The following is a 70,716-nucleotide window of genomic DNA, read 5'->3' on the forward strand; positions in this document are numbered from 1 at the left end:
ATAATGTCTCATGAGAAGCTGCTTGGGCATCATGTAGAGAATTACCTGGGCATCCTTGTAGTATTCCCAGAGGCAGAGCAACTGTTCTCAGGTCCCCGAGGTCATCCACATCAGCATCACCTGGGAGTTCATGACATCTTCTCAGGCCCCATGGCAGACTATGAAATCAGAAACTATGGTGGGCCCAGCAATCTGTGGATTTTTGTTTGTGTTTTTTTTTTTTTTTTTTTGTCTCACTGGCAATTGAACCCAGAGCCTCATGCGTGCCAGGCAGCTGCTCTACCACTGAGTTACCTGCCAGTCCCGTCACCTGTGTTTTAGCAAAGTTTCTGGGTGACTCTGATGCATGAATTTGAGAACCATCAAGAGGAGACAGAAGACTAATCTGCGGGCCGAGTCAGGCTCACAGATATACTTGCTTGGCCTTCATGATGGTTGAAAATTTTGAGATCAGCTTTTAGCTAGCATTTACTGTTTTGGAGATTTGACAAAAAATTTTAGCTTCCTGAGGCTCTGCTGGCTGGTGTGCAGTTGAAGCTGCCCTTTAAGACACAGGGAAGGATTGCTGTTGCTGCTGTGTTACACCTGGCCCTGTCACTCATTCTCCCTTTACCAGTCTAAACCCTGCACCAGCTGTTACAATGTACATGTCAGCGTAAGGGGCTGGATTTCACTTATTAGAAGCCCCCCTTGGCCCAGACAAGAGTGCAAAATTTCCAGAGGGGAAATTGGCCAAGTCTCCACAGACCCCAAGTAATGTGACTCCCAAACCCACTGTCTTAGGGAACCAAGAGGAAGAAAGGGGCCCAGAGAATCAGAGCCATTCAGCACCCTCAACATGCCAGCCCAGGGCAGGACTCCAACGCTAACCACCAAGGTATTTTCAAGGGCGACTTTAGCCAATAGACACCATTTCCCTTTTGCCTGGGCATTTGCATGTGAGGGGGCTGGCAAGCTCCTGATGATCTGTTAATTATTTTTCTGCTCAAGGTGACAAGGGACACTGGGAGGGGCTGTGTCCAAGAGGAGCCCAGATATTAGGTTTTATCACAGAAAGCTGGCATCCCTTAGACATTAGCTGAAGCTGGAAGGCTCTGGCTCAAGTGACCAAGGCCACTGCTAAGTGGCCTTAACTCTGAGCAACCAGGGCTATTTGCTTTTCATGCTTCCCAGGGTTCCCCCAGGAAGAGGAGGAGCACTCTAAGGCAAGCAGTGGACCGGCAGGCAGTGGCCAGCCATGCAGGGGCCCTTGGGTACACTGTCTCCAGCCTTTCCATCCTCCTTTCCCCGCCACTGCCACCTCTCCTCTGCAGCTGGCTGGGAAGAACACATCTTTGACCCTTGACTGTTTCAAGGGCTCCCCTTCCAGGTGTCCTTTCCAGCTCCTTCTCCCGCCTCCATCCTTTACATGCTTAATCCCTCCCCCCCCCCTCAGGAATGTCTTCCCCTCTGAATTGACCCAGGCTCCAACTTCACTGGCCCAAACCTTGCTCCCTTCAGTTCCTGCTCCCTGCCCATCCCATTCCTGGCTGCCTTCCTCCTCTCTGGCCAGCCCAGCAACCGCCAGTGCCCCTGTCTCCCACTAGTCTGGCAGCCAAAGCACCTTTTGGTTATCTTACTGTGGGAGGGGCCTGGAGAGGGAGCTGGACACATAAGGGTCAGGGAGGGACCAAAGGCTGAGGTCTGTGATTCAGAGGACGGAGGAAAGGATAAGGATGAATGTGGAGTGAGGACGAGAGAGAAAAAGGAAGAGGAGCAAGAAGAGGATGTAGAAAGGGGAGGAGAGGAGAACCATGTTTACTTGAGGGTTAGAGGGAGCCAAGGGGTAGAAAAGTGTGAAGGGTAGAATTATGGGTGTTAAAAGAAAAAAAAAATTCTATGATACGTGTTAGAGCACAGCAAGGAAGACTTTGTTCAGGAGGATTGTGAGAGTTACAGGGACAATGCACTGTAAGGGGGTCTTGCAGTGTGGGAGACAGATGGCGCTCAACTCTGCATGGGCAGGTGGTGCAGGGGGCAGGGGGCACGGTGCAGGTTGGGGACCAGTGGATGGAAAATTACTGAGAAACATCAGGGATGAGAGGGATCCTGGCCAAACAGACCTAACAGGAAACTTGCTGAAGCCAGGTCCTTGGTGATCAGATTCCACTTAGGGACAGGGAGATGGGAGATATGGATCAGATTTTAAACAGAGTTATTGGCCAAAAGTGGATTTTACAAAGATGTGCACAAATGTACCTAGAATGTGCTTCAGACATGACCAAAAGCCTAGCCAAAAAACAAATCCTTGTCATGGGGAATGGTAAAACCTAAAGCAAGCGTTGCAATTTTGGCTGTGGGGAGCACAGGAAGAAACATATTTTACATCACAACACAGTTCACTGCACTGGTCACGTGTGGACACGCAGCAGACTCAAGTTTACCCACTTACCCTTTCTCCTTGTGATACTCCTATTTTTCTATTATACCCTTCCTTTTTTATATGCTTGACTTTTGTTATATAATTATAATACATAATAATTAAACACAGATAATACTATACTTATTAAAGTGATTTCACAACCCACCAGTAGTTCATGACTCACAGGTTCTACAACAATGACCTGAATATTATAGCTCATTGGATGTGAAATTTATTATTGGCTTCTAAATTGCTGAAGGATGATTAACAATGACAGTAGTAAATAATGATAGCACACATACATGGTTCTAAGCACTTTTTTATTTATTTTTTTTCTAAGCACTTTTTTAAAAAATACTTTTTTTTAGTTGTAGATGGACACAATACCTTTATCTTATTTTCATGTGGTGCCTTCATACTTAAGAGACAAGTACTCTACCAATGAGCTACAACTCCAGCCGGGTTCTAAGTACCGGGTTCTAAGGATGCACTGTTTTATCCAGTCTTACAAATCCTTGAGGTACTATTATTATTCTCATTTTACAAAAAAAAAAAAAAAGAAGAAGAAGAAGAAAGAAATGGACACAATGCGAGTTTATATGGTTTTTGCTCAAGCTAAAAAGTGGCAGAACCAGGATACAACCCTGATGTCAGAGCCATGTTCCAGGGTTTAGCTACTTCTGCACCAGTGATCAGACATGTTTATGGAGTCATTTGTTCAAAGCTTTGAGCTCTGTTTTCTGAGCTACTTCTTGAACGGTGACAAGGGAGCAGGTATGGAACAGGGAAGTACTGACATGTGAGGACCCAGGGAACCACCGAGTGGAACAGATGTTACCAAGGCTGCCCTGCACCTCATGGACAGGCAACTGAGGCCCCAGGATCCACTGAGCTGGAAGTTGAGCCTGGCAGAAATCCAACAGCTCTCTCGGCAACCAAATCTGTTCTCCTTCCTCCAAGATCCTCCCTGCAGGGGTTACGAGAAGCCAAGATTGGACAAATATTTGTGGTTGTCTTCTGGGGATTCTTATGAACAATATCATGAGGTCCTGAAAAGAGAAGGGGGCATATGTTCAGTTCCATCCTGCTGTCCCCTACCACCTGGCACCAGCTGGGCACACTACACCAACTGTAGGCATCATGTTCATTTTCTTTTCATTGTGAGCTGCCTTGTCATTTCTCTGCTCGACTTTTTCTTGCTTTTAGATAATTCTCGTGGCATTTGATATCTCCCCAACCCCTGAGAACCATAAGCAACTTGAGATTGTAGAGTATATACTTCATTTACTACCGTCGACTGAATTGCGGTGGACAGCTCCTGTCTAAAAGACAAGAAGGAAGGAAGGAAGGATCAGGTGGGGGCGGGGCATCTTAGACTTCCCACCCTAATGCTGCTCTTCCATTCCTATCTCTGAGCTTTGCACATAAACTCTGTCCACAGATGTACTTTGTTTGCTTCCTCAGCAACCGGGAGTAACTCTTGCCCGTGGATTGGGAAGCCAGGTGCAAGCAACTCAGAGGGGTTGAGCCTTGTGGTTCATTTCAGTTTGTGAATAAAATGGCCACCAGGCAAGGTAAGCCTGGCCTGGCAGGATCCCTAAAAGTCGCTCCAGGCTTGCTTTGGATCCTTACCCTGCCCCTGAATTTCCGGGGTTCCTTTGCTCGCCTTCTTCTAGGTAACAATGGCCGACTGGAGGAACCCACAGATCAGTGGGGAGGGCCCCCAGGAGGGCGGCTGAAGGCAGGTCATTCCTCCCCCAGTCCCTCCACTTCCTGCCGTCTGGGGCAGCAGCTGTGTCTCCTTCTGTGGCCCCAGTTCCCTCAGGGTAACCTCAGCCGTCCCGCTGGATGGAGAGAGGCCAGATTTAATAATTGAAAAACAGGGCACCAGTTCCATCTGAAACTGCAGATAAACCAAATGTGTTTTTTACATTAAATTTTTTGATTATGATCAAATTCCATAAAGATAACATGGCGATTTTCACCACAGAAACCATTTTAAAGCATACAATTCTGTGCCATTTCATATATTCTGTGCTAATTTTTTATACTAGAAAATATTTGTTGCTTATAGGAGATTCATAGTTAACTGACACCCTGTATTTTAGGTTGCAACCCTCCCTGTAGACTGAGACATCTTTTCTGTAGTCCCTCCAGCCTGAGGAGGTTTTTCTAGCACCTAGGGTTACCAATTTCCTTCACTCAAGTTTCTGGAAAAAAAGACTTAGGGCTGGGGGGTGTGGCTCAGGGGTAAAGGTTTGCCTAGCCTGCGAGAGGCCCTGGGTTCATCCCCAGCATGGGCAAAAAAATAAAATTAAGTTTTAAAAGATCTAGAGGGTCCCTACCCCTCCCACTTTCCTGGCAGGACCCTGACTGATGCCGATGAGAAATATCTACTCTTCAATCACCAGGAGCCCAGATATCAAAATAAGGTCCCCGAGTTGGCTAAGCAAGTGGCAGAGTTCTCCGTCTCACCAGCCCCTATCCTATCACCAGCTCTTTATCCTCCGTCGCTCCCAGAAACAGGCCAGGTGTCGTTTTCCTTCTCAGGTGCAGCCCCCACTCCCTGCTGGGGTGATTGGTTCCACGTGTCTGTCTGCCCGGGTCACAGGGTCCCCCGCCCCTCCGCCCACCACCCGCCCACCTGCCNGTAGTTTGAAAAGCAACATATAGAGACACAAGTCCTGGCACTGTTGGTTCGGGGAAAAAAAAAAAAAACATGTTGAGGGAAGTTAACCTCTCTATAGCTCAGAGTCTCCTCTTTGGGCTATTGTCACAGAACTGGGGCCTTCAGGGAAACCAAGGCAACATAAATAACCCCCCCCCCCCGCACTTCAAATCTCATTTCTTGTGATCGAGCAGAGTAACAGGCAATGAGTTCATTAGAAGGGATGGGAAACGGGCAAAGGGACACTCTTGAGGGTCCTCTCAGAAAGGTGAGGGACAGAGTGGCTCTCCTGCACTCCAGTTTTATTAGGAATTCCAGAGAAGTTTCCAGAAAGTCCCGCCCAGGTCCACCTCTTGACTTTTGACTGACAGCCAGGTGACATCAGACTTTCAAGTCCCCACTGTCAACTTTAGGTCACTTTGGCCCATGCTAACTGGCTCTAACTGGATTCTGGACCATAAATTCTTACAGATTTTATGGTTAGGAGGAATTCTTATCTTCCTGATTTAGGGGATCTGGTCTGGGAGAGGGATCACAAAGGTTTTTCCCTTCAAGGTAACTTGTGTTTTTCTTATTGACATTATTTCAGACCTCATTTCCCCTGCAGATAACAGGTAGTTTGCTGAGGAATGAAACATAGCCTGTCTACAGAAGCCAGGCAGAGCTGCAGGGGAATTGCTTCTCGAAAAAGAAATTATGTGGTGGTGGGGGGAGGTCCGAACAGTGGGCATATTTTATAGAATTATTCCCCCAAAGTCTTGTTCCCCCCACTCGCATCTGTCTGTCCCCTATAAGTACGATAATGGCTCCTACCTCTTGGGATTGCTAGGAGAATTCTAGGAGCTAGAGCTCATGACATAAACACTGAGGGGTACCTGACACACAGTGACGGGCATGTGCGACAGCCATTATTACTCCTTGATGCTTCTTGAGTTGAGTTGACTAAACCACAGAGACCAGTTCTGGGGAATTTCTGAGGACATGGCTAGTGCCATTTCCTTGTTTGCTGGCATAGCAATTACTGATCTTAAAGTTCTCCCCTTTTCATGTGTGAAACAAAGTTTATGAGGGCCCATTGTTTTGCACTGAGCTTCTTCTGTACTAGGCCCCATCAAACCAGAATGGTGTCACTTGTGCTAGCTGCCATATAATCAAATTGACTTTGAATTGAATTTTGCCAGTTCTTCCTAAAAACCAGATTTGTGGCAACCAATTGAAAAGGCCTAGTCTACCTGAGCCAGCACCATGATGTCCCCGTGTCTTAACCTCATAAAGAAAGTAACTTCAACAACCGATCTGCATTTTGCTCCTCATTGCTGCTCTCTCCAAGCCCTTTTCTGCCTACAAGCCAGCTCCCTCTACTCAGCTCGCTGGAGAACTTTCTTTCCCCCTAACACGCACACTCACATATGCTGAGGATTGAAACTGGGGCCTCTCGAACGCTGCTTTTCAAGGACAGCAGAGGATAGACCATTAGAAATAACTGCGGGGTCAGGTGGCAAAGTTCCAGCAGGCAATCTAGCCCATTCAGCTTTGGAGAGTCAGGCAGATGCCTCTGCTTCTGCCCCAGAATGCTGAGGATGCTCTCTGAGGTCTGATAGCCTATCCCCACTTTCCATATGTCTCACTTATTCCAGGAAGGGACATCCTGGCAGATGCTGTCACATGGTGGAAGAGAGTCATCGCCACATCTGCTCTTTGGCTCTTTTCACTTGGTAGCACCAGGCAGGTCTCCTGGCCTCTGAGCGAACTCCCTGTGTCCTGGTTGTTCTCTCGTGGCCCACTCTGTCTCCGCTTTCCTTTGTATAGCTCTGCTGCTAGAGGAAATGTCTGTACCTGGGCCTTGCCTACCAGTCCTAAACTCACATCCAGCTCCTAGGTATGCCAGGTTTGCTTTGTGCCTGATTTTTCTTTCCTAAACTTGAATTACTTCCCAGTATTTTCAAATTGGGAGGATTCGTGTAAAAATCTGGAGAGCTGGTTTTGCTATGAAAACCAACAACCTTGGCTACATTGGATCCTTATTCCTACAAGGCCACAGCCAGTTGGAGCTGAGCAATGGATGGCCTTGTCAAATGGCACGTGTCTCCACCCCTCCTGATCATTTGTTCCTCTGCTTATCTAATTTGTTTATGTTACCTTTCTGGTACATACACACATCTGAATTTGCAATGCTGGTTAAACTTTGAAATCTTAAAAAGTTATTTCCTTTTTTTTTTTTTTTTTTTGGGGATGCTAGTAGGTTGAACCCTANAAAAAAATTTGTGATAGGGTTTCACTTAATGTTCTTAAGTTGGTCTTGATCCTCCTGTCTCAGCCTCCCAAGCTGCTGGGATTACAGGTGTGCACCACCTCACTGGGCTTGCTTTCTTAATGTGAAAGCAGTGAGGATTCTCATGTGGTGTCTTCCGCTGTGGTAGCTCCACCGAGGCTGGAGAGCTGTCTGGGTCATTGATCTTTCCCAAACCACTACCATTGTCCCTGGCTCCCCGCAGGTGCTTGAATGCCTCACACATTTCCAAGTGTTTCAGGGCAGGCTTATGTCAACCTCCAATCCTAGGTTGTCTAAGGAAGGCATTCTTCATCTTGAATCATTTGGCCAACTTGTATTGGGACCACCAGTATGTGCTGATGTGGAGGATACAGAGGACCCACTTGTCTCAAAGGGGAGAAAGAGCAATCTAGGAAGTAATCTGTCAAATACAGAATAACAGTAAGGGCTTGGCTGTCTGCAGTGTCGAATGATGAGTTTATAATAAATGGAGCTGTTGAGAGTCAGGTGCAGTGGCACACCTGTTGTCCCAGCTACTTAGGAGGCTGAGGCCAGAACATTGCTTTAGCCCAAGAGTCAAGAGGATTGCAAGTTCAAGGCCAGCCTGGATAATTTATCGAGAGCTAGGCTCAAAATTAAAAGAGGGCCCTGGATGAGTGGTCCTGTGTTCAGTCCCAGCGCTGCAAAACAAAGGAACAAACAAGCAAACAAGCCCCACAAAGGATCTGTTGGGAGGTCATCTATCAAGGCCAGCAATGCCTCATTTGCTATCAGGTGCTTTGGGTAAGCTATGTGACCTTGGGTAAGTCATTTTAACTTCTCAGAGCCTCACTTTCCTCATCTAAAAAGTGGTGATGATAAGAACTGCTTTGTAGAGTTTTTGTGAGAATTCAAAAAGATGACTTTTGTAAATCACTTTGCTAAGAGACTGGCACATGGTGAACCACCCAGCTAGGCCTCTGTCCTTCCGTTTCCCCTTCTTCTTCCTATTCTCTTAGTGTCAGCTAGCTGGCTTCCCTGGCTTCCCCAAACAAATAAATAAATATTCGTGATTAAATAAATCCATTCCTTCTTCTCTGCAGTTTGGAAGGTGACTGTCCTAAAGGTCCATGTGGTAAAGACTTGGTCCCTTGGGTGGTATTGCGGGGAGGTGGCAGAGCCTTTAAGAGGTGGGACCTTAGGCAGGCATGGTGGCATACACCTGTAATCCCAGGGGTTTGGGAGGCTGAGGCAGGAGGATCACAAGTTCAAAGCCAGCATCAGCAATTTAGTGAGGTCCTAGGCAACTTAGCAAGACCTTGCCTCAAAATAAAATAGAAAAAGGGCTGGGGGACGTGGGACTTTTAAGAGGTGAAACCTTTTAGAGGTGGGACCTGGGGCTGGGTGTGTAGCTGAGGGATAGAGTACTTGGCTAACATGCATGAGGCCCTGGTCAGATACACAGTACGAAAAAATAAATATATAAATAAAGAAAGAAGGAAGGAAGGAAGGAAGGGAGGAAGGAAGGAAGGAAGGAGAGAGAAAGAGAGAGAGAGAGAGAGAGAGAGAGAGAGAGAGAGGGGTGGGGCCCAGTGGGAGATTTTAGGTCACTGGGGCATGTTCTTGAAGTGAACTGAGCGTTCCTAGCCTCTTCTGTCACAGAGAAGAAGTTTCTCCAAAGAAGGGTCTGAGGAGTTCCCAGAGAAAAGGGGGAATTTGACTCAGGACCAGTGGGGTAATAGACATAATGAGGGAAAAGAATTGCAGCACATGCCAGTTCATGATTTAGGTTTATTTAGAAAATAGATTCACACACAAGGGAGAATGTGGGCTATCTAGAGTAAGCAATACCTTTTGGGGGTTCCCAGCCCTTCTTTTAATGAAACTTGGTGTGGTGTGGCGCAGGGAGGTAGATAGGAATGATATAGCAGTCTGGTGATCTCAGACAGTTTCTGGTGTCTGGACAGTCTCTGGGGCTTTAGGTTGACGTGGTCTTCATCATCTGTTCAGTAGATAGCACTGGAAAGTCCCCTAAATTATAGGTTTCTTAAAATACTGTCTCTCTCTCTCTCTCTGCTTAATTTATTTATTGGGGGTTAATTAAGAGTGCACGGGTAGATTAAGAGATTTCCCAGGAATGGGAGACCTGGTAAAAGAGACCGGCCTAGGAAGGGACAGGCCGGGAGAAGCACGCAGAGCTTCTGAGTTAAAATCTCATTTCCTGTCCTCCCTTCTCCGCCTTCCTGGCTGCCTCTGATTTCTGCGGTCCCACCTCACTTCTTTATGTGTTGATCTGCCACATGCTTCCACCACGATGTTGCTATCTTGCCTCAGGCCCCAAAGCAACAGGGCCAATGGATCATGCACCAGCACCTCCAAAACCATGGGCCCAGACGAGCCTTTCCTCTTTATAATTCTCTCTGGCATTTGTCAGAGTGACAGAAAGATGACTAACAGCTCCCTTCCGAGTCCGCAGTGCGGCCCACGTAGGAAGCAGCTCACTTACATCTGTGGACGGCCGTGCCTCAGGACGCTGGGTCTGAGGACCCTGTTAGTTTTCTCTGTCCTCCGTGGCTCAGCATGTGCAGTGTGTCTCTCCTAATCCGATGCCACTCTGGCCTTGGGTTGTGTCCCACTGGTGAGCAACTGATGAGGAGAATGGCGCCCACTCAGCCCTCGGTGGTGCTGGAGGGAATTTTGACCACTCCTCATAGCCGATATTTGAAATCAAGTCTTCTGATATAAGCCCTCCAATCTGGGCAGGAAACCCTCTGTAGCCATTTTTAATGTGAAGTGGTAACAGAAACATCTTCTCTTTATACAGTGACCTCCCCTGGCCCTTACTACCTGATGGAGAATCTGAGCAGGCCTGGGACTTGTGTTTCCAGAAAGACCTGGGGTGGGGTGGGGACAAGAGTCCAGACTGCAGGCTTCCTGGGAAGTTCACGTTCACTTCGGGCATTCAGACATTCAGAGCAGCACTGAGAGCAAACTGGAGCGAGCCTCCGCCCCAGCCTTCCAGGGGAGACCGGATCCCAGTACTGACTGTTATTGAGAGGCCCCACTCACCCCACACTGTGGCCTAGAAAGGACCAGAACCAATGGAATGGTCATAAACAACCCCACTGGTTCCATCTCACTGAGCTTATCTCTGCAAATATTGACTCTGAAGGCTCAAATAAGTGGCAAAAAAAAAAAAAAAAAGGCCACCAACCAAACCACAAATAATATTTTCTCCCAGAGAGAGGGTCCTGTTCCAGACAGCCACGACCAAGTAGGATGGGTGGTGGCAATTAATGGCACAACTGCAAGGTGAAGGTCTCCACATAAGGGTGCTGCTCTGCTTTGGTGGGTCTCCTTGGATTTTTTACAGCCAGGAAAGGAGAAAAGGGGATCAGGGTGCCAAAGAGTGGCCCAAGAAGAATACCAGGCACCCCATATTCTGGTTCATAGTTTTCAAAGTTAGGATGTCGCCAAGCGGCCAGTGCCCCACATAAAGACCCAACTTCAGAATCAGGCACAGTGGTGCAAGCCTGTACTTCCAGCAGCTTGGGAGGCTGAGACAGGAGGATGGAGAGTTCAAAGCCAGCCTCAGCAAAAGTTAGGCACTAAGCAACTCAATGAGACCCTGTCTCTGAAGAAAATATAAAATAGGGCTGGGGATGTGGCTTAGTGGTCGAGTACCCCTGAGTTCAATCCCTAGTACACCCCCACTAAAAGACCCAAACTTAGGCCTGGTTTGCATTGAAATTAGTCCCTCTTTGGGCCAGACACCTTCATGAGTAATTCCATTCAGTTCTTATAAAAGCCCCGTGAGCCAGGCCGTCCTACCTCATTTTCCAGGTGAAGAAACTGAAGCTCCAAGCAGTTTGGTGACTTACAAAATAAAAGGTCACATTGTGTTACCCAGCAGTACTGGGAATGAAACCCCCAAATGACTGCCCCTGGAGGGTGCTGGGCTTGTTGTTGTTACAGCTCAAATGCCCCTTTCCACCCTGAAAGTCCAGAGAACAGGATTCTGAACAAAGAGCAGGGACCGAGGTCATTAGCTTGGCTGAATCTCTGGGTTGTTTATTATTTGTAAAGATTGGATGGAAATAATTATTGATTCAACATTCTGGCTTCTGGGCAGGAGCCACAATTTGGAAAGTATTGGCAAGGTGCCCAATGCTGCAACCCAGCCATGCAGTGTGCTTGTGTGCACGTGTGGTATGTGTTGGTGGCTAGTGAGATCATGTTTGAGAATTCACTGTGACTCTCTTTTTTTTTTTTTAAAGAATTTTTTTAATATTTATTTTTCAACTCTCGGCGGACACAACATCTTTGTTGGTATGTGGTGCTGAGGATCGAACCCGGGCCGCACGCATGCCAGGCGAGCACGCTACCGCTTGAGCCACATCCCCAGCCCCACTGTGACTCTCTTAACCTTTTCTTCTGCCCAACCTCCAGACAACGTCACTGTATAGTTTCGTGGCCACTGATTATCACTACAATATAGCAATCCAGCCTCCCCTCTAGCTGAGCATGGTGGCTCATGCTTGAAGTCCCAGTGATTCAGGAGGCTGAGGCAGGAGGATTGCGTGTTTGAGGGCAGCCACCACAATTTAAGGAGACCCTGTCTTAAAATGATAAAAAATAAATAAACAGAGGTGGGGATATAGCTCAGTGTCAAAGTGCCCCTACGTTCAGTTCCCAGTGTCCCCTAAACAAAAACAACCCAAACTATTCTCTATAGAAGCAAAGGGCTGGGTCACAGCTACAGACCTTCAATCAGGTGGAAGGATGAAAAATGACATTTTGAAGAAGAAAGGGAGTATAAAAACTAATGTTCTCAACCAGCTTTATTTTGTATTTTATTTAGAGACAGGGTCTCACTGAGTTACTTAGCACCGTGCTTTTGCTGAGGCTGGCTTTGAACTCTCAATCCTCTTGCCTCAGCCTCCCAAGCCGCTGGGATTACAGGCATGTGCCACCACACCCAGCAAAACTAATGTTCTTAATGAAGAAGATAGCAATGATGGTAGGAAAAGGGACAGAGAACAGAGAGAAGTGACACAACACTAGTATAAGCTACAGTATGACTGAGGGGATCAATAAAGAGAGTAAAGTGGTGCTCTGATCAATCTCAGAGAGAAGAGAGGGAGAATACAGAGTGAGGAACAGGATTTTCACCAGCAAGACCTGAAGAGAGAAGGCAGTGTACCCCAGAAGGTTATGGACAGAGTGGGTGCGTGGGGGGCTGTGGAGAGGATTCAGAGCAGCAGAGGGTGACGGTGACACTCCAGAGACACAGCACGGCAGCCTCGCCATCCTCCAGTGGTCTCCAGTGGTCTCCAGAAAAGCAGTTTCCAATGGCACCTGTTGTCTAGGCTAAAACTCAATGGGAGGGTGGGGTTGAGGTGTGGCAGAGAGAAAAAGGATTCCAGAAACATCCTCACAACCGAGGAGACGGCTGCTTTCCAACACTTCCTCCAGGAAGCCCTCCCAGCCCACTATGTAGGCTATCGAGGTCCCCAGGATTCTTCTAGAGGCTCATTGTCTCCTTGTTTTGGATTCATAACTCTCTAGTATTAGCATCAGGCTTACCGTCCTCGAGAGGCTCTTTATTTGTGTTTTCCATGTGGGTGTGCATTGTTCCTTTAATAGCCTGCGCACATCTCTATTTCTGTTTTATCTCCTTTGCAATATCTGGTGCAGAGCTCCTGTTCTTTGGAGTCTGTGCAGTAAGTATCTCTCCTGCTTCTCCTTTAGCAATCAATGTACATGTCTTAAACTTGCCCAAGTGTATTCAGTTTTTATGCTCTTCTCCTGTCATGTCTATTATTAAAAATTCTCTCCCCACCTCATAGCTCTTTAGACTGTCCACTGTCCCTTGTGAGGTATTTAATATGTCATGAAAGCAGAGTAGGCATGGTTGGTCCCATTTTTCAGATAATGGAACTGAGACTCAGAGATAAGTGTAAGTCACTTAATCTGGCTTAAAGGTGAAAATATCTCCCACAAAGGGTACTAGATTCTAGATGGTTTTCTAAGAAATATCTTTTTTTTTCTTTTTTGTGGAACTGGGGATTTAGCCCAGGGGTGCTTTACCATTGAGCTGTATCCCCAGCCCTTTTTATTTTTTTTTAATTTAGAGTCTCACTAAGTTGCCCACGCTTGCCTTGAACTTGTGTTCCTCCTGCCTCAGCTTCCTGAGTAGCTAGAATTATACACATGTGCTACCACAGCCAGCCAAGAAGTATCTTGGTAATATATTTTGTTTTCACATACAAAAGAAAAAATAATATATTAAACCTGTAATTTCAGGGTATTATTGCTTGCAATGTTTTATTTAAATAAAATAAGAGAGTTGTTTTAAACATAAACATTGGCCAGGCATTGTGGCACCTACTTATAATCCCAGTGATTTAGGAGGCTGAAGCAGGAGGATTGCAAATTTGAGGCCAGCCTCAGCAACTTAGTGAGTAATCAATATGAATCAAAGTTACGGCAAAAATTAGGAGAAGGTTCTTAAATGGCTGATGCTTGAGAAACCGGGCTTAGTTTTGTACATGGTGGTACTCTGTAGTGGTGTTTTATTGCCTGACCATAGCCAGGAACAGCTGGTAGGAGGGCCAGTTACTTTGGGAGTGACTGCTGGCTTGTCCAATGACAAGCCAGGAACTTCTTTTCTTCAGGCCAGTTCTTTCATTTATGCAAAGGGAGTTAGAAGGCTGCTCCCATGGCAGCTGGGAGAATGGAGCCATCTCTGCCATGAGCAAAGCCAGGCAGGGAACTTGTGGGGAGGTGGATGAGAGGACCAGTCCCTTCCCTTGCTGAACTTTCAGTGATATCAGGAGGTTGAGGAGATGGAGGTAGGGCACAAGAGGAGACAAACACAAAGGGCATAAACTCTGACTTTAGGACGGCCTTCAAGAGAGATGCTCCATTTCTGAGTTAGGAGCAGTGGATGGGGATACATGAGGTTAGCCTCAGCTTCTGGCAGGTGTCCGCAAGAGCTGAGCCAAGAGAGCCTTCCTCCCACAGTGAGACAGGATCTCACTAAGTTACCCAGGAACTTGGGATCTTCTGCCTCAGCCTCCTGAGTAGCTGAGATTACAGATGGGTGGTCCACGCCCAGCCAGGGTAATACTTTTCCCATAGAAGATGATTCTTTGCCCCTTCCACCCCCCAAAGGCCTAGTTTCCAATTATTTCATCATTTCCTCTCATTACCCTTGTCCTCCCTTCCCCCTCAGTCTCTCTCTAGCTGACTTCTGACCAGATGAGAGAAGCTGTAGCTCACGTACAGACCAGAGAAGCCAGGTCTGCCTGTGGAATCATAGTAAAGTCTATGCATCCTTCTCCCCGGTGGGGAGATGAGATGGTGCGGTTCAAACTCATTTTCCACCACCACCCAGCAGCGATTTTGTCTGAGATCAAATGTTCTATAGCAACTTCTTGCTCTCCATGGCTCTCTGCTGAGGCAAAGGATTGCCTAGAGAGGAGAGTTAGGGCAGAATATCAGCTGTGTTGAGGGAAAGGGCTGAGGGTCAGGGAAGGGGAGAATTCCTTGCAGCTGGACACACAGATTCTGTAGCCTGCATTGCCACCTGCCTCTGTAGTGGGCTTGGGCTTCAGCTGTAGGAGGGGCTCAGCAGTGTGTGTGTGTGTGTGTGTGTGTGTGTGTGTGTGTACTCGCACCCTACAGGGAGGCTGGTGCCCAGGGAGGGTAGAAGGCAGGCTGAGCAGGGAGCCTGGATTTCACATTGCCAGAGCCTTGGAAACGCTGCTGGGTTGCTTCCCATCCTTTATTTGTTTAGCTTAGCCGGCTTCTCAGTGGCCCCAAGAGGGTGAGAGTGAGGGTAAAGGGGAGATGAGATAATGGTAGGGGCCTGGACAAGTTTGCTCAGACAGTATTGTGTGGCTCAGACTCATTGAGCCAGCAGGAAAGAGAAAGAGAGACAGAAAGACCCCCTGGGAAGAAAGGGAATGGCGGAGGGAAACCAAGTGCAACCCTGAATGTGAACTTGAAGACTGAAAGCAAGAATCCGGAGTGGAGAAGGACCCAAGGTGGCAACTGGGTGCAAGCTCTCCGAGTCCTGAGCCAGGGAGTGGTGCAGGGCAGAGATGCAGGCTTAAGAAGTCTGCTGTGTTATAGGAGTAGAAATAAGATGGGCTGAGGTTTGCCAGGGCCTGAAAGGTTTATTTGGCAACTACAGATAATCACCAAACAGATGTAGTCTTGTTCCTCGAAAGAAAGGCCAGGCGGTGACTGGGAGGAGGGGGCAGGCCCAGCAACCAGAGGCTTGTTAATTAAAATTTTCACAGATGCTGTGCCCTGCTTGAAACCTGTCTAGGGAAGCCAGTTCTTTCCTGCTTGAATGTGGGGCATCTGCCCTGTCTCCTTCTGCCACCTGTCTCAATTTCCTTCCCCCAAGAAGACTCAGGGAGAGCCCTTTCCTACGCCCAGACCTGTCCTAAATGAAGAGAGAGGGAGTCACCAGGGCCGGGCCAGTTGCCAGATTGGGCTGGGATTCTCCTCTTGTGGTGCTGAGGACTCAAGACACCTCACTGTGAGATGCTGGGAGAGTAGGGACCCTCATGAAAATCTGATGTTTATGGAGCTGGTCTTTGCAACAAGCATCCTGTTGCTCCTCGGGGTCACGTGCAGGGATGCTCTTCTGGGACGGTTGGATGCAGGTGGGAAGTGACACTTCAGGCTCTGTATTTTCTCCAGGACATGAGAGCCTTTGGGATTCTGCTCTCTAAAGTGGAGAGGCCCCCCGAGCAGGGTTAGCCCTCTACAGTCTGTGGGTCAGTTCCGGCCTCTATCTGTTCTTGTAAATAAACTTTTATTGGAACACAGCCATGCTCATTTGTTTGAATATTATCCTTGGCTGTTTCTGCAGTATAATGGCAGAGTCGAAACGTTGCGACAGAGAGCACGTGAAGCCTGCAAAACTTAAACTACTTTCCACAGGGCCCTTTACAGAGAAAATAAGTTGGCCATTTCCTAATCTAGAGAATTATGGCCAATGGATGCTTCGATCAATACCTCTCTCCTTCCAATGGGCTCCAAGGTCCTGAACCGATCATGGACCTCCACAACTGTTTAACCCCGACAACCTTCTAAAAATGGAAGGGAAACTGTCATTTGCTTCCCAGGTGGAACCTCTACCCAAGGCTCTGTGTGCCTGGGGGCCTCCGAGGCTGGGAGGAGCTGCGGCCTGGGTAGGGTTGACTCACTTAGTCAGATTAGCCTTGATCCCCAGACAATGGCCAGCAGTTGGAGAAGCAGAGGGTGTATGGAGTGACTCTTTGACTCATCAGGAAAAGGCCTGGCAAACATACAGATGTTCTCAACCGTGGGGAGGATGTGGAGGCTGTGTCATTTATGCTTTCCAAAGATGGCCTCAACAATATCCTCTGTCCCACATGCTGTTTCTCCACCCGCTTCAACATGGACTGGTCTTGTGACTGTTTGAGCAGTAGGATGCGGAGGAAGTGATACTGTGGGACTTCTGGATGCCAAGATGCTTGCAATTTCCATCTGGTCTCTTGGAGCACTCCCTCTTGGGACACTCCCTCTCGAAACCCAACCACCATGCTCTGAGAAGCCCAAACCACAGGGAGAAGACATATGTAGGTGCTGGTTGTTGCCCATCCAGGGAGAGCCCTTTCCGGTGCCCAGACCTGTCCTAAATGAAGAGAGAGGGACAGTCAGGATAGGGTAGCCTATGCTGCAATCCCTCTCAGCCAGCAGTCAGCATCAACCATCAGCCAAGGGAGAAAGTGGCCCTCTTGGATGTCAGCTCAGGGTGTCTTCAGATGGCTCCAGTCCTGGATACTATCTACTACAACCACATGAAAATTCCCAACTAGGTCCGGTCAATCCCAGGTTCACAAGAGATAATAAAAATGGTTGTTTTTTAAAATATAAGCCTTGGGCCTGCTTGAGAGTTAGTCAGCTTTTTGTCACTGTGACAAAATACCTGAGGAAATCAATTTAAATGAGAAAAGGTTTATTTGGCTCATGGTTTCAGGAATCTCAGTCTATGGTCAGGTGGCTTCATTGCTTTGGGTTTCAGGTGAGGCAAAAACATCATAGAAGAAGGGTGTAGTGGAGAAAAGCTACTCATTTCTTGGCAGCCAAGAAGCAGACACAAAGAGAAAGCAGAATGATCTGGGGACAAAACACTGTCCCCAAGGGAACACCACCAAGGAACAACTGCCTTCACTTAGTTCCCAACCTACTATAGTTTCCACCACCTCCTAAAAGTCCATTCAGCTATGAATCCATCAATGCTTCAATCCATCCATGAAGTCAGAGTCCTCAAGATCTGAACACTGCTGCACTGAGGACCCGGCCTTCCACACCTGACCATAACCATCTGTTACAGAGTGAGAGATGGCTAGAGGAAGGGCAATGGCAGTGTGGGCTGAGAGAGAGTGAAGGCTGTTAGTTCCCTGTGGGGTTCAATGGCTTCGGGCTGGAAAGCCTCCTTTAATTGTAATTTAATTGTAATACCTCTGTGCTTTGGTATCTCGTTTTTCGAGGAGAATCACCACCCACTCCCTAACTACAAAATATAAATCAAGAAAGGTTTTTTTCTTTTCTTTTTTGAGCCTGCAACATATACCATATGCTGAGCTCAAATAATCCTTACAACTACTCACTAGGTAGGTATTATTGACCAAGTCAAAGATAAGAAGATAAGCTCAAAAGGGTTAGACAACCACGTCAACATCACGTCAAAGTCGGGATGTCAACTTAGATCTCTGGTGCATGTTCTGACTTTACTTGAAACTGACAGCTCCTAATGCTTCTGGGAAAATAATGCTGCAAAATAAAAGTACCATACTTAATAAATAATAGTATTTACAACGTTTAGGCATTGTTTTTAACTTTTAAGTGTCTAAAATGTTATGATATTTATATGCTCAAAACAACCCTCTAAAGTACGTATTATCAGTATTTACATTCTATAGCTGAGGAAATTGAGGCACATAGAGGTTAAGTAACTTGCAGATGTTCACACAGCTGGTAAATGGTTGCATTAGTCAGGATAGGGTAGCCTATGCTGCAATAATAAATATCCCTCCCAAATCTTAGTGCCTTGATACCACAAAGGTTTATTTCATACTCATTATCCATATGAGGCAGCTGGTGGGAGGCTCCCTTCTCCATTCTACCATATTGTGGCCTTACCATTTAGAGCATGAGGGAAGCAGAACTTGGGGAGTTCTGGAGGGCTTGTTTAATTGCCTCAGCCTGGAAGTAACATATGTCACTCAACACAGAACTAATCATGCGTGACTACTTCTGTCCAAGTTGGGCCTCTGAGTGCTCAGGAAGGAAAGGAGGACAAGATATGGGCGGACACAGCAATTTGGGCCAAGACTTGAGCCAAGGTAGTGTGGCTACAGAATCCACATTCTTCATCACACTAGAAAGCCTCCATAAGTTATCCTTTCTTTCATCCAGTGCCTAAGAATGCAACTAAGAAATGATGCAACTTGTACATGCAAGATAATTTCCTTAATTTCTAGTTCAACCCCGCTCTTCCTTGAGGAGAACTTGTAGTAAAGTATCACACTGTGTTCAAGGCCACACACCCTAAAGTTGGCAGATGTTGAATTTGCATCACTGTTTCTTGCTCCCCCGGAGTAGTGGAAGTGTAAGGTTTTGTTTTTGTTAGAGAGAGAGAGAGAGAGAGAGAGAGAGAGAGAGAGAGAGAGAGAGAGAATCTTTGTTTTAATGTAGATGGACATAACACAAAAAAATGCCTTTATTTTTATGTGGTGCTGAGAATTGAACCCGGGTCATGCCTGTGCTAGGCAGGCGCTTTACCGCTGAGCCACAATCCCAGCCAGGAAGTGTAAGGTTTTGACATACTGATTGGGTGACCACAGACAGGTCACTTAACCTCTCTGAGCCTCCTTCAACATTTAGGAGAATAAAATGAAATAATACCTGTAAAAGTATCTGCACAGACTGTTACTTTTGTTCCTTTCTTGTCACTGTACGTCACTACCTGTCACTATGGTGGTACAGATCAACTTAGAGTAGGGAGAAGGTCCTAGAGGGCCAGTGTTCGTGCCTTCTTCCAGGCCTCGGAGGACCTCAGGGCTCTGACTGGTAAGTGGTTGCTTTCTTGTCGTTCTTCACACTTCTGCTAGAAGTGGTGTGCATCCAGTTGTGTGTGCCTCACTACCCCTGGGGAGCAATTCCACCCTTCCCACCACACAACTCCTCAGTTCCTTCCCCCTCGGCAAATATCTTCCCAGCTTCTTTAGTGGGAAGGGAGTGGTGCTTTCCTGACCTCACCCCAAGGAATTCTCAACCTCGCACAGTGCAAAGGACAGGGACCCCTCCTCACATGCATAAGGTAATAAGAATTGCTCAGTTATCTTTGGTTAAAGGTTGTGTTGCAAGCAGGACTTCTTCACATTTATTGTTTTGTGTACTCTTTGCAATAACCCTCTGAAACAGGCACTAGTATTGCTATCCTCTTATTACAGATGAGGAAACTGAAGATCCAGGAGCCTGGCCTCAAAGTTCTTTCTCCTAACCCTGCTGTAACTTCCAGAGCTCCTATTCTGATTCTTCCTTTTTTTATTTTGTGGCCTTTCCATCTAGTCACTTTGGAGTCATCCAACCTGATTCAGAAGCTTCAAGGGTGCAAAGTCAGACAGAAGCCTGATCTAGCATCTGGGAAGAAGATTGCTAAGAATTTCTGAAGACAAAGATGAGGATGGATGCCAGATTCAACAGTTGGCTTGGTACTAGAGACTTGTTAAGAAAATCACCACCACTGGGCATAGTGGTGCCTGCCTGTAAGCCTAGCAACTGGAGAGGCAGAGGCAGGAGGATCTCAAGTTTGAGATCAGCCTTAGCAACTTAATGTGACGCTCAGTAATTTAGTGAGAACCTGTCTCAACTTAAAAAAAAAAAAAAGACTGGGGATGTAGCTCATTGGCAAAGGGCCCCCTGGGCCCTAGGTTCCATCCTCAGTACAAAGAAAAAAAAAAAAAAAGGAAAGCAAAGAAATTAAATCACCATCAAACATGTGGCCTTGGCCTTAGCCCATCTTTCACTCATAATCTTTTTCATAGTGATGCTGCTCCTCAGACTTCCATTATGGAGTTTCCAACAAAGCACTTAAGTCAGAAAGACCATAGATCCTTATCCTTATTCATTGTGTTTCACGACTCACCAAGGAGGAGCGGGTGCTGGTCTATGGCCAATTCCAGGGGAAAATATGGAGACTAGAGAACACTTCCCCTGCTCAAGGCATGCTCTTATCCTTCAGTGCCTCTTTCCTTCTTTCTAAAACAATAACAACTCGAACTAAAGCAGAAATCCCAATAGTAAAAAAGAATGCAACTCGTGCATGCAAGATAATTTCATGTGCTACCCAAGAGATTCAATTTTGATACATGGTATGACAGTATATAACATTGTGTGATGTTACTTCCTTTTAAACATTCTTCCTATTCTGATTCTATCATATAAAAAGATGCTTGGGCTTGGGGGTGTATCTCAGTAGTCAAGTGCTTGCCCTAGGTTCAATCCCCAAGATTGTTAAAAAGAAAGATGCTCATCTTTCTCTGTCATCAGAATAAAACCACAATGAGATACAACAACATATCCATCAGGACAGGGTAAATTGAGAAAAAACTAAAAAATGCCAATTGGTGGCAAGGACAGGGAGCAAGTGGAACCATCATGCCCTGCCAACAGGAGTATAAATTTAATACATATACTTGGCAAAACTTGTCGGCTATAGCTACTAAAGTTTAATATACATCTCCTCTATGACCCAGAAATTCTATATCCAGGTGTGTAGATTCAACAGAAATGTGTGCATATGCTCCTTAAATGGCATGTTCAGAGAAGCTTATAGCAGCTGGGTTCATAATGTAAACCATTCATATATCCATCAACAATAGAATTAATATGTAAATTGAATGAATGGTAAATTCATACCACAAAGAGGTCCCAGCTAATGGAAGAGAATGATCCTCAACTACATGCAAGGATATGGATAAATCTCACATTCATAATTCAGAGCAAAGTAAAAAGAAAAAAGACCAGAGACCAAAATAATTCAGATTGTATATTTTCATTTACATAAAATAAAATACAAAATGGGAGCCAGGCTGTAATCCCAGCGGCTCAGGAGGCTGAGGCAGGGGGAGCACAAGTTCAAAGCCAGCCTCAGCAATTTTGCAAGGCCTAAGCAACTCAGTGAGACCGTGTTTCTAAATAAAATGAGTGACCCTGGGTTCAATACCTGGTAAAAAAAAAAAAAAAAAGCAAAACAGGTAAAATTCATCCATGTTCGCAGAAGTACAGGTGATGTTTACCCTGTGGGGAGTGGACGTAATAACTGGAGGATGTGTGGAAGGATCTTCTGCATACTGTTAGTATTCTCTTTCTTGGGCTGGGGCTGCAATTCAACGACAGAGCGCTTGCTTAGCACGCATGGGGCACTAGGTTCAATCCTCAGCACCACATACACAGAAAAATAAAATAAAGGCATTCTGTTCACTTACCACTCCAAAAAAAAAAAAAAAAAATATATATATATATATATATATATATATATCTTTCTTGATCTGGTTGCTTTTTAAATGGTATTACCAATTTGTGGATATTTGTCAAGTTTTTGATTTCCATACTTTTTTGCATATATATTACATTACAATAAATCATTTGAAAAATATTCCTATTTTTCTGATGACTTAGCAGAGAAAATCGCAGCTTGGGTCTGGCTGTCCTTTAGCATTTCTTTCAGTCTAGCTCATCTCTTTTAAACAGAGGAGGGTGTACCAGGCTCAGAGGCTTCAGCAAAGCAACAGTATCCAGTTTGAATCAAATACCACAGTTTTGTTTTTATTGTGTTTATTTTTATGGTTACCATCTGTATATGACCATCCATTACTGAGATTCCATTTATGGTAGTGATATAAAGTTTCCTTTTTAAAATGGCCTCAAGTTAAAAAGAAAAAAAAAAGAATGAATTGACTCACATTAAACAATTATGTAAATAATAGCACAGGTGGTACTTAGTTATGGTAAACCATTGGAGGGTAGAGTTTGTGCAATATGGTTCAAATGGAAAAAAAGGAGGGATTAGGGAGAAAGGAGAAAACCAGTCTCAGCCTGTCCCATCTCTCAACCAAGCCCACACTGCCCGACAGAGTCAGGCTCTCAAGCCTAAGGATGTAACATTTACAGAGGATTCATATGAAATTTAAAGGAACAATGGGCAAACCAAGAGATGAGCAGAGATCTTAGGTTCACTCAACTAATGTTTATTGACATCCATGTGCCATGTGCTTTTGAAGACTCTGGGCTGACTGTGATATACAAGTGATTAAGTCTGAAGCCAGCCAGTAACCAGTTCTGGGGCTGTGGCCAAATCTTTTCACATTTCTAGGCCTTGGTTGATTAAAGTGTCGACCAGTTCAAATGTAGAAAGTATAAGAATAAAAAGGACTTCATTTAGACCTTAGGAATTATAATACTGGGGACAGGTTCAGAGAGTTCTGAATTAGTATTTGGAAGAAGGTAGGAAAAATGGGTGCTTATATAAATTACTGAATGATGAGCAAGAACAGGGGCTATGTGATCAACCTGTGACCATGACCAACCCATGACCATGACTGTGACCAACAGCAGATAAAGAAAAGAGTGTATATATTTAGTAAAAAATGTTCATAACACATGTGTCCTCTTGAAACAAACCTTGAGTCTCTGCACACAATGTGATGGTTCTGTGGTCAAAAATGTGGAGGTGACCAAAGTTCACATCCCAAGCAGCAGCCTGAGACATGCACAGGTCCCACCTCTGTAAAGATCCCTCATTCCATTTTCCAAAACCCTTTTAATGTTGCTTTCATTGTGATTTTTCTTTTAATTCATAGAAGATGTGCTGAGGCTCAGGCCTCAGTGGTAGGAGGTCTTTCTGGCATGGAGCTCTGAGGCTCCTGGGGGTAAGGAAAGGATTTAAAGATAAGAGGTTGTTGTTGAGGTAGGTGTACTAGTGGGGTAGGTGTGGGAAGGGTAATTGGCTATTAACTCGGGAACTAGCAGAAAAGAATTAGGGTGTGGTTTTTAGACTCATTAGAAAGAGAAAACCATTTCGAGTACTTTACTTTTGTTAAGTCAGCATTTCTTTGCTTGCTCATCTCTACAATTCTTGGCTAACTGATCAACAACTTAAAGGAAGGTGAAAGGAGAATGAATCTCAAAAGACAAGTGAGTAGCTAAAAGATTGAATGAATGTCTCTCTCTGCTTCCCAATAGATTGATCACTATCTTTCATCCCAGCTGCTGAGCATTGCAGAGAGAGAGTGAGAGGCTGTGGCAGGGTGACTTAGCAGAGAAAATCCAGCTTGGGTCTGGCTGTTCTTTAGCATTTTTGCATCCCATTGATGCAGGAGGATGGGAAGTTCAAAGCTGCTCAACAATGTAGTAAAATTCTATCTCAGATTAAAAAAATAAATAAAAAGAACTGGGATGTAGCTCAGTGGTAAAGCATCATTGGGTTCAATCCCCAGTACAAAAAAAAAAAAAAGAGAGAGAGAGAGAGAAGAGGCCCTGTCAAGGTTATTTTTAGAGTCAATATTTTTATTCATTCAACAAACACTTACTGAGTGTCTGCTAGGTGCCACAAGGTCTTTCTAAATTGCCCAGGCTGGCCTTGTACTTGTGATCCTCCTGTTTCAGTCTTCCAAGCAGTTGGGATCAGAGGATTGGGCCACCATGCCCAGCAAGACCCTGTATTTTAGACCCCTGAGCTGGCCATTTTGGTAGTTACTAGCCACATCTGGTTACTGAGCATTTGAATTTTGGCTAGTTAAATTGAAATGTTGAAATGTGCTGTAAGTAGAAGACATACCAGAGCATGAGGATTTAGTATGAAAAAAATATTTTCTCTCTTAATGATTTTTAGTGTTGACTCATTAAAATATTATTTGCGACATACTGAGCTAAAGTATATATTTTAAAAGGATGTAGCCTGTGATCCCAGCTGAGGCAGGAGGATCACAGATTTGAGGCTAGCCTGGGGCAACTTAGCGAGACCTTTGTCTCAAAACAAAATTTATAAAAGAAGGATTGGTGATGTAGCTCAGTGGTAGAGCATTTGCTGAACCTACATGAGATCCTAAATTCAATTCCTAGTAGGCGGGGGCGGCGGGGATCACCTTTCTCTTTTTTACTGAATGTTTTAGTTAGGTTTTTCACTGGTCTGACCAGAACAATTTTAAGCGAGGAAAAGTTTGAGGGCTCACGGTTACAGAGGTCTTAAGGTCTTTACAGAAAGCTTGTTCCATTGGTCTGAGATCAAAGTGAGGCTGAACATCATGGCAGAAGAGTTTAGCGGAGGTAAGCAGCTCACATAGTGATTCAGGCAACTGAGAAGGTGAGAACAACCCCACTGACCAGATACTGTGCCCCAAAGCCACGCCCCAATTCCCACCACCTACAGCCACACCCTACCACTTCAGTTACCACTCAGTGAACCCCTATGGGAGATTAAATCACTGATTGGGTTAAGACTCTTAAAACCCAATCATTTCTCCTCTGAACCTTCTTGCATTGTCTTCCACTTGAGCTTGTGGGGGACACCTCCCATCCAAACCATAACACTATTTTTTAAACATCGCTACTTGAAAATTTTTAAATTGTACATTCGTCTCACACTTGGAGTTTACATTAGATTTCTATCCGGCAGTATGGGGCCACACCTCAGAAGGAACTTGGTGGATGTAACCAAGAGAAACATGTTACCAGGCAGGCACCAGACACGGGGACACAGGGAGTGAGGTGACCAGGCGCCTCCCTGAGCCCATGTATTTTTCCTTCTGTAAGATCTGTACTCTACATAGCTCTAGTGATTGCCAGAGGTCCAGCTTTGTCTATATTCATTCCTGTACTCAAACTTGCCTGCTGCATCCCTGCTGCCTAACAAATTAAGCCAAAACTCCACATGAGTCAATTGGATTTCCTGCCAATCCCTCATGGCTCCTCCAGGCACGGTCTTTGGAGGAAGTGGAATGACTTTTAATTTCTAACCTCACTTCCCGGTCTCTGCACCCTTGCTTTGGCTGATCCTTATGCTTAGGGTGCTCTTGCTACCCCTTCATTTCCACTGAGAGAATTTCCAAGCTTCAATTTTTGCCTCACCTGGGAAACTCTGCCCTCAATTCCCTGCACCACCTCTTCTCTGAACAGTTCTTTCTCAAAGCCTCTGACAACCAGTTTTACCAATTTCTTCCCCACAACTCTTCAGCTCTTGGTTCCTTAAGATCTGGAACTTGCCTTCCTGGAGGTCTCTAACTCACCTTTAGGGCCAGGTGCCACATGATTAGCTGCTGAACTGGATCAAGTAGGCTCTGAGTACTCAAGTTAGAATGTAGTAGAGAAATCTGGTGGAACAAAGGTGGCATTGGAGGTATTGGAAATTTAAACCTGGAAGCTAGCTTAATAGTCCATTCCTTAGGAGAGACTCTCTGACAAGGGTCTTTGTTAGGGTCACATACCAGGGAGATGGGTGAATAATTAAGGCTGAGTCCACCCTGGAATGACGGGGACTTGGGGGGGGGGCAGCTTGGCTGGTGACTCAGTAAACCAAACAGAACAATGGAAGCTATGTTTGTCTATCTGCATTATTGAAGAGAGCTTTAATTGGTCCTGTGTCAGGGCTTTCTCTCACACTTAGGGGTCTGACCTGACCTTTCCAAGACCCGGCAGCAGGGCAAACAGGGTTATCTCTAGCAGCAAATGCCTCGGATCTGTGAAAGGTGGCCCGGGTCTCTAAGGGATCATTAAGGGGAGGGGATTGAGAGGAAGGGAGCAGGTTTCTCAAGGTCTAAAAATCGCTTTTCTTATATGTTGTGGCCATGAGTTCCTTGTTGGGAAACTGCAATGGTCACTAAAAGGGGCTGTTTGGGGCTAGCCTGGTATAGACGGGTCTGAATTCCTCAGGACGCACCCAAGGTCATGGTTCTGAACAACGTGTTAGGTACGGATGATACCTCGAGGATGGAGGGAGTGGATGCGAGCCCTGAAATCTACTTGAGGTCAAGATTGTGCCTTTGTGTTTCCCTAACAGCTAGCTCACCGCGGGCCACAAGGGATGCGCCCAAACTTAAGTCCTTTCAAACTGAACCAAAGGGCGACAAAAGCCCCGGCTCTTCCCCACTCCCACGCCTATCCTCCCCAGGCTCGCAAGTAATTCTTATTCTCCGGAGCGAGCGAGCCTCGTCTAGAAGATCCGGGAGGGACCGGGTCAGGGAGAAGTGGGACCCTGGAAGCAGGGAATCTAGGCGGGGTGGACGAGGGGGGCGTGTGCGCACGCACGTGCCGGCGCGCAGGAGTGCTGGGGGAAGGGGGTGGTCTCCGAAAGGGGGAGGGGAGAAGGCAGGGGGCGGGGAGAAGCAGGCTTTTTAGGACCCGGCTGCCGCGGCGAAGGAGAAAGAAGCGGAGGAGGCGGCACCCGCGCTCGCAGGGCCGTGCCACCTGCCCGCTCGCTCGCTGCTGTCGCGCTCCCCACCGCCAACATGCTGCTGAGAATGGGCGGCCCCGCGCTGCCGCTGCTCCTGCCGTCGCTGCTGGTGCTGTTGCTGGGCGCGGGCAGCGGTGGCCGCGGAGTGCGCGCCGAGGTGCTGTTCCGCTGCCCGCCCTGCACGCCAGAACGCTTGGCTGCCTGCGGGCCCCGCCGGACGCGGTGTCCCGGTCGGCCGGCGGCGCCCGCGGGACCTGCACTGAGCTGGTCCGGGAGCCGGGCTGCGGCTGCTGTTCGGTGTGCGCCCGGCTGGAGGGCGAGGCGTGCGGCGTCTACACCCCACGCTGCGGCCAGGGGCTACGCTGCTATCCCAACCCCGGCTCCGAGCTGCCCCTTCAGTCGCTGGTCATGGGCGTGGGCACTTGCGGAAAGGGCCGGGACGCCAAGTACGGCGTTAGTCCGGAGCAGGTTGCAGGTAACGCGGACTGGGACAACTAGTTGGGAGAAACTTGGAGGGCAGTGGGGCGGTCAGCTGGCGGCCGTTAGGTGTAGAAGGAGTGTGCGGCAGGACCTCAGAGACTTTAGTGGAGGAAGATCTGAATCCGTGGCCAGATCTGGGGGGATCGTTGAGGGCGGGATCCCGAAAGTCAGGCTCGGAGTGGGGCACTGGAGTTGGAGCAAGTGGAAGAACCCTGGTTACTAATTTAGTGGGGATAAATTGGAAGAGGAGACTCATTGTAGTTACCAGCCTTTCCCGGGTGGACAGTCCTCTACTTTTATTCTGGAGGGGAGATTTACTGGGGAGGAGGGTGTCGGTCAGACCCGTGGGAGTGGGAACTTGAATCTTATTTGGGGCACAGCTTGAGTCGGTGAAGTCAAAGGGTCCCGGTGGGAACGCTGTTGGGAGGCCCAAGCCACTGGATGCCGGTGACACCCGAGACCTCGGTGAGGAGCGGTGGAGGCACCGGCGCACTGAGTGAGAGACCCTTCCTTCTATTGGGGTTGTGAGGTGGGAAGAAAGGATTTGGTGCTTTGTAGGGTGAGTTGCTTAGAGCAATTAAAGAGAACGTTGCTATCTTACAGAGAGAATGAAGGGGGCTATGTTGGATGGAAAAGGAAAACGGGAGGGGGGTGTCTTTGGGAGGCGTGCAGGAGACCCCAGCAGTTGAATCGGTGTAATTTAAGCCGGATCGCCGGCTGCATTCCCAGGACCCGGGCAGCCAGGCTGTGCGTTTAAGCATCTGGGCAGCGGGTGGGAAGGCAGGAGGAGCCTGGGTGGGGGAATGACTGTTACGTGAGCTGTGTGATCCCCCCCACCCCCACCCCAAATCGGGGAACTCTTCTTATCCTATAAGATGAGGAACCTGGGCTGTTTGTTAAAGGGTCCTCATCCCTTGCAAAAAGTTACTTGAAGGACACAACCAAGCTATCAGGAGTTTTTTTTGTTTTGTTTTTTTGTTTTTTTTTTTTTTTAAATTTTGAATTTACAAAAGCCTTCCCCGTGGTCTGGAGGAAGCTATAATTATTTCTTTCCTCTTGGAGATGGTAGTGAAATGTGTCCACTGTCCGCTGCTGTTTAAAAAGCAAGCTAGTCTGACCAAGTTTTTCAAACTGAAAAAAAAAAAAAAAAATTTGGGTGGGGGGAGAAAAAGTAGGAACATTCCTTCTGGCTTCTGAGCGTCTTTGTAAGCCCCCCTCCCTCCTTGCACACCACCTCCCTTCTTCTGGCCTGCCATTGTTTTTTCCCTTTGAGAATGGAATTAGGGGTCAGAGTTGAAATCTTTATTCTATTTCTCCCCACATTTTGACCTTGAGTACTGAGCAAGGTAAGGGCTCCCTCTAAGTGGAACCCCTCTGTTCCTTTCTTCTCCTAGCCTGCCTTGAAATTAACCCTTCCCTCCTGCTTCTCTTAGTAATAATAAAAGGAAAAAGAGAGCAAAGTCCTCTCCCTGTGGGATATCGTCCCCCAGTCCTGGGACCAGTCCTCCCCATAACCTCTGGCACCCTGGAGTCCACCCAGGAGGTTTTCTGCAGTTTCTGAGCTGAGCTCAAACTAAACATCTTCCTCAGCAGGGCGAACTTTTCCAAAGGCCTCACAGAACCTTTTGGATTTTGACTGTTTTAATAAAGTTGGTGTGTTTTCTTCCTCACCATTTTAATATTTTTTCCACTCTTCGTTTGTCTCACTGAGCTTGAAACCCAGCTCTCCTGCTTCCTAGATCCCTGAAGCAGGTGGGGTCTTCAGCCTGCAACAGATGCGGGAGAGAGGTCTCCCCCCACCACTTCTTGTATCCTGAAAGGGGGTGGGGGTTGTCAGGGAAGCCCAGGGACAATGGGGTGAGTTCATGGGAAGAATGTCACTCTGGATTTTCTGCCTGGTTATGGGACTCTTTCCGCCAGCTCGTCCCAGCTGCCTTCTGAGCCTTCTCCTGGTGCCTGATGCCTTCTACATTTTTCTCTTGTGCTCCAGTCTGGGAAGGTGGGGGTAGAGGGATAAGGGTATGGGCGGGGGATGGAAGCTGAGTAGGTGACCGACAGCTGGGGTGGCTGAGCCAGGAGGAGGGCTGGGGAGGGGGCCCTGTAGGGAGAAACCTGGGCTCTAGGGTGCAGGGAAGAGGGGCAAGGATGGAGGCTTTTGTGCCTGCGAGAGAGGGTCTTGGTTTGGGGCAGGGATTAGGTCCCTGTATGGGTAGGGTGGGGCTTAGTGCTGCTGCCTCCTGCTCTGCATCTTCCATCTCCTCCCCCCTCTGAAGAAGGAGTCCCCCCACCCCCCAGCCTGCATTCCTCTTGGAGCAGGTTGCTTTTGAGAATTTTAAACATACCCTCTTATTTCGAGGCAGCAAACCCCAGCAGTTCCGGCTTGCTGTTAGCTCTTTTGTCTTTGTTCCCGGGACTCAGGGGCTGTATTGCTGGCTTCCTGGGGATGGCAGGGATGTAGGGGGGTGGGGTGGGCACATCGGCAGCAGAAGTGGGTGCTGGTGAGCCTGCATCCCTGGAGGGTGATGGGCTGGGACTTGTTGGTTCACCGAAACCAAGAAGTCAGACTCTGGGTCTGGGGGGTAAGGGTGGGAGAAAAATGCAAAGGGGATACTGAGATCAGCCTGAAGTCGGGACTTTAAAACTATGTGAGTATGGAAGGTGGTGGAGTGGGCAGAGATGCCTAGAAAAAAGTCTGTGTGGGGTGGGGAGTTAGGGGGCAGACTTGGACCAGGCCTGGCCCTTTCAGAATTTAGGCCTGGCTGGTTCTTCTGCATCCCCGGCCTCCATCCCTGTCGGGTACAATGAAGGGGATTATGCTGAGGGGCGGGGCTGCCCAAGTGGCCGTCTGGCCTTCTGCACATATGAAGGTGCTAAGGAAATGTGCAGTCCTTCAAAGTTCTGGGCCAACAGGCAGGCAGGCCCACCGAGGGCAAGCAAGCTAGGTAGCAAGGAAGTGGGGAGGTTGTGCATCTGCAGTTGCTGGGGGAGAGGAAGCTGGGAGAGAGGCAGGCACTGATTTACAGTGGTTCAGTGCAGCTTCAAAAATGGGGGGGGGGGCGGAGAAAGCAACGGGACTTCTGGCTCCCAGCACTGCTTTGCATCTCGTCTTGCATAAATTTGCATACCGAGTTCAAAGTCGTAAAATAGACTTGGGAATGAGTGGGACCCACTGTCACTGATTGTTAACACCACTACCTCCTCCTGTCTCCCCTCCCCGCTTCTGGTCAGAATTCCCTGAACTATCTCTGCTGAGCTGATCCCCTGTGTCACCACAGGTGGACCTTGGAAGGAGGAGATGGGGGAGCCCAGGGTTGCTGCTCCAGGGTTCTGTCTCTGGACTCAAGTTTCTTGGTTAAGAGACTAAGTTGGGCGTGGCTCTGTGGCCCCAAGCCTAGGAGGCAGTGCCTGACTGAGGGTGGTTGAAGGGTTTGTGAGGCTTACAGGGGTGTTCCTCTCAGTGGCCAGGATTGGCTGGGATTTGAGGAATCCGTAGCATCAAGAGTTCTCTTTATTTTATGTTATTGATTTTTTTGGTGTCGGAGATTGAAGCCTGGGGTGCTCTATTACGGAGCTACATGTCCAGCCCTTTTTATTTTTCATTTTGAGACATGGTCTCGCTAAGGGCCTCACTAAAGGACTGAGGCTGGCCTCGAATTTGCAGTCTTCCTGGAATTATGCACCCGGTAGGAGTCTTCTTTCCTTGAAGTTTCCTACTTACCTTCTCAAACTGTACACTGTATCATTTCCTTGGTGTAGTAATAATGACCCAATTCCGTAGAGAAGATATTTAAGGGGGAAAAAATCCTGCTTAACAGTGTTAAAGTACCTTACAAAAACAAGCCTAAAGGACAAGGTTAGAATAGGTGGGAGTGTAGAGGGAAGAACTCACTGGCTGGGGTCATGAGGGCCTATTTACACTTTTTTTTTTTTTTTTTTTTTTTCAANCACATATTTATATTTTTAAATTTTGCTTTTTTTTTTTTTTTTTTTTTGCCAAATTGGGCTACTGAGTTTCTTGGCAGGCAAAGGGAAGAGAGATTGTTGCTGTGAGCCTACCTTAGCCTTGTGCTTCAAAATAAAAATTTCAGGCACATCCTTTCTTTGGGTTAGGGAGTCAACGGAAATTAGTCTGATAAAAGTGCCGTGGATTACCTGGGAGCCCCCAGAGCATACTTAGTCACACATCATCAGACATTTGCAGGTTTCCCTTGAGAATCCCTGTGCTCCAGCCTGGTGATCTGTGTAACCACTCTCTGCCTTGGAAATGGGACAGATTGTTTTCAGAATGGATAGAGGAAGTTTTGAAAGTTCTTGGAGCTAATAGAAGTACCTACCTGGACGGGAAGGGCCTGGGCTGCTGAAGGGAATGAGGGAGGAGCAGAAATCACCAGGCTACATCTTCCTTCATATGTGCTACATGCTAAGTAGGTGGATAGGCTTCAAAGTGGCACGAAAATATATTGGCCCCATGCTTCCTCAGATCCAGTTAGAAGGAGACTATGAAGGTGACTGGAGATGGAAGTGTTGAAAAAACTCAAATGCTCGAATGAGGCTTGTTGACTGGCTGGGCAGGGGACATGGCGCTGTCCTTGTAAGGGGGTCAGTACTAGCGCTGCTTCTGCTGAAGCCCAGGCGCAGTTGGGACTGCGCTTGGCTTCACCAGGGGAGCCGGGGATCTGGTTGGCAGATGTTCCAGGCCCTCTGCTTCTCCTGTTATCTCTGGCCAGCATTTTCCTGAGGTGGCAGCCAGCCATCAGGAGACGGTTGTCTGCACATCTGTCCTTATCCTGTCTTGAACTTACTCCAAGCTTGGTCTCCCATCTCCCTTCGTTCCTCTCTCTCTGACTTTTTTTTTTTTTTTTTGGTGGTGCTGAGAATTGAACCAAGAGCCCAGAAGGCGTGCGAGGCATGGATCCCTCCGTCTCACAGTTGTGGGGACAGGTTCAATTGAGGGACAGGAGCTGAGAGACCAACCTGGCTGCATTCCTCCAACCCCTCTGCCTCCGTGGCCCAGTAAGGGGTTGGGTTCTTGGCAGCAAAAAGCGTTTGAGCCTCTGGGCCAGAATTTGATCGTGGACACCTGCCAGGTGCAGGTGATATAGACAAGCCCCAGTATGTCACTGCTGGATTTTGATGATTTGGGTTGTCTTGACTTTTTTGAGAAGCCCAAGTCCTAAACCTGGGGGACTTCCAACATGTAAGTGGCCAGTGTTCTGCTGGTCGTGGAGGTATCTAGAGAGAAAGAAGAGCTGGTAGGTGGCAGAAGGGGAGGCAGCCTGGTTTGTACTGTTAGATTGACCTGGTTTCACAATGCCAGAATTGGTGAAGTGGGGGGGGATGTCGGGCCCATTGTGACAGTGGAAAGTGCCTGGCACATACTGGGTTCTTCCACACGATAGCAGCCTGGATCTTGGCCAGTGACATCTCTCTGCCACTGTGGTTAATTGGCCCTGAAAATGGAGATCAGACTGGACAAGCCAGGTGTCTAGAACTTAATAGTCATCTGAGGGAAGTGGTTTATTCTCTCCGAGCCCCTATTTCCTTGTCTGTAAGTCAGAAATCAATCCTCCCAACTCCATTGGGTGGCACTTGCACCCACAAAGCCCGAGCACTTGATTTTGGTAAGGAGTCCCTTGATTTCCATCTGTTCCCCTATAAAGAGGGACTGTCTACACCTCTCTGACTTACTTCCACAGGCTGTAGCGAGGCCCTCTATGGAAAGGGTCATGACACTGTACTTTAAATGCAATATAAACCCAGTTGACAATAAATAAAGGGTTTCAGGGCAGCAGGCTTGCATTTTTTATTGGTGAGTTAGGCAGTGAATACTCTGGGGCCTGTGTCCTAATATCTGGGACTGACCATTCTTGGGATATAGTCTGCACTTCACTTTAGGCCCAGATAGAGGTGGGAGTGGCCCAGAGCTTGGGCACCTGGGTTCTTGTGGCAGCTGTGCTGCTTATAAGCAAGTCACAGAAGATGGAATCCTGCTTTCTCCTGGCCAGTCACTCCCAGTGACCTGGCCTTCCATCTGCCAGCACCCGGAGGGCAGGATATCTGAGGCACCTCTGGGTCAGTAGCAGCGTAGGTGGGGAAGGCCCTTTCCCTGTAGGTGGCCCTCTCAAAGAAATCTACTAGGACTCTGGCTTTAGAATAATAGGGTCAGGTTCACCCCAAGTGGTCCTAACACACTTTGGGCATCCATTATGTTCAAGGGCATGCTCAAAGCCAGTGAAGATCTTGTGGAGCCTGCTTCCTGCTCCAGGAAAACGGGCCTTTCAAACTGGCCTCTCCGAGCCTAGGATGCCAGAAAGTTGAACGTGATCCTGGCAAAGGAGAGGGATGTTCTTTCCAATATGACGCTTCTCACTACATCGACTCCAGAGTTGACCTCGCTGCTGAGAGGGGGAGCAGCATCTCATTTTGCAGAGGCTCAGGGATTCTCTACAGGAACCCTGGGTTGGGGAATGTTTGCTGAAGGCTGAGGCCTTTCTCATGTTAGATTCCAGAAAGCCCGGTGTGTGGAGGGAGGCCTGTGAGGGTTCGGGCCTCTAAAGGAGGTGGTGCCATTAGAGAAGGTAGATGCAGGAGTCAGCATAGACTTAGGATGAAATCCAGGACAGTGGAGACAGCATCGGATTTGCTGTTGGGAATTTGGGATGGGTAGTCCCCTTAGACTCTGGGGCCTTCATGGTGGGGAGAAGAAAGGAGTAGCTGATTTCTAGGTGGAGTGGTAGAAGTGTGTTGGTTCTCAGGTCTGGAGTAGCCCCACCCCCACAGTGAGTAGGATGAGTGGACGTTTTTCTAGTGGAGAACAGACCCACCCCCCTGGCCCTCCTCCTCCTTGGCTCCTGGCCCCCTTTTCTTTCCCTGCTTTAGCTACTCCTGTTTTTTTTTTTTTTTAACAAAGCCAGGGAAGATCTGGGCTGGCTCAGCCCTGGGTGTCAGTCAAGATTCAGGGAGACTGTTCAGAAAGCTGGCTCCCCTGGAAAGAAATACAGTTCACTGTGGTCAGGAATTTTTTCCCTCCTACCCCCACCTTTTTTTGGGGGGGTGGGGTGGTGGGGGTGGGGGGCTTGGCACTTGGAAGCCCTTTGGAGCCCTTCTGGCTGCCAGCCCCACATCTCCGCCTGGCTGTTGGGAAGCAGGGCAGGAGTGAAGACCGGAGAAGGGGGCCGGGGCTGGCCAGTCTCCAGCTGCCAGGCGGAGGAATTGGCCCACAGGGCCCCATGAAGCTGGCCTGGAGCGAGGCCTGGGGAGGTTTCTAATTAGTGGCGGGTGTAGGTGTGTGTCAGCCTGTGTTCATTCAAGGAACTGAGTGGAGCCAGGAAGTCGAGGACGGGAGGGAGACTGCCCCCACTCAAGGCCTTGGTCTGTTGGGGGTGGGGAGGCCAGAGGAGGCCGTTCACTGTGTTTGCCCAAGATGGGGCTCTTCCAGCTGGGGGGACCCAGGTTAGGGTGTGGGGGTATGGGGTTGTTGGCAGTAAGCAAAGGATGCCACCTCATGGGGCAGATAGAACAAGAATTGGAGTTGCTTTGTTCTGGACAAGTGCTTCTAGGAAGGAGTCCACTGTTTGTTTGTGTTTTTCCCCCTCAGCTCTGTGGTAGCCTCAGGATTCCCTCCACTTGTCAGATGAAGAAATCAAGGCTGGCTGCCTTCAGGGTCCAGGGCCAGGGCAAGTACAGTCTCAGCATTCTCACCCCAGGCCTCTGTTTCTAAGATCCTACTTGCACAAAAGCAGGGAATCCCATATTGCTTCTTGGAAAAGCGCTTTTCCTGGGAGGTAGTCTTTAAGACATAACTTCTCAAAATGCTTCTTTATGCGACTCTGCAGGGAGATTCTTGTAGATTGTTGTCTTTACTTCTGGATGGAGAGGCCAGGTGGTCTCTGGATGGTACACTTAGTTTCTAAAATGCTGAAGGCCAAGGAAATAATGAGAATGGCAGTTCTCCTGTACCCTGGGCCCAGCCCCTGTGACTCTCCGAAAACCCTGGGTGGCAGGGAGGGTGTGCTGGGCAGGATACAGGGGGTAGAATGGGCTGGGCTTACTGGGTCATAAAGGCTTTTGAATTTGGATGGGACCAGCTGCCAGAGGACTGATGGCCTCCTTCCCTGGGAAGATGGGGGGCCCTGTTGAGAGGGGGAGCAACCAGAATGGAGTGCTGGGGTTACTGGGCTTGGTTAGCGTCTGTCTCTGATGATGTCAGTGACCGGATACCATTGTAGTTGGTGGAGAGCTGTGAAGCTAAACAATCCGGGTTTGGTTTTGGCTCTGTCGCTGACTACATGACTGTGTGCAGTCGGCCTCCGACTCTGTGTGTCTTTTATCAAGCATGAGAGGGGGTAAGGAATTATCAACCTCATGTGATGGCTTGACGATAAAACGAAGTTGTGTATACAGACCACGGAGCACAGAAACTCACATAATCAGATGACATTATACAAGTTCCGATCCCTTCCTTTCTTCTGCCCTGAGCTCAGCAAAGAGAGCAGGAGAAGGGCCAAGGCCTGTTCAGATGTTTTCTGATGGGTCGTCTTGGGAATCCTGGTGGTGGGTGGTGTGGCTACCTGGACAGCTGCTGTCTGCTTAGGAAAGCTCTCAGTGAATCCGGAGTGCAGAGCCCAGGGCTGAGGGGTTTCCATGGGGTGGTCATGGCCACGAAGTTGTCTTTTTTTATGGTTCTCTCAAGCTCAATGGCCAAACCATGGTCCATTTTCACCCCAGCGATGAGGTTCTCCGTGGAGGCTCTGCTGGTCACCTCTGGTTTGGTTTACTGCTTTTAAACCAAGACTGCAGAGGCAAGAAGGGCGACAGATGTGATGCTGCGTCAGATCAGACACAATCAGTGAACTTTTAGTCAAAGAAAGAGAAAAGCATGGTGACCTATTTAAAGACACTTATTTATATTCAGGACACTTCTTGTGCTGGTTTGAGAGTGTGGCCGGCAGTCCTGGACATCTTTGCAGATTTTAAATTTCTTTTTGCATCCAGGGTCCGGTTTGTCATGTTAGCGTACGTAGGAGCAGTGTTAGGGGAAGAGGCCCACGGAAGAGGAGGGTGGAGGGGAGGGTGGGAGGCTCAGTCTGCGTCGCTGTCTGGGGGCTGGGCAGTAGGGTCACAGCTTCAGAACTGAGCATAGGAGGGCTGCAGGTGTAGCTGGTGGTGAGGTGCTCACCTAGCATGTGGGAGGCCCTGGGTTCCATCCCCAGTACCGCCAAAAGAAAGTGTAAGGGACAGTGGTTTGAAATGGGTCTTGGGAGAGGCACATGTCCCTCCTGTCCCATTTCAGACTTCTGTTTCCTCACTGCCTTTCTTTACCCCTAACCATTCTTGCTGCTATGGGGTCTGGGTGGTGAGGGAGAGACCAGAAAAAGGAGAAAGAGAAATAGTGTAACAAGATACACTTAGAGGTGAGATGCTCCCGGCCCAGCCCGCTTTTCTCATGTGTGAACTTGGGTACATCCCACATGCAAGTTAGCGAACCAACTGTATAAAAGCAGTTGTCTTGCTGGAAGGGGATAAGAAAAGCATTGTAAAACATCAAATATAATCTGAGGATAAACCATGTCCAAAGAAATGTCTATTCCTCAGATGCAAATAAATAGGTGACTCTTAGCCTTTTGGCCAGGGCTCCCAAAAGATCTTGATGTTAAATTATGAGATCCCTTTGGGGTGAGTAAAGTCACAAAAGAAAGGGAATCAAAATTGATAGATATTGGAAGAAAAAAGCACAGCAACTTCCTCCCAGAAGAGCAGATGGAGCACATGGGTTGTCTCCCTTCCTGTCCTCCTTTGATTAAGTATAATTTTTTAAAGCTCTATGGAAGTCAAGACCAAGCTTGGGTCTTCCAGAAGCTTCCATCACACAGTCATTGCTTTTCACTGAGGGGATCCAGGTAAAATGCTGGGAAGAAGTAGAGTTGAATTACTAAGGTATTCTGGCCAGTGACGCCTTTCATTGACTCCGACAAGTGGACCTTGGACACTTGGAGGCCACATTGTCCATTCCTCTTTCTCCTCAAAAGCTTTCCCTGAAACTATAGCAGAATAAGTCTGTGATTTTCTCTTATCTGCAATTTGTAATTTGTATATAACTCTTGGAGGGTTTCTAACCTGGTCTCTCTTGTTTTAGTTGAAGCTGTTTTCTCTCTGGTCTTCAGGCAGACAGAACAACCATCCCCTTTCTATTGGGTGTTACTGGCCGGCCGTTGGACATCTCTACCACTTTGTCACCCTGCAAGTGTTCCCCCCTCCCCAGTCCCTTGGGGCTGCACCAGTATGAGCCCATCCCCTGTCTTTCCATTTTCTGGCGCAATCCATCTTGAATTCTTCATCTTGCTCCTCTTAATTCAGTGACCCTCTTTTGCTATTTATGGGTCTTTGCCCTGACTTATTTCCCAGTTCTCATGGCACAGAGATATAGCTAGGAACCCACAACAAGCTCTGTTTTGTGGGCAAGTGACCTTGGTGGCATTGCATTAGCTAGGAAAGTGGTGTTGAAGTCTGCCATATCACTATTGTTAGGCCCTCTTCCAGGGGCACTCCACTTTTAAGGATAACTCCTGCTTGACAAGGAGGGTGAGGGGTGGAGGGCGTGAGAAGCAGTCCTGGGAATCAAACCCAGGCTCCCGTGTGTGCTACGCCAGAGCTATTCAGCTACATCCCCAGCCCAGAGGAAAAAAAAAATTTTTAAAGAAACATTTAAAATGTAGAAAAGTGGGGCTGGGGTTATGGCTCAGCAGTAGAGCATTCGCCTCGCACGTGCAAGGCCCTGGGTTCGATCCTCAGCACCACATAAAAATAAATAAATAAAATGAAGTTATTGTGTCCAAACACACCACAAAAAATAAATATTTAAGAAAAAAATATAGGAAAGTACCAAGAACAACGGCATAATAGCAGTCTACCGCCTAGAACTACAAGCAGTTAATATTTTGTCTACTAGCATGAGTACTTAGCATTTATTTTTCTGGGCTAAACAGATTTGCATGCACTATATGATGGATGCTCAATATCACATATTTGCATAAATGTACATATATGCATATACATGTATGATGGATGGCCAACATTCAAGTTGTTCTCTGAAAATAAGTTGAAAACGCCTGTAAAGAAGCATTTGCATTCCTCTACTAATTGCATTTATTCATTCACCTATTGAAAGACTTTTGAGTCAGGTTGCTGATCGTTTTTTGCAGCTACAACCAATGCTTGTAATGAACGTTTTTGTGCACACGGTCAGTCAGGTGAGTGCTTCCTGTTCCCATCATCTCTGGTACAAGTTTGCACCAACGTGCTCTCTACTCTTTTGGGCCTTCACCAACAAGGTCACCTTGCCAGGCTCCCCGATGGCTTGAGTCCGAGGAGAAATGTTCAGGACTCATGGGAAGGAGTGAAAGCTGATAGTGCTGTTTGCCATCTTGATATCAGTTTCTCTGGTTCTTCAAGGACAGCGCAGCTTGCACAACCTCAGAGGACCTTGGCTGAATTTTGAACATGCTTTTGTTTTCTCAAACTGTCTGCCTTAGCCCTGACCCTCCCCGGGTCTTTGAGATTCCAGGAATGACCCTGGTGTTTGTAAAGCAATCCTTTAGAGTGTGCACAGGCGGGGAGGCTCTGGAGAGGCCCCGCCGTCTCTGCTCACTCAGGGGGAGCCTGAGATGAGCCCGCAGTGTAAGGGCATGCTCTAGAAATCTCCCTGATGCCTGGCCAAGAGAGGCCTCTCTGTGTGTCCAAGTGGATGTGTCTGTTTACAAACCACGAGCAAATGGGTAGAAAGAACTTCTGAGGTCAGGTCTTTGTGAAGTGTGTACGTGAGGCCTCTTTCTCCCCTCACCAAGTTCTTCAGGAAATCTAGATTAGAGGGAATCATGAAGGAATGGGAGCCCTGGAAAGGCCAAAGTTCATAATATGGGTCCCTTGGCCCTTGCCCAGGCTTGCTGTCTCTGAATCTCTAGGGTTGGCTCCAGGGAGATTTTTGGCAAGTTCTTCAGATGATTTCTGGTGGACAGCAGTTAGACCTAGTCTAACTCCCTGAACTTAAAGAGAACACACTGAAGCCTACCCAAGTTCAACACTGTCCAGCATCGCTCAGGAATGGTGAAGTCAAAGTCAGAAGCTTGATTATCTAACTTTCAGGCCAGGCTAGAACCGGTTGGTCCAGGCTTTGAACCTGAATCAGTGTTCCTGGGAAATTCACCAAGAGTTCAGGCGAGGAGGGAATTGCTTGGCCAGGGAGTGGGTGCTCCATTCTGTCCTCTGGGTGGTGCTTGTGTCTGTTGGGCTCTCTGTTCAGCAGTTTTCTGAGTTCTTCACTCAGTTGGGTGGTGGGTCGTCCGTGGGAGCTGGGTACCCTGGTGAGTAGTTGAGGGGACTTGTGGATCCTTCACATTCACAGAGCCATTTCCTCTCACGAGGGAGATTTAGGGAGGAGGTGCCATGAGGTGCCACCTATTATGCGGTGACTGGCCCGCTGGCCTCGGAGGAGTTTCCCAGAACATGGTGGCATCTGAGAGACATCAGGCTTTGCTTGCCTGCCTCCCTTGCAGGGCTCAGGGCCCAGGGGATAGGAAAGGATGTGAAAGGAGTTTGGAATGAAGTGAAGCTGGGTGTCGGCAGTGGGTAGGTGGATCTAGCAGCTGGGAAAAGGTCAAACTAAGCTGAAATGTATCCTGGGGGGCCAGTCTGCACCCAACTGACACGACTGTGCTCTACAACAGACATCCCATGCATGGTGCAGAACTCTAGCGTGACAGGCCACTGCTGCCTGTTGCCTCTGACCTTTTTTTTTTTAAAAAAAAAAAAGGTGGGGGAAGACACATAAACAGTGTCACTCACCCAGAGACTAAGGTCCTCAGGTTAAACTTTAGCTCAAAAAATAACAAACAGGACCCTCTTTCTAACCTCTGGCTTCTCCACCTGCAGCATGGCCTGAATGACGAATCCCATCCTGTTGGTGGGCTGTGCTGTAGACACAGTGGCCACATAGATGGAACTGGTGACTATAATTGACAGTCCAAAGGGACTGGCTTCACGTTCTCTTCATTTCCTGTGTATGTTGGCCAGTGTCCCCTTGCAGGCATGGTTCTTATGAGCCACTGCCCCTTGCCTCCTTTGTAGTTTCTTCCTTCCCCTCCCCTAAATTCTGTAAATATAAAAGTTAATTTAGGCAAATCCAGTTTTGCCCAAGAATTTCCATCAAATGGTAGAGAGCTTTGGTAGTTAGCAACATAGAGTTTAACACAACAGAGCTATAGATGTGGCTCAGTGGTAGAGCGTGTGCTGAGCATCTGAAAACCCTGGGTTTCATTCCCAGAACCATTAAAAAAAAAAAAAAAAAAGGGCTGAGGGTATATGCCACTGGTACAGTGCCTACCTAGCATGTTCCATTCCTAGCACTGCAAAAAAAAAAAAAAAAAAAAAAAAAAAAAAAAAAANCTTTTACTCTTCACTCTCAGGATTCAGATACAGCCATTGTGTAATTATATGTTTTTCAAGAGAAATTGATGAGAATGTGAATGCTCTGAAACAGTATCTTGTTTCCTTAGATAAAGCACAACAATATTTTCTGTTTCTACAGATGGCTTAAAAAGCCGGGGCAATCAGTCCCAATCACTCCTCACTCAAAAAGAATGCACAGCCCTGTTGCCCAGAGTGCATCGGTTCTCATCTGTGACCTTAAGCGACGAACATGCAGCGAAAGTCTAAGATTGTCCATGTAGATGAGCTTAATAGTTCTGTTTTACCTGTGAAGAGCACTTGGCAGATTCAGAGTACTTTTACAAAAAACTGTCTCCTCTGACCCTCTCAGGCACAGAAGGTATTATTATCCCTGTGTTATAGAAATAAAAAATATGCATATGCAGAAGTAGGCGCCTTTCTCAAACCCACTTTATAAGTAATTGGCAGGGCTATGCCTGGCATCCTGGCATCTCTTTTCCTTAATGGTGTTTTTTAAAACTCATAATGGATGTAGCTTCAGACAATTATGACCTTGAGCTTTTAGGATTTGATGAGACTTGGTTTTGAGTTTTAGCTCTTCCTCTTGCTAGCTATACAGCTACGGGCAGATTATTTAAACTCTCTACAATTTCATTTTCTCATTTGTAAAACAGGGCCAGTAATTGGGCATTTAGAATTACAAAAAGATTAAATGAGATAATATTTGCAAAACACTCAGCACTTAATAAAATCTCACTGTTCGCTCTATATAATTGTCATAAGAAAAATGCATTCTGCTATCTTTTATGAATAATTTTCCATCTATATAGGAAATATTCAGTATATGATACCAATTTCTGTTGAATAGAGATGGTTCTAGGAATAAAAAAAATCTTTACTATTTGTAAAAATGGAATAAATTTCTTTTCCTGGGGTTCATAAAAAATGAAACACTTATCAAGTTGCACTTCAAGTAATATAGGTTTTCCATGCTCTCAAGAAGGCATATTTTCACAGGCAAATGAGGTAAAAATATGCCTTTTGTCATTCTAAAAACCCAAGTGGGACAATTTCAGTGAAGGCTCAGGAATATATATTTTTTTCTTAAATGATGAAAATAGTTTCTCCAAGACCATATCTATTTTATCTTTATACCTAGGCAAACTCCCTATATGAAATCCCAATCAAGAAAAAAAAAAAAAAAAAAAAAAGAAATAAAAATAAAAAGTAGAATATTTTTTCTTCCTTGGATCTTGGGAAAACAAGTGACAAAATAACATAGCACACACACCAAAAAAAAAAAAAAGAAAAAAAAATAACATAGCACAAATGAAACTCTCCCTGAAGCACTAAAAAGCAGAATTCAAACAGCTAACAAAGTGAAGCTTTAGAAGAAATATCCAGGTTTGGGGGTTTAACAGCTTCAGCAGCAGAGAACTTGCCTAGCACAAGAAAGGTCTTGGGTTCAATCCCCAGCACTGCTCCCCCCACAAGAAAAAAGAAATAATCAGGCAGTGTTGAAGAACTCTTAACTCAGTTTTTCCTTGCATTTGGGGGGAGCAGTGAGGTATCATCAGCCCATCTTGTCGTAGCAGATAATATCTTTCATTTATCCATTCAAGAAGTAGATCATTCATCCACTTCTTCTAAAACTTGATTTTGCCCACAATGGTGAGGCACTAAGCAACTCAGTGAGACCCTGTCTCTAAATAAAATACAAAATAAGGCTGGGGATGTGGCTCAGTTATTGAGTACCCCTGAGTTCAATCCCTTGTACCCCCCCTAAAAAGAATAAAATTGTATCCTGCTTTTTTTGTGTGTGTGTGTGCGTGTGTGTGGTGCTGGGGATTGAACCCAGGGCCTTGTGCATACGAGGCAAGCACCCTACCAACTGAGCTACATCCCCAGCCCTAAAATTGTATCCTGCTTAAGTAGTAACCATCATTTGAGCAGAATTATTCCCATTTTTCAGACTTGAGAAATTAGAGCTCAGACAGATTAAAGGGTGTGGCCCTTTAATGAGTAAATGGTGTGCAGAATTTGGGTCTTGGTTCCTGATGCTCTTGGCCCATTTGAGTTTGTTGATGAATGGTCCACCACCATGGATACTGACACACATTATATCTTTTGCAGTTCTGGGAATCAACCCAGGGCCTTGTGCATGGTGGGCAGGATCTCTATCACTGAGCTACACCCCAAGCCTTGCTTGCCGTAGATACCAATGGAGAAGTTGCCTGGGGAGAAAGAGGAGAATTATGGTTAGAATATATTCTTTTGCCCAATGTATGTCAAGGTTAAGTGCATTTGGGGAGAAGTTAATGAAGAAGGAGCCATTGAGTTCTCTACCAGGGTGGAGCCAGGAAAGCAGCCAGCATTCATTCCTCTGGCCCGACACTCAGAAGCAATCCTCCAAGGGCTTCCAGTGCCTTTACCTGCAGCAGGAGGTGAGATCACTGGGGGCAGGACAGGTCCAGGGTTGGATGAGAGCATTTCATGGTTTCAAGACAGGTTTCTTAGGTTTCAAGACAGCCGTGCTGTAGGAGAAGGCTGGAAGATGGGTAAGATTTCTTCAGAATAAATAAAAGAAAGGGAAATATGTAGATCTATTTGGAAGACCTGTGAGGTGTAAGGGGAAGTGTCTCATGTTCTCACCAGGCCTGGATAGGGACCAATGCCACATACTCTAAGCAAGAAGGACTGGGAGGTTTTTTTTTCCTAAGAGTGCTTTAAGTTCTCCCCCAGATCAGGAAAAAACTTCCAAGTGGAGTGTTGAGGTCACACCATAGCAGTAGGAGAAGATAAAGCTCTGTAAGACACAAGGGTTTTTGTTGTTATTTTTATTTTTGGTAATGGAGATTTAATCCAGGGGTGCTTAACCACTGTGCTACATCTCCAACCCTTTTTAGTTACTTAGGGCCTTACTAAGTTGCTGAGGCTGGCCTGGAACTTGAGAACCTCCTGCCTAAACCAAGGGTTTTGATTCATTAAATAAGGTCATTGATGCTGCAATCAAACTAGATTGCATTGTGGGAAAAGGGATATGCCAAATTAAGTTTGAGCACCACTGTATTTATGCACAGAGGTAGACACAAAGCTCTTTCTGCCGGGGTATGAGCTTTCAGTGGGCCTCCTTGTAGTGGGTCAAAGGACAGTTTGGGGGGCCACAGGCCAATTGTGAAGGACCTCTGAGATGGCAGAGAGGGTGTGTTTGTCCCTGGAAATCCAGATGGGAGTCTTTCTGGGCCTCAGGTTTACATCTTTAAAATGAGACAATGATCCATCTCCTCTCATTCCAGCTATGTCTAAGGTAGAAAGAAGTGGTGCTACACCCAAGGCAGGACTCTTCAAGCCCTCTGCTCGGTGGCACTTGTTTTGTCTACCCCCTCCCCCTGTGGAAAAGCCTTACTTTCTTTATATCATCCTGCAATTCCCTGCTTCAGCATTGACCATTTCCTCAGTTGCTGTGTAGGGGAGAATAGCGAATGCTTACCAATCCTTAGGGAGAAACTCAAGAGTCTCTTCAGGAGCCTTGGAAGTCCCTATTAGTTATCTTTCAGCCTGAAGCCTTTTCCACGGATGTCATTTGGGTTGCCAAGAACCATTCTTAGGGTGGCCTGTGTGCCGTGCCATAGCCTGCAGAGCTGCATACATAAGTGGTTGTTTAATAAATATTATTCTGGACCTAACTGTCTTAGCAAAAAGTGCAACTTGGTAATTTTGTTCCGAGGGAAAATTCCATCTCTAGCTGCAGCTCCACATCTGGAATGTTTTCCTGCAGATGGCTCCTGAAGCCTAGAAGAGAATATATGGGAGGAACTTGGTAGATGTGACGATGCCCTTGTCTGACTCAGGTGGAGGGCTGGTGGGGAGGAAATGGAAGCAGTTAGCGGCCAACCCCTGTGCTCCTTCCTGTCTCAGCAGCCATGGGCACGGGGCGTGCAGTGTCCCCTGGGTCTTCTCGGTCCATTTGAGCTGGATGCCATTTGTCCTTGAGGAGCAGGTGAGCAGGGGAGACACAGAGGGCTTCAGTAACTTGCCTAGAACTGCAAAGCTGCATGGAAGAGCTGTAGTTCAGACTTAGGCAGTTCAGTTAAGCTCTGGGGCCTGAGTTCTCGGACCTCTTGGCTGGGAACAGTAGTAAGGTATCAGAGTTTTTCTCAGCCTCTAGTCTGTCCTGCTCTCTACCAGTAGACATTTCATTTCACTTCAAGACGTGTTCCCAGCTGGTCACTGACCTCCGGACCCGAAGCCTGTTCCAGAGAAACAAGTGGATGCTGTACCGCCTTTGAAAAGAGCCTGCGTCAGCAAGCCAGGCCCATGGATTTCCTCATCTTAATGGCATGTTTGTTGGCAGGGGTGAGATCAATAAAGAAATGGAACGAACATACCCTTGAATCCAGATGGCCTCTGTGAGGGTGGACAAACTGACCTTCACCTCAGAGAGATGGGGGACATGTTAGGACAGGATGTCAACTCTGTCCTCCCAGGAAAAAACTTCCCAGTGGAGCCCTGACTTCTGGGATCCTGAGCCAGGGTCACAGGATTGACGTTCATGGGCCCTGGACATTTTTGTCTTTGTATGCCCCTTTTTCCAAAAAAGCATTTTAAGATCACATTATGGCCGTTTTTCTAAGAGCAAGCATATCAATATGGTATATATTAAGACTTTTTGACTAAAAAAAAATTTCTTTTTTTTCCTTCTGATTTTCTAGGCACCTAAGTGCTGTGCTTGCTTTGCTTAATGGACAAGTCTGGCTGCTTTCAGGCCTGAGCTCACATTGGTGTCTGTGTGTCCCCGTCTCTCTTCAAATGTTTCCAGAGGTGGCAGAGAGCCTTCTGGCATACAGTGTTGGATTGACCTTTAGGACTCAGTTTAGGGCTGCTTCTTTGGCCACTGTCTGTGGCACCAGCTCCCAGGAGGGCATGGGAAGGGGGAGCAGCAGGCAGAGTGCTCTGGGATGCTCAGAGAAGGCCTTGCTCCCTGCTGTGGACCGGAGCGGCTGGGGATAGAGGGTGGTGGCTGGGTCTCAGCCATTGCAGGAGAACGTAGCAGAGCTAAATGAGCCCTATGTGGGGCCTGGGAGCTTCCTTTAGAGTCAGGTTGACTTCAGTGATTCTCAACCTGGAATCAGTGTTTGCTTCTCAGGTGCCATTTGGCAAAGTTTGAAGACATTTTTGGTTGTCCCAACTTGGGAGGGTGCTAGTGGCGTCTGGGTGGTAGAGACCAGGGATGCTGCTCAACATTCTGCAACGCACAGGCCAGACAGATCCTGTGACAGAGAATTATCTGGTGAACTGTCAGTCCTGCTGTTGAGACCTCAGTTCCATAGGATGTTGCAAGCAGTGGTTCTGGTGAGGGGAGCCTCCTCAGAAGCTGCAGGTGGGTGAGCTGCTTTTTCTTTCTTCCACCAGAAAATATGAACTGTAGCCATCATGGAGACTGGCTGCTGTTGGCCAGTCCTCAAGGTGGGCCTCTTCCCCAGAGGGTGGAGCCAGGTGAATTTCCGAGTCATAGGCCTGGAGCCCAGGCTAGAAGTTTCCAGAAGTGATGGAACTATGTTGTCCAGCAGATTCCCAGAGCCCTGGTCTTCTTTAATTTCATGGAGTCCAGTCTGAAAGTGGTATGGAAGTCTCCAGAAGGGAGGAAGCCAGCTGGACAGGACTCTGAGGAGAGAGTCCTGAGGGAGATCTTGGGAGCAAAGGCTTGGGTGAGGGTGGATGGAGGTTCCCATTTGATTCCAGGTGGTGGGAAGCTGCCATGTTCTCTTCCTCCTGGGTTCCCATTGTCTGCCGCGGGGAGAGGTAGGGAGCTTGCGATCCTCCTGCCCAAGTCCAGGCAGAGAAGCTGGTCTGGCGGTGAGAGCAGGACTCGGGCAGTGAGGATGGGGACGAGTCCCCCTCTGTGGCAGTATCTGCCTGGTGCTTCAGAGGTTGGTTTTAAGGAGATGGAGATTTCCGTGTGGAAGAGCATTCCTATCGTCCGGGCTTGGCTCACCCCAGCCTTCTGTCCACCATGTCTGTGTCCATCTGAAGAAGTCAGGGGCGATCTTAATGGTTGATCCCTGCTGCATGGCCCCGTCCCAGAAGGTGACCCTCTGCAGACCTGCTGGAACAGAGGAAATCCGCGCAGCATGACAGGGTGACTTGGTGTCTCTATTCTGGGGAACCTGGCAGGCAGCTGAGCAGGAAAACCCAACCTGTTTCTGGGGCCCTTGGATTTCTGCTGCTGCCCACCTCAAAGCCCAGCAAGGGGGAGTCAGGATGGAAGAGGAGGAGATCTTGGGTCTGGCTGCTGGGGCTGATTGAACTATGGTGGAATAGGTCTCTCACCAGCCTGACTGCAAACACTAGGTCCTCAGCCTTCCCCTGCTGATGCTGGGGCAGCTGGAACAGGCTTGAATCTTGTGTGATTTATGGTGCGATTTAGGCTATTCAGCACCCCTGGAGAAACAGCCATTCTAAGTGGAGGAGATTTCCAGGTTTCAGAAGGTTTGTAAAGTTAAGAAATTTCGAATTCTTCTTCTCTAAAGCTTAACAGTTTTGGATAGAAATCTCTTTTAATGCTGAGCACTGGACCCTCTCCCCTTTGGTGATACTCCAGGGTCATCATCATCAATAAAATTCTTGTTTAGGGCTAGAAAACATGTTTGCTGTGCAAAAAAATAAAGCCCCTGAAGTCCTTATTATGTTTGTTTGTTTTGGGGTTCCTGGGATTGAACCCAGGGGCTCTCTACCACTGAGCTACATCCCCAGCCCTTTTTATTTTGAGACAGGGCCTTACGAAGTTGCTGAGGCTGGTCTCGAATTTGGGATCCTCCTGCCTCGGCCTCCTGAGTCGCTGGATTAGTCATGTGCCACTGTGCATGGCCTGTTGGTTTCTTAGTGTCCTTTACCCCTCCTGTTTTTGGATACTGCTTGTCACCGTCCACACATATTCCTTCTCTCTCCTTTCAGTTTCATTGATTTTAGTCTGCGGTGGGCTTGGACAGCAGACATCTAGAAGGTAGGCTTCTTGGAGCAACGGTGTTGGGAAGCATCTTCATGTGATGGTTCTCCTCGGGTCTCAGGAGATTTGAAAATGCATGGACATAGTGACAGCTGTTTTGATGCTCAAAATCTTGTTTTCCTTTGCTTCCTGGTTCCGAGGCAACAGATAACTGAGGCAGTCTTCATCCCGTCAAAAGTGATAACCATAAGCAACATGCGAAGTGTTTCTGTCCCAAGCAGTTTTACCTGCTTTACCTACAGCATACTTGCAGTAGTTCTAAAGAACGAACTATTATTATCGAGCCGTTTTCAGTTAAGAAAGCAGAGGCACAGAGAAGTTACGTTCAGGGGAAACACAGCTGATAGAGCAAGTGGCAGAACTGGGACTTTACCTGAGTATACCCCCCCTCAGCCAGCACTGCTGCTGGTGGATGCTGGGTAGTCAGTGAGAACCCACTAGTATCTGCCCAGTGGGAGGGGAAGGGCTGGGGCGGATACCTTTAATGCTTCTGATCTTGGAGACTATGTAGGACACCCTCCCTTTGAATCCCTTGTCCCCAGGCTGTAGCTGGTATGGAAGAGGTGACCCTCCCTTAGCTGAACACAATTCACAGCAGCTCAGAGGGCACTGCAGCTCCTCTTTGGTGGCTCTTTCCACCATGTAGCACTGCCCAGGTGAGGGACCCTGGGGTCCACCAAACTACCTGAATTCTAAAGGGACCACCATGCATTTCGTGCCTCATCTCAAAGTCCTGTGTAGAAATATTTTAAGAGCCATTCTGCTTTGTGACCAGGATTGTAAGTTTTATAAGGCACATTAAAGGGGAAGAGAAGATGGAAGATTTGTTGAAAAATACCCCCTCTGCACCCACCCAGATCTTGCTGGGACCTGCAGACTCTGGCTCTGGGCAGCGTGGTCCAGGTCTCTGTTTGCTCTGCCTGTGTTCACAAGGGGCCCTGGGGCTGGGTTGTCACTCCCTGCCCTTGTAGAGCATGCTGGGACTTGTCTCCTTGGTTACAACTCTAGGCAATTCTGTTCTTCTCGCCCTCCTCAGCCAGGGTGAAACTGTGATAGCTGGGCGCTACACTCAAGGTCCCTTTACCTGGGCTGTGCACACAGTAGTTTTAAGAAAGTCTGAAGAGACTTGATGTTCCTTGGACAGCATCTTGATGAGGCCTTATGCCCTGTGAAAGTCCAGGAAGCCAGTTCCTGTTCTTAGGGTTTCCAGTGTGATGGTGTTGGGGTACAGAGCACAGACTTGGAAACAACAGAGTCAGTAGGGTGGTGCTCTAGCAGCCTAGGAGCAAAGCACTATGGGAACTTCTCAGCAGGGAGGTGGAATGGCATGCCAGGGACTGGTTCTGGTTGACAGTGTGGCTCTACCTGACACTGCCATGCTGGAAGTGCCCAGTGATCTTTGTGGCATGAGTCTTTAATCTGCACCTTTCAGACCATAAGTGATGAAGTACTTAAACTTGGTGTTAGTGGTGGGTCAACCTGAGAGGTATTGATGAACTCCAGAAAGGACCTAATTCTATTCTATGCTGAGAGCCTTGGGTATGTTCACCCTTTCCATGATCCTCTGCTCTATCCTGGCCTCATAGGATGGAGGCAGAACAGAGTAGGGGGTTCCCTGTTATTTTTTTGGAGTCACATAGCCTGGGTTCAAGTCCTAGATCCATGACTTAGCAGGTTTATGATCTTAGTCAAGCAATTGGCTCGTGTGAACTACAACTTCTCCATCTAGAAGTTGGGCAGGGTGCCCTGGTACCACTAAGAGTTACTGTGAAACAAATGGATGGTCCACATAAATTACCATGCATGGGCCCTGGCACGAGGTTGGCGCTTGTTGGGCGTTACTGATCTCTGTTCTGCCTGTTGTTAGGGGTCCAGGAAGGCCCAGCTCCCTGGGAGTGTGTACCTAGAGCTATTCCCTCCCTCTCTCTGCAGACAGTGGAGATGAGAACTCTGAGGGAGGCCTGGTCGAGAACCATGTGGATGGGACCATGAACATGTTGGGAGGTGGCGGCAGTGCTGGCCGGAAGCCCCTCAAGTCAGGCATGAAGGAGCTGGCTGTGTTCCGGGAGAAGGTCACCGAGCAGCACCGGCAGATGGGCAAAGGAGGAAAACACCACCTTGGCCTGGAGGAGCCCAAGAAGCTTCGGCCCCCACCTGCCCGGGTCAGTGGGGCCGAGTCTGGTTGATGGGGGAGGGCATGGGAATTGAGTCTTCTAGCTGGGGAGGGCACCCTCTTAGGACCACGCGCTGAGCTGCTGTCTCAGAGCATTTTTGTTCCCATTACTGCCACTAACATATTCAGTGACCTTTGGGCTATAAGATGGACTCGATATGGTTTCTTGAAGTTTATTCCTTCTAAAACCTCTGCATTTCTACTTGACTCTGGGACATCGGTGAAGAAAACAGCCCCAGGGATGATGAAGCTTGCTCACCCTTGCTGCAGCGGGTCCCTTTCCCCTTTCCATCTGAGTCTTAGTATCTCGGGTCTGGGCCCTGATTGGGTTTGTGGCAGAGACAGGTGCTTGAGCCATGGGTTTGGTATAGACACTCTGGAGGTAGCCCATTTTGATCTGTTAATCACAGATGGAGAAAAGGAGTGAAGGAGTGAAAATCACATGCATATGAGTTTCTTTAGGGATGGGTTGGGCACAGTGAAGTCACCAGACTGGTTGTCATTGGCCGTACTTACTAGCTGCGTAGCCTTGGGAGTCTCTTCCCCAGGGGCATGTTGCTTTCAAGACTATATCCAGGGCCAGCATTTGTGTGCCCGTTCTTCTCACTCTGTGCCCGCTGCTTGCAGACCCCCTGCCAGCAAGAACTGGACCAGGTCCTGGAGCGGATCGCCACCATGCGCCTTCCTGATGATCGGGGTCCTCTGGAGCACCTCTACTCTTTGCACATCCCTAACTGTGACAAACATGGCCTGTACAACCTCAAACAGGTGAGTGTGGGTGCTAACCCGGGCCAGAGAGGCTGCTTCTCAGCCGGGGGCCCTGGTGGGCCTGGTTCCTGCCCCACCCACCCTTAATCCTCTGAAGCCTGAGAGCTGACGCAGGCTTCTGTAACCATGGGGATGGGATGGCAGTGCCAGCTGCCAGGCCAGGGAGGGTGGGGCTGACTCCACTCTGCCAGCCACCTGCCCATGGTGCTAGTGTCCAGGTGGGGAGGGAGCCTCCAGGAGAAGTGGGCATAAAGCAACCACCTCGGATTTTACAGAGGAATACAGTCACCTGAAGCCCATTTCTGGGTCCACACCCAGAGGCTGATTGGGTGTGTTGGATGGGGACCAAGAGTTTGCATTTCTACAAGCTCCAGGTGATGCTGATGGTTGTCCATGAACCACATTCTCAGAGTTGCCAATTTAGTCCAGTGTCCAGGTAGCTGCTCTGGTTTTCAGGATCTCAGGGGACGAGAATCGGGGATAGAGAAATACCATTGAAAATATTTCTGAAAAAACGACCAGAACATGGTTCTAAGTACATGGGAGAAAGTGGAGGAAGTTTACCAGGAGCCCTTTGCCCTCCCGGCTTCTGCTTTCTGTTCTGCTCTCCTTTCTGTATTTGAACGATCGATGTGCATTTGCAGTATTTCCCACTTAAGATTCTAAATATTTTCCACATAGATCCATGTGTGGCTTATCACTGTAGTGATGAAACATTGATCAGTTGTCAGTTTCCGTAGCCCACCCCTGGCTTCCACCTCCACATCCCTTTTATAGGGAGGAGTATGCATACGATTCCTGTAGGAATGAGACAGAGACAGTGCCGTCTGCAGCTCATTCTGTTTTCAGGCAGAGGTTCTCAGCCCTGGCTGCACACTGGGATTTTCTGGGAGCTTTATAAAATATGGATGCCTGGGCTTACCCCAGAGATTTAGGTTCTGGGGTCTGGGGTGCTTTCTGGGACAGAGTTTTAAAAGCACCCTTAGTGATCCTAATGAGCAGTTGACATTGAATTAAAGGGTGGATGCATGGAGCCAGGAGATGGGGTTCAGAGCTCTGTTGATCCCTTGGGAGTCTCACTGCCCCACGTCCTTCACCACATCTTGCCTCTTAAAACATTACTCAGGTGTTAAAAGCTATTTGTAGATCTGTCCATCAGATGTAAGGCACCTACTTCATTTGGAGCGCAGGAGAAGTAATGATCTCTTATGAAAAACAGGCTGTGTACTGTACCTATAGGTAACTAAAATGATCCATAAGTGTAATAGTTAACATATGGTTTAGGGAGTGGGGACCCTGGAATGTGCATGCTGAGTTTGAATCTCAGCTTGGTTCCTTACTAGCTGTGTGACCTTGGGCAAGGTTTTTGACCAATGTGCTTCAGTCCATCCCCTACCAAGTGGGGATCATAATGGTAACCTAGTTGTCAAGGTGGTTGTGAGGATTATGGGAATGGTGGTATATCTCTTATATAACATATGGCACACACTTACTTTTATTCTGATGTGAGTTTTTTCACCTCACACTATACTGGGTCCTCCACTGGGGGGACCTCCTTGAGGGTGGGAGCTGGGCCTTTGCCCGTGGGAATCTTGAAAGACAGCCCTACTGACAGCAGTGATCCCTGGGTGGTCAGCAGCCTCCGCGTCACTGTGGAGCTTATTAGCAGGCAGAGTTGCAGATCTGCCTCAAACCTACTGAATGGGAATCTGTATTTTGTCAAGATTCCCAGTGCACCTGGGAGGTTGGGATGTGCCACCCTGCAGCACTAGCTCAGCTCAGGGTGGGTGTTGAGTAAACCCTCAGCTGAGTGCAGGAAAGAAAGTGGATGGTTGCTGGGGCATCTTCCAAGTTCTCCTCTTGTCTCTTCCAGTGCAAGATGTCTCTGAACGGGCAGCGTGGGGAGTGCTGGTGTGTGAACCCCAACACTGGGAAGCTGATCCAGGGAGCTCCTATCGTCCGGGGGGACCCCGAGTGCCATCTCTTCTACAATGAGCAACAGGATGCTGGTGGGGCGCATGCCCAGAGGGCACAGTAAGCCAGAGTCAGCCGGTGCCTGGCCCCCGCCACCTCTCCAAACACAGCGGAAATGAAGAGTGCTTGGGTGGTGGGTGTGGAGGATTTTCCAGCATTTTGACATGTATTTATATTTGGAAAGAGACCAGCACCGAGCTCGGCACGTCCCCCTCTGCCTTGCCCCTCCCCAACTAGAGATGCTTGCTCCCTCCCCTTCCTGCTTCTCCCTGGGGAGGAGGGGAGTCTGTGCTGGGGGAGTTGGGTGAAGGTTTGGGCAGGGGTGGGGAGAAAGAAATTTTTATTTTTGAACCCCTGTGTCTCTTTTGCTTAAGATTAAAGGAAGGAAAATTAAAGAGTGTGTCTTGCCTGAATCTTTGGGTCCTCCCTGGGAAAGAGTTCCTGAGGCTTGTTGAGCTTCAGGAGAATGGGAAAGGTACTGCTCTAGCCCCCCACCTCCAAACCCCCAGTGGGAATTAGCAGGCAGCGGGAAGGGCAGCCTCCTGTGTCCAGATCGAACACCTCAGTGCAGCCCCAGGAATCTGCTGTCTCCTATCTGTACTCTTAGGGGAGACTTCCTGCCCCCATGGGGACCCTGGCTGGCCCTTTATAGGGGCAGGGCAAGTGGTGGGAGAGGAGAGGAAGAGAGCATAAGTCTGTGTGTTCCTCTCTGCCACAGTGGAAGACAGGGAACTGGAAACACTGACATTGGGGCTCTCTGGCCCTAAAATGAAGGAGAATGCCCTCTTGCCCCCAAGGGGAGGCATTTCAACTCTGCCTCAAGGAAAGAGTTGGGCTGTTGTTGACCAGCCTATCTGCAAAGGTCTGACTCCTGACAATTCAGGAGCAGCTCTCTGAGGGGCCCCAATAACTGTCCCCCTGACTGGCAAATGTCCACTGGGTTCAAAGGACTGTATGTGTGTAAGTCAGGCTGAGGGGCTGTGGAAACGGGGCGACAGTACAGGAGCAGGGGTTATTTCTTAAGCTCTGTGTCCAAGCTCTATCACTTTGTTCTGGTCCCCCTAAGACCTAGTGGAGCCTAGGGGTTCCCTCCCCCTGCGTCGCAGTGGGCCACGAAGGCCCACTGTCCCCCTTCTCAGCTCCTGGTGCTGGCATGACTTTTCTGGGTACTCCCTGCCCTTGTCAGACCCTCTGGCCACTGGGAGGCCCCTCCAGTGGCTTTGCCCTGTGCACCTCCCCCCCCTTCTGTCTAGAAAGCCTGGAGAGGCTGAGGACACAGGGGTCCTTGCCAGGTGTGACATGAGCTTACTTGGAGTGCGAGAAATCCTAGAGAACAGAACAGGCCAGGGCCAGCATGAGTCCAGCTGCCCCGAAAGTACGTGAATTCCGTTCATCCTCGCGAACTCATGAAGAAGGCATTGATAGTAGTTTCACTTTACAGATGAGGGAAAGGTCCTCAGAAGTTCCCCAACTGCTGCCCCGGCCCCCGGAGGCCCCCCCAAATCCACAGCAGGCTGCTGCTCAGCCTGGGTTATGCTTCCCCCCTGTGGGCAGAAGCAGGACATGACGCCTGGAGAGACTGGAATGGTTTTTGGGCACTACGCTGAGAAGCACAGTCATTCTCTGCCTTGGCGCATGTTTGAATGGACAGGGACACTTAAATGCCAATGTCAGGATCTCATCTTCAGAGATTCTGGACTGATGGGTGTGCGGGGCAGCCAGGCAGGGTGTTTTTCTTTTATAAGGTTTCAGGTGTTCTGATGGGTATAGTCAGGGCTGAGGTGAGATGGATGGGTTTGGATGGTTCCACCATGCACTGCTGCATTCCCACGGGCTGTGTCCCTGTCCTTTTTTGGGGGGTGGTGGGTATTGAACACAGGGGTACTTAACCATCGAGCCACCTCCCCAGCCCTATTTTGCATTGTATTTAGAGACAGGGTCTCACTGAGTTGCTTAGCACCTCATCTTTGTTGAGGCTGGCTTTAAACTCACGATCCTCCTGCCTCAGCCTCCCGAGCCGCTGGGATTATAGACGTCCACCACTGTGCCCAGCTGTCCCTGTCTTTTTTGTGCTACAGTTTTTATTCTCTGCCTAATGGCAATGCTTTGAGCCTTGAATAATGGTGATGTCCCCAAGAGATTGTGGGTGTGAAGTGCTTGCACAACAGAAACACTACCAGACAGGGGGGAATTTTCACGGGATGTTGCTGGATCAGCTCTCTGCCAGCCCTGGGCCCCAGGGTTGCCACCTTGCTTAAGTCCTTTCCTGTAACATTCTCCAGAGGGCTCCTGAGATGCTATAGCCATTCTGCCCATTTCATGTCCTTTGCCCATAGGAGGAAGGGGACTTCTAGTGTGTGAGCAGCACCTCTGCTGTAGTTCTGCCCACAAGAACCACACTAACTGTAATATAGTGCAACCAGGAAGCCTTTGTTGGAGGAAGGTTTAATTGCATCTATGTGGGCAGGCAGCTGGCCTGCAGGGATCTTGAAGGTGTCTCACCTGAGTTCAGGCTCTAACTTCAAGGTTGGCTGTTGCCAAATGCGGGTCTATACTGTCACCTTGTGGCAGCCTGAGGAACTACAGCTTAGCCTATCTTGGGTCGTGAAGCCTTATTTCTTGAGAGGCCATCCTAGAAACCCAGAAAGAGTCAAATGGGGATGCTCCTTAATTGTGCAGTCTTAGACCCCTCAGATTGCCTGAGTTAGGAGTGCAGGAAGGCACCTGTGAATTTGCATTTAAATATACTTCCTGTGTGATTTGTACATAGGACTGGAGACTTAAATTGTAGGGCAAAATGAAAAATTGGAGCCCCCTGTTCAGGAATCACTAAGCATTTTAAGACAGAGACAGAAAAGCATTAAACCAAGCACAGGGCCCTGTGTGACTGCACAGATGCAAACCACCCAGATTTGCAGAATCCCTACTGCAGTCACTGAATCTTATGTGACTTTGGACACATTTCTAACCTCTATGAACCTCATTTATTTTCATCTTTAAACATTGGGGTCATTTCTATCTCAAAGAGTAGCTTTGAGAATATGAAATTTTTTCTATCACCTAGTAGGTGTTGCTTAAATACACTTATCACTGTATCCCAGGCTCAGTGACAGGGTGTCAGGGTGCGGAGATGAAAAAGATTATGGCCTTTGCACTACAGGGCTGATATTCCAGTGCAGCAAAACAGCTTCATAAATCAGCGATACAGTCACGGGATACAGTGTGATGGAGGTGTGCCCTCCAGCAGGTGCTCTAGAAGCGACTGGGAAGAACAGGCAGGTCTGCTGCCAGGGAAGGCATCTCAGAGGGAGGTGCAGAGATGGAGTTGTAAGGAAGAAGCAGCAGTTAGGGGAAAGGACCATGCGTGCACATGTGTGTTTGTGTGTGCATGTGTGGGAATTCATGTGTGTGCATGTGTGGGAATTCATGTGTGTGCATGTGTGCAAGGAACAAGATTCAGGAGCAAAGGCTTCAGTCCTGAGCTGCACCATGAACTTGGAGATGTGCAGGTGGTTGAGATTATGTTTGCTGATGGGAGATTCAGGCAGAGGACAGCTGAAGAGGAAGCCAGAGAGAGGCCCCTAGGGAAGGACAGTGGATGTCTTACTAAGGCCTTTTAAACCTGGGGCAGAAGTCAGGAGGCATCAAGGAAGGAATTTAGGCTCAGGTTGTACATAATTGGGTCTGTGTTTAGAAGGTGAACTGATGTGAAGCAGGGAGCCCAGGACTCGGTGACATATTGGATGTGGGTCTAAGGGAGGTGTCAGGACTGGTACCTAAGGGTCCAGTTCAGAGAGCTGGGTAGATGGAGGTGCCATTGCCTGAGACAGGAGGAGGAGCAGGGGGAGGAGGACAAGGGCAACACAGAGGGTAAAGAGAAGAAGGAACAGGGATGGCTCCAGGGAAGATGATATTGAACTTGAACTTCGTAGGGTATAAAATGTGGTGATAATAGAGGAAAGTACCTGAGCTCCAGGATAAATTCATGAGGATATGCTGAGTTTGAGTTTCTTGGGGGGCACTGGTGGGGAAGGTGCTTTGCCTTTCCCCTAACCCTCGGGTTCTGCACTGTGCGGGAGGAACTATGTTGGAAGGAGGGGCTTCTCCAGGGCTGAGGTGCTGCCTCCAGGCAGGTGAGGCCCAGACAGAGGACAGAGTGGGAGGGCTGAGGGATTAGGAAAAAAAAAAAATGGGCAAGACTTCATCCTGACTCTTCATTAGGCAAAATGCTGGCTTCGTGGGTTTTGCCCCATTTCCCTCATTTAATAGTAGGATTGAAATGAAAGTGGGATTTTTCAGAGTTTAGATGTGGAACCCTTCAGGGTCCCAAGGCTCGAGCATAACAAAATGGATGGGGAGGAAGACCCCTGGAGTTGGAGCTATGTGACCTTGGACCACCACACCCTGGGTGTGAGGGTGGGAGTCAAGCAGATGCCAGGCCCAGCTCAGCCTGCAAGTCCCCCCCACCCCGCCGTGAATCATAAGGTTGCTAAGGTGCCTTTTGAGTTAGACTGAATTGTGCAGGTGGAGAGCAAGGGGTGGAGTGGCCAAGAGCCAGTCTTAAATGGCCACATACCTCGTGCAGGGAGTTAGAAAACAAAGGCTATAACGGTTGGAAGAGACGTGGAGGGAGTGGGGGAAGGGTGTGTGGGCTAGGATCATGATAGCTGGGGATGAGATGAGCCCCAAGGGTGAGATGAGACTGGGGGAGATCCTGGCTCATGCCCTCTCCAGGCATAGTGTGGATGACCGATTCCCAGGGAGATTCCGGGGGCGCAGCATCCTGTGGCTGGCCTTCCATGCGTTCCTCTTTTTTAGGGGGGTGGGGTGCTACCAGGGATTGAACTCAGGGCACTCGACCACTGAGCCACATCCCCAGGGTCTCATGAGTTGCTTAGTGCCTCACTTTTTGCTGAGGCTGGCTTTGAACTCTCAATCCTCTTGTCTCAGCCTCCCGAGCTGCTGGGATTACAGGCATGTGCCACAGATTCCTCTTCCCATCTCCTTTCAAGGTGCCTGGAGAAGGAGCCTGTTCCCTCTCTGCACCTCCTGCCGCACCTGCCTTTCATATGTTCCACCTTCTGTCCCCTGCTGGGCACTAGCTGCCCCACTGCAGGGTGGGAGTCAGGTGGCCCAGCATCTGGAACGCTGTTCCTGGTGTTTGGGGCTAGACCGACTCCTCTTGAGCTGGAGGGAACCTGGTGCTGGGAGGTCTCAGGGAAGAGTTTCAGCCACCCCAGGAGGATATGTGCTTATTGAAAGGCCAGTCCCCTCATCAAGGCAGGGACACCCCAATAACTCCATGTGACTTGGAGCAAAACACCAGGGTTCTCCAAGGCTTCAACCGTTGAGCTGGGCCAAATACAGATGCCACCACCTCTGTCTCCCCAGGTGTGGTGATGGCCTAGGAGGCCTACAGGGCCCCTCGGAGGGATCCTGAGGGGCAGCCTGCTTTGCTAGGCTCTGTGATTGAAGGGAGGAGGGAGAACAAGAGAAAGAGCCGAGGGAAAAAGGGGCATGGGAAGAAGGAAGTCACGGAGTCTGAGGCAGAAGGTAGGGGCTGTGGCTGAAATCTGAGGGGCCATGTCACATCTTTGCTCTTCACTGGGCACAAACAGCAGCGGGGGCTGGGTAGAACTTGGAGGTAGGAGCCACCTTGACCAGAGGTTCCCAGGAGCTAACTGCTTAAGAAGCACCAGAATAAGTGACTGAGGAACATTCTAGAAATGGCTTTCTGAATATCCTCTCCAAGGAGAAGACTCCTCTTTTGCTTTAGGTGGATGGAGACCACTTTAATAGCGTGGCTAAGATGAAATGATATAATAATGGTAATAGTCCTAACAGTAGCCAGACATGTACTGAATGCCCATAATCCTAAGCACTTTGTGTCCATTTGATGGCTGTCCCCTTATGAGGCTGTGTCCACAGAAAGGGAGGCCCTGACAGGTGGAGGAATGAAGAAGGGGGTACTCCAGTTCCGGAGGGGGGGTTGTCTGAGGGGAGAAGCCTTCCTCCATTCAGGGGTCCCCTCTGGAGGGAGTGGGCCCTGGGCCCTGACCCTGCCTAGGTCCTTTGTCCTTCCCTCTGGTTTGTGACCTGCGGGCTTCCCCTTCTGCCTGTCTTCCCTGCGCCCCCGGAGGAAGCCGACGCAGGCTGACCGAATGCATAACTTTATTAAATAAATGCTTTGTCATGACAAGAGACAAAGATCAAGGAGTAACATAAATTATAAGTTGAATAAATAGTATACAGCAATCTTCACTTCTTAATAAAACGTGAGATTCTCTGTTTTTGTTTTTTTGTTTTTCTTTTTATTTCCTTAAGTACAAAATGCTAAACAGGAGCCGAGCTCTTCCGCATTCAGATGATTTTTTTTTTCCTGCCTTTTTTTTCCACAAACTGGTTTTGTTTGTTGGTTTGTTTATTTTTCCATCCTTTTCATCAGTAAAGATTATGAGCATTTATTTATTTTTTTTCTTAAAAAAGTTGAAAACAAATGAGAGAGAGAACAGAGCTATGGTATGTCTATGGTATGTAACACTATAAAGAACTACAGTAATATGCTGTGGTTTATTGCTGTCCTAAAAAAACCAAAACAACCGGTAGGCAACTCGGAATCTGAAGGAATCTTGTCTGACAACTGTGCTATCCGTGTGGGCTACTGTGTGACGGTGGTGATGGTGGAGATGGGGCTGAGGCTGGTGACCAGGGACCAGAGAAGTGGGGTGAACGAGCACAGGGTGGCTGGGGACCCCTTCTCCTCTGTCCCTCCCACCTTCCCTTCCCCATCTGGAAATATCTGAGGAGTGGAGGCCAGAGTCTGTGAAATGGCGAAACTATAAACTCCATTAGAAACCCAAGAAAGGATGTTTAAAAAAAGAAACAAAACCTAAGAGAGAGGGGAGAAAAAGGTGGAGAAATAGTGCAAAATAATTCTTGCACTTTAGTGGTTTTTAAAAATAAAGACAGTACGACACCCAGGTTGCTGGTTGGTCAAACCCTGTCCGCTTCTCCCCTTGTTTCAAAACTTGGCCTCGTTTTCTCGGAAGGCCAAAGGTTCCTCGGAGACTAGAGGGTCTCTTCTTCTGGGGCTACTCCTCTCTCAAGTCCCCATTCTGAACTGGAGCCCTTTAGGGGTCTGAGTGGATGGATGGAGATGGGGGGCTGCCCTGCCCCAGGGGCCTGGCAGTTGCCATAACAGCCCCGTCTCTGCTGAGGAACTGGTGGTGGGAGAAGGGTGGCTGAGGTTCACCTCCCCCAGAGGAGGTTAAACTGCAGGGTTACCATGGAGACAAGAGGGGGTGATGGGAAGAGGGGGTGAGGGAGAAGAGGAGGGGCCACACAGGGCCTCCTGGGCCTCCCTTCCTCCCAGTGTGGGGCTGGTGTCCCCAGGCCTGTCTGCCTAGGCCTGGCTGTCAGAGAAACATTGATCTCTTCCTCCCCAGGTGCCCTACTTGGTGGGGTGAGTCAGGGCGGGCTGGGGGAGGAGAATCAGTCTTGTCCAGGCCCCCCTCAGTTACCTGGCGATCGTGGGGGAAGACAGAGGTATCTTCTCCACTACTGGAGTGAAGCATGAGTCAAAGGGCAAGGGGAGAAGCTTGTGGGAGTGGGCTGGGGGCAGGCAAAACTTAGACCTGGGCCACAGATAACCCCGAGACTAAGGCCTCTAGGGGAACTAAGAGTGGCCAAAGGCCAGCTGGAGCTCAGGACTTCCCACCATTGCAAACCTGCCTTCCCACTCCATTGGTAAGGGATAGATGGTTCCTCTGCCCTCAGTGACTTCATTTCTGTGGTCTCCCCCACCTGGGCTTGGCCACACATCCCATTTGGAAGATTTAGTTCCATCTGTCCATGCAAGTCCAGCTTCCTTTAGGGAGAGGCCAGCTGCCCAGATGCACCCCTGCAAACCTGGAAGCTTGCAGTTTGGCTTAGTAGGTGGGACCTTAGGAGACCTGAAGTGAGCGGCGCTGGTGTTAAACCAGGCCATCACCCCCGACACTTTTGCTGTGGCTGACAGCAAAGGACTCTCACAAGTAAGTGGCAGAAGCCTGTTCCAGGTCCAGCAAACAGTGGGGTAAAGACAGAGGCTCTCTCAGGAATCAGGTGCAGGCCTGGGGCTGGGGATGCAGTTCCTGGCTCAGTCTTTTCTTAGAGGAGATGGCACCCCAGTATCTCCTTGGCAGATCCCAGTTAGATGACGACTGAAGATCCAAAGAGTGGCAGAAGGGACATGGAAAAGCTTTAGGGTACTGGCCTAAGACGCAGAGAAGTGTGAATTGGGGGTTTGGGGACAGCTGTGCAGAGAGATGGGGGTGTGCTGTCCGGGAAGGTCCAATAAGTCCTCACAGCTGCCATCCCCATCGGGCCCTTTGTCTCGTGAAGATGGACCACCTTTCTCATCCCCAGCCAACTGTCCTGTCTGGGGAGTGGGGGACACTTCCCAAGCTCCATAGCAATGAGTCGGCCATCGGCTGGAACAGATTGGCTTCTTCTCAGTCCCTCTCTGTTGCCCCACATTTGGCCCTGGGGGTGTTCTCCAGCGTGCCGCCCGTGCCTTCAGGAAAGAGGGCAGAGAGCTGTGTCCACAGCAAAAAAGGGTCTCCTTTACCAGTGTCCAAGCCCCTTTTCCTGGCAGTTATCTTTAGGTTTAGAGGCCGGTCACAAGGCTTCCCCTTTGTTGAGGAAGTCAGTGGAGAATGGGATTTTCTTGGATCAGAATTTGGCTGAGAGATGACAGCATCAATTCCCAGATTGTCCCAGGTCTTCTTCCTGTCCTCCATTCCAGAGAGGACACACTGACTGGCCAGGATGGACAAAGGTCTTGAAAGACTCTCTGACAGTCCCTCCTGGTGGGCTGAAGGTGGGACATCTGAGCGCATCGTCTTGTCCCTTGCAATGCGTGGCCAGTCTACTGATCCTTGTTCCCACCCCGCTTCTCGGGTCTAAAACCCACCTAAAATTAGACACCTTCCCTGGCTCTTTGGCCTGGCGTGGGCTCATTTCTGTCTCATAGCCTCTTCCCCCATTTTCCTCCCTTCTTCCTCTTGAATCCCAGAAGGCTTGTAAGGTGGGGAAGCCAAGGAAAGTTCTGCTGGCCTCCCTGCTCCGTTGCTTGGCCCTGTCTCTCCACTCCAGCTCCTGTCTTCCTCTACCGAAACCTCCCTCCAACTTCTCCCTCTTGCCCTCTCTCAGGTCAGTCTCTCTCTCTGGCTGTGCCAGCAGGCAGACGGAGGGAGGCTTTCAAAATGCAGTTCTGCCCAGGTGCCAGGGAAAAGGCTGGGTCAGGACCAGCTCGTTTGGCGTGGTGTCCAGAGACCACACCTGAAGGTTTGTACGCTGCGACGGGGTGGGCTGGGCAGCAGAGTGTGTGCACCATTGGGTGCGGCAGCACCTGGCTGGTGGGTCCCCGTGAATACACGCGGGAAATCATTCAGACATCCAGTACGGCGCCCCATGAAGAGCTGAGCTAGTGGCTCATGGGAAACCACTGACCAGAGGCAGGCAAAGCTAGTGTTATGGGTGGTATTAGGAGAATATGGATTTTCCTGGTTTTCCCAGAATGAGGAAGCTCCTCAGTGCCCCATAGGAACTACTTTGAAGAGATAATGCAAACCCTTGAAAGAGAGAAAGAAAGAAATAAGAAAAAAAAAAAAAAGATTTATATGCCTATATATGACTATACGGAGCCTTGTAGATAAATACAAGCCCACTTTGTCCCCAGCCTGTCCTCCTCCACAGAGGCTGCTGTGCTAGTTGCTAATTGAAAAACAACAACAAAAACAAGGGGCGGAGACCCATGTTTCGGCTCATCTTGAGTCACCCCGGAAGAACAATTCTTTCCCATGTGGGGGTGTGTGTTGATTTTTAAAAATCTGCACAAGGAGTGAAATGTGCACACAGAATTCATATTTATGAATCGCCTTAGGGAAACCTATCGAATATCACTTGGTTATGAATTTGCCTTGTTTTCAGGGGCATGGAAGGCATCTTCATCTTCTGAGTCTAGGGGGAGAGACTAGGCTCCCCCCGGGGGTGAGAAGAGAGGAGGAGACCGACCTGAGAGGCACTGACCAATCCAAACCGGGAAAACTCCAAGGGGGTCACTGATGTCACGTCTCAGGCCACACCTAGCGCTCCAACTTTTCGGAGCCCAGGTCAGGGCTGGATGCAGCCCTGGTCCCTGGTCCCTCCTTCCTGCCCAGCTTGCTCTCTCTTCCTTTTCCTAACCCTCTGTCTTCCAGCTCCTCTACGCAAACACTCCCTTCCCTTCTTTCTGTCTTGTTCTTCCTCTCGTTCCTTCTCTGTCCATTCAACTTGCCTCAAAAAGAAAACCATTTTCGGGGTGGGGGGATCTCCTTATCTTTTCCATCTCTGTGGTTGCCGTTTCCAACGTTGAGCCCTTGCTAGAGATTCCGAGGTCCTCAGTTTCCTCAAAAAAAGTATATATATATATATATATTTTTTTTCCCCTTAAATGAGATGAAATGAGTGGCGTCCTGGGGTGGAGGGAGGCGCTGGCCGGAGTCAGGGCTGGGGGTGGGAGGGGACCAGGGAAGGATGGGGAAGGGACGCATCACTCGATGTTGCTGCTGTCGAAGGCGTGGCACTGGAAGTCGCCGTCCACGTACTCCATGCCGGGCAGCTTCATCCCGTACTTGTCCACGCACCAGCAGATGCCGCGTTTGCGGCCACGGGAAGGCTTGCACTGGGGGAGGGAGCAACGGGCCTGTGAGGTCGATGCACCCCAAGTCTCTGCTCCTGGCTGTCCTACCTCTTCCCCACCCCCAGGGAGGCTCCCGCTACCAGAGGGTTGAGGGGGCCACGTCCAGCCCTTGGAGATCGGTGTCCCCTTTCATGGCGGAGCCCAGAGCCCCCCATGTAGGCAGCCTGCCCTCAGCTGGCTCCTGCAATGTCTATTTTGTGTTACTCACTTGGGGTCCTTCAACCTGGTGTTCCCCAGAGAGCCTCAGGTGGGGAGCACTGTTTGATAACCAGGGTGATGACAATTGTCACCATAAGGGGACATCACATGTGAGGGGTGTTAGGTGCCATGCTGCTCAGCTCACCACAGCTTTAAGGAGATGAAGCTCTTATTCCTCACCATTGGTAGGAAGGTAGTCCCCATTTATAGTCCCCATTCTACATGAGGCACCAGAGGCACAGGGGCTTGAAGTCCCTGGGCCGAGGAGTATAGCTAGTAAATGGCGGGGCTAAGATGCACACCAGACCTGCCAATCAGAAACTCAGGGGCCCAGCGATCAGCATTTTGCCAAGCGCTTGAGGTGGTTCTCTTGGGAGTAGTTTCCTGGCAGGTGCCAGGAGCCAGGAGCCAGCTGAGTCTAGGAGCAGCCCTGGTAGACGTACCTGCTTTCTCTTGTAGAACCCTTTGCGGTCACAGTTGGGCAGGTACACGGCCCGGGGCACCATGCGTGGGCTGGCTTTGAGCTCCTGCAGGGAGGCCTCCATGTGTCTGCGGCAGGGGCCCTGTGTGAACGGGAGGAATGAGAGCCTGGTGGACCAACGGGAAAGGACCCAGGTGGCAGGTATGAAGCTCAGGCTGGGGGCCAAAGGGTCTGCTGGGGTGATGCTACCATCCACCATCAGCTGCTGCCAAACACCTTTTCTCCTTGTCACCTGTCATGTGCCTGGGGAGTGTAAAAAGCCCATGTGTAGCAGTCCCAGAGCCCTGTTTCCCCTGTCACCTTCCAGGACACCCACCTTCAGCTTTTCTACCTGCCCAGTAGTGAGGCCCTGAGGTTTCTGTCTCCAGATGCTCTAGGAGAGTGTGGAGCCTCTGTGAAGGAACGGACCTCGTTCCAGGGAACACACACCTAGAGAGTGGTCACTGTGCTGACCGGTGCTTTCCTAAATGAAAACCTGGACAAACTCTTGGTTTGTGCAATTGCAAAAACTACCCTCCCAATCCTACGGTGAGCGACCACGGCAAGCACAGGTTCTTTGTTAGGATCTCCTGCTGGCACAGATGGCCAGCCAGATGCAAGAAAATGTCCAATGTTGGGATGGTGGCAGAGGAAGAGGTGGGGAGACAGTCCCTGAGACTCACCTGCTCCGATTCCTGCCTCATCTCAGGGGCAGCAATGACCCGGGGGTGGGCGGTGTTCTCGGCTCCCCCGACGAACTTGGACTGGGTCAGCTTCTTTCTGCGGTCCTTCTTCACTGCCTCGGCCTTCAGCTCGGAGATGCGGGTGTGTTTGGGTCGGAAGATCTTGGGGGAGTAGGTCTCCTCGGCCATCTCGGAGGTGGTGGGTTCCTCATGCTCACGAGAGTCTCTCTCTGTGGGGAGAAGGGGTCAGGGGTCAGCCTCTAGGGACTGGGGCACAATGTCCAGAACCCTGGGGAAGTGGGACCCGAGGGAGAGGGCGTTAGGAGGCCGGGGCCAGGAAGTCCGGGAAACGGCTCATATAGCTGCGGGTTGTGGAAGCAGGTCCCTTGCTAAGAGGAGGGCTCAGCAGATGAAACAGGGGGTGCTCATGGCCAAGGAACCCTGAGATCTGGATCGATGGAGGAGAAGGGCTATCCCAGGCCTGGGCAAGAGCAGTCTCGTCTGTTTTCTTAGCCAGGTCTTTATACTTTTAGAACTTCAGGGCACTTAGAGGCATTTGGACCTGGGGAACCAGGGGCAGGAGCGGCAGGGTGGTGGGGACCATCATAAGGAACAGAAGAAGTGGACCTGGGAGATCGGAGAACCAGAAATGTGGGACCAGGAGAAGAACAGCGTGGGGACAGATGGCATCTGGTGGCCTTGCTTCCTGCTGTGGCCCTGAACTGGCTCTATGCTCTGGGTCCTGGGAGCTGGGACATCACTCAGCTCCATTCTGAGCGAGGTGGCAGCTGGCTGGGGCCAGAGCAGTTATATATAGGAGTGACTTGGTGACAGTCTAGACTTAGCTGACTTATGACCTTTAGAGGAGTGGGACTCGGTTCATGTGTTTGTTGATCTGTTAATTCCACTGCCCAGCCTCTCTCAGGCCACAGATTTCCAGTAAACTCGTCTCTCAGAGTCACACACCTTTCTGCCCTCAGCTCCCTGGCACCCTGACACCCCACTTGACCCAGAATGGGGAGACATTGGCTTGCTATTTCCAGGATGTGTGACCAGGGCAGGGGGACAATAGGAGCCCCTCTTTTGACCCTCATTGTCCTCTTTTCATTTTAAATACTCAAAAAAGGTAAAGGTAACAAACAGGGCTCTGGGTGACCCCAAATAACGAATGGGGTAAAGAAATACATCCTAGTCTACGAATACCTCAAAATGGTGATAATTAGGCATCTGGGAGGGGAGAACAGCGGAAGAATTCAGGGGAGTTGAGACGAGAGGAAGTTGCGAGGAAAGAGCAGCTCTGCGGGAAGACGCTTTGTCTGTTGTTGTGGCAGGTGTCGGGCAGGACCGCTGACCTCTCAGCCCAGAGGATATTCAGGTATGAGTTGGGGGGTATTCAGAGCTCTGTGGGCTGAACCCAGGTGTGTTCTACCACTGAGCTACCTCCCCAGCCACCTTACACCTCCTTTAAAAAATTTGAGACAAGGTCTCACTAAGTTGTCCAGGCTAGCCTCAAACTTGCAATCCTCCTGTCTCAGCCTTCCAAGTAGCTGGGATTACGGGTGTGCACCACCGCTCCTGGCGTTTGGGGCATTTAGAGGCCCAGTTAGGACGGCAGGCCCAGTTAGGATGGGTCCCCCTTGCAGCCTCTCACCCCTCTTCCCCTGTGCCCTCACTACTTTATCTCAAAAACTGTGGTGAGAATAAACTACCAGGCTGCTGTGTGATCTAGGGATCTAGGGATCTAGAAGAGCAGTGTCTTGGGATAAACCAGATTTTCTTGGTCGTGGGGCAGATCAGGCTGCAGGTGTGGATGCCGGGAGGAGCATGGCTGGTTCTGGGGACTGTGAGCAAATGGAAAGGCCAGGACTCCACCTTCTAGTCATGGCTCCCACCTGAGGCTTGGCCTTGGGGGAGTGAGTGGGCAGAGGGAGAGCTAGCCTTGGTCCAGGAGGGCTGCTGGCCCACCTCACTGAGCTACTGGGCTCAGCCTCTCGGGGCATCACCATGCATCCAGTCCTCAGAAAGCACTGGATCCCTGTAGGGGCAGGCAGGTGGGGGGGGGGAATGGTTGCCATGACAACCTGGGGACAGGCCAGGGCTGTCGACCTAGAAGAGACTATGACCAGATAACGTAAGGGGGCTGGCTGCTGACCAGCGGGGCAGCCTCTCCTGCAGTGGTCTGCTCAGCCTGATCCAGAGAGCTGGCAAATTCAAGGGCAGACAGCCAGGAAGCTGCCGCACTCCAGTGGCTTTCAAGAGGCCACTGAGCCCATCCCCATGGCCAAGTACACAGGAGTCTCAATGGTGCACTGTGGGGTTCTTGAAGACCTTCAACTCAAGACCCGCATCTCTGAGAAGTGCCTTGGGCCGCCTTTAACCTTGAGTCACCAAGGTTAGGAGTCATCAAGGGAAGAGTTTGTGGATACTGTTCAATAAACTGTGAGCGAGTTTATTTTGACCCTTGTTGGTCTTTGAAAGTGTTCTGTATTGATCTGAAGCTAACCTAAGAACTTTGCAAACCCTGGGCCTTACAGAGGTGGGCGGGCACCCCAGCCCTGCTCCCTGTTTGCAGGCTCTTTGGCTGCTTCTGAAGGGCAGGCTTAAGGTTTTGATATGCCTCCTAGGTTTTGGTGCCACTTAACCCCGTGGGACCTATTACTTAGGCATCAGGAGAATCGAGTATCAAAGATATTAATCAGGGTCTTGTAGGCTTCGGAGAGACAGTGGAAACTTGGAGGGGAGCCGGTGCAGAGCGACAAAGATCAAAGGGTTGGAAAGCAAGACTGCAGTTGGAATGCCAGAGCCAGCTAGCCATACTCAGCAGCTTTAAGGCTGAATCATAAATAGGTTGTCAATTTTGGAAGGGTTTAAATTTTAGATGAAATAAGAGGGCACAAGTAGACTGGCTTACTCCTGAGCTATTTCACCAAGGGAGATAAACTGAGGTTGCAGAAGGGATTTAGGTGGGATTCGAAGAAGGACTTCCTGGTGAAAGGTGCTCTGTGTGTGAACAGCAGCAAAGGAGCTTTACAGTGGGCTCTGGAACCTGTTTGACAAGTCGATCAGTACCTGGAAATGGCCAGTAGATGGCGTAGGAGGCCGAGGCCTACACAACCTATGCTCATTTCTAGACTGTAAGCAACTTTAAGATCTGGCATCTACTTCTCTGATAATCACTCTGATCCTTTTCCTCTCTTTGTGTGTCTCCACCATGCATTTAAAGCTTCAGGGAGATGGAAAGCGAGGGCTGTGCCAAGGGGATGGGAAAGGCAGGTGAGGGAGCAGGAGGAGACGGGATAAAGTTCCGCTAGTGCTTTCATTTGCAACTGTGAAAACCATCCAGGAAGGAAGAGATACACACCCCAAACCTCCACCTCTAGATGTCATTCTGAGAGGATTCTACAGAAGATGGAAAAAAAATGGAATGCTCAATATCTTTCCCGCATCCTGGAAGCTGTAGGGCAGGACCTCTCATTTCACAATCTAATCCAATGATCAAGGACGCCATGAGCCACCCTATTATCCTCATATTGGCCTTGGGGTAGGTTCTGAATCTACGATGGCCTCTAGCCCAAGTCCTTCCAACCAACTGCGCGATGCCCCAGTTCTGGCCAACGCCGTCCAGGTCCCAGTCACACTAGTGCAGTAGCGCCCACAAAGCACATGTGGGTGCGCTGCCTTCTCCCCATGGCGACACCAACAAGTGCTTGAAGGCTGTGCCATCCTCCAAGGCCCAGCAAACAGGGAGGACCTGGGTGTAGGCCCAGTTCTACGGACCCAGAGGCACCCCAGGTGGGCAGCCACACTCGGCACCTCCTCCAGACCTGTCCTCTGGCTGCTGCGTTTCTCTTGCAGGGGTACAGTACTTCACCAGCAGAGGCAAAGGTGTATTTCAGAAGCCCTGGCCCCATCTTGCTTCCTGGTCATAGCAATGGAGGGTCCCCAGTGGGCATCTGCTGATCCCTGAAGTGTAACCTTCTACCCTGGGGCCCTTAGACTCACACTGGTACCATTAACAACTTGATCTTGTACTGGTGTTAGTGTCCCCCTCTATCCTGACCTCATACTCAAACAGAGAGAAAAGTGGGTGGCCCAGATACTGGGATCTGACTGATAGAAATTGTAGAAACTGAGGCATACTTAGAATTCACACCTCAGGGGGGCTTTTCCGGGCTTCCTCCACCTGGGGAGACTCTCCAGACTCCTTTCTAGCCAGAAGACAAGAAAGGAGGTGCCCAGAATCTCTCTGCAATAAATGAAATAGTGACTGGGTTTCCTCGGGCTCCCTTTGTGGAATTTAAATGGTCTACCTCTTAAGGACGGAGCTTTGTCACTAATCTTTACCTCTCCAAGTGGATGGTATTCAACAAGTAATCTTTAAATGCATGAATGAATCTGCCCGAGGGGCAAAGAGAAGTCCAGAAGCATTTCTGTAACATGCTGTGGCAGGCAGGAACTTGGTGGATGCCTTGAGAGGTCATCTCATCCATGCCCCTGCCTTGAAGCATGATTATCCTGCTGCAGAAGGGCACAGGGAGCAGGGGTTGGGCAGCACAAAGGTGGGAAAGGACTCAGTTTCCCTGGGTCTACTGGGCTTCTTCTTTTTTTTTTCTCCCCAATATGGCAGCCACCAACTAATGTGGCTGTCTAAATTAATAAATATTAAATTCAATTAGCAATTGAGTCCTCAGTTGCTGTAGCCATATTTCAACTGCTCTTTCACTACACATGGCTGCTGGCTACTGTGTTGGACAGTGCGGATATAGAACACTTTCATCATCACAGAAAGTTCTACTGGACAGCACTGGCCGAGGGCACTGATCCGTGCCTGAGAAAGGACAAAAATAGCAAGGCCAGGCTGGATGCTCTGCAGTCCCCCTCCCTTACTCTGTCTCCCAGCCAACGTGCAGTCTCCTGCTCTTTGCTACAGCACAGGGCTTATGAGGGAAGGAGGGAATCAGCTGTTCTCTGTTTAAAAAAAAATGTAAGACATGTCTCCCTCCCCAAAGTCGGACTGTTTCCCAGCTGTGGATGCTAATTAACTCAATTGCACGGTGTGTGCATTTGCATAAAGAGAAAGGGCACAGGGTGGGGGGTGAGGAGCCTTCCAGAGGAGCTTCGAAGTCCCTCTTCCTACCCATCCCAGCCCTGACCAGCATCTGCCTGGCTCCACTCTCTAAGTCTTCTCAGACAGACGTGAGTGTTCCGAGCTCTTTTTAACTGGAGTTCTGAGCAGAGAAGGAGACAAGTATTGACCTTCCAAGAAGGGAACAAATCCAAACAGCTGTCATCTTAAGGGAGCTGTCATCTGCAAGGAGGGAGGATGATCAGGAGGGCCACACTGTAAGAGTCAGGAGACTCTCTGAGTTCTGTGGACTGGTGGCAAGAGCTGTAGGCTCACCCAGCGGGGCTCCTCTACGCCCCCATTCGGGCCAGTTAGATGCAAAATTGGCCAAAGTGGGACTGTAACCCTTCTATCCCTACCTGAGAAACAGACCCCATGTAGCACTAGGGGGAGCGCAGTGTGAATCCAGAGCCAGGCTTCCAGGGATAAAATCCCAGCTGAACCACTGCATAGCTGCAGCAAGCTGGGGTGCCCTTGACCTTGAGCCACCTTCCAGGGAGGAGGACCAGGCTGTTAACCGTCAATCTTGGGGCAGATTTATTTTGACTGGAGTATGAGTTTCTTCTCCTCTCATGGGAGTTATGGGGAGGATGGTAATAGTACCTTCTCCCTAGGGTAATTATGAGGATTAAATGAGCCGACACATGCTAATTAACTCTCAGCACAGGTCTCTGCTTCTGTAGGTCTCCATTGTCCCTCACCTCCCCAGTTCCAGTTGCTGTAGCACATGGTTGACAGATTATAAACCACAAGATCAAGGCTCCTGGAACTGCAGAACGTGATAGCTCTCCCTCATCTCTGGGGAGTGGGCTTGCCAACCCCAGGTGAGAAGGGGTTTGAGCTGTGCTCTGGGAATCTGTCT

The 70,716-nt window shown here is 48.9% G+C and overlaps 2 protein-coding genes across 2 annotated transcripts in view; one reads left to right on the plus strand and one right to left on the minus strand.

Moving 5' to 3' along the window:
- Window positions 1-26,774: 26,774 nt before the first annotated feature.
- On the plus strand, window positions 26,775-53,060 carry Igfbp2 (insulin like growth factor binding protein 2). Its single transcript, XM_015481355.2, is given in 5 exon segments — window positions 26,775-27,027; window positions 27,030-27,296; window positions 49,683-49,912; window positions 50,551-50,691; window positions 52,565-53,060. Coding segments are annotated over 5 exon segments (954 nt in total). The 5' UTR covers window positions 26,775-26,876; the 3' UTR covers window positions 52,730-53,060.
- Window positions 53,061-58,819: 5,759 nt separating this feature from the next.
- Igfbp5 (insulin like growth factor binding protein 5) overlaps window positions 58,820-70,716 on the minus strand; it is a 19,673-nt gene continuing 7,776 nt past the window's right edge. Inside the window, exons 2-4 of the mRNA XM_015481357.2 lie at window positions 64,730-64,959; window positions 64,030-64,149; window positions 58,820-63,370 (exon numbers count right to left, since the gene is read on the minus strand). Coding sequence (XP_015336843.1) covers window positions 63,239-63,370; window positions 64,030-64,149; window positions 64,730-64,959 — 482 coding nt within the window. The 3' untranslated portion in view covers window positions 58,820-63,238. The remainder of the gene's footprint in view (window positions 63,371-64,029; window positions 64,150-64,729; window positions 64,960-70,716) is intronic.

This window comes from Marmota marmota, unplaced genomic scaffold (genome assembly GCF_001458135.2).
Source record: "Marmota marmota marmota unplaced genomic scaffold, marMar, whole genome shotgun sequence".
NCBI lineage: Eukaryota > Metazoa > Chordata > Mammalia > Rodentia > Sciuridae > Marmota > Marmota marmota.